Raw genomic sequence first — 72,089 nt, forward strand, 5'->3', positions numbered from 1 at the left:
GAGGGTAACACATGGATTTGGGTGCCAAAGAGGATACAACTGTCTATAGCCTCATCATTCATCACAGACACATCTGTCGGCCAATCAACAATCTCTACCAACCCTAATGCTAGAGCAAATAAGGGAAAACAAATTGATATACTAACAAAGCCTCCAGATCCCATGAGGCCTCTATAAGTTCTTTAACTCCTCCATTTTCACTTCAAAAGAGCCCAGTACTTGAGGAAAGGCCTCCAGATCCCATGAGGCCTCTATAAGTTCTTCAACACCTACTCAGCCTCCATTTTCACTTCAAAAGAGCCCAGTACTTGAGGAAAGGCCTGCTACCCAACAAGTTCTCGCATCAATGTCAACACCTCTCCAAGAACCTGCAATTCCTATATGTGCTTATGAAAGCATATTACCACCTTTAATCCTTGATTACTCCCAAAGTAAGAGTCACAAGTGGATAAAAGCTGGAGAGGATGGCTACAAAAAGTTTACATAAGCCTTCTTGAAGTTCAGGAGGAGGATGTCTTGTAGTAGGAAGGGGGGCGTTTCCATAAAGCCTAAATCTTTACCCCCCACGTTTTGCTCCTTGAAAAATTCATGTCCATATCAGGAGGGAGCCTGTTGGAAAAAGCTAAACTCATGACAATATAGCTTGCACCAACATGTACTAACCATAAAAATTAAATAAAAGATGATGAGAAAGAGTACACGTCAAAATAAGAGAATGAAGTATGACTTTGTTGTGACTACACATTATGAGCATGGACTTTTCATGGATTGATACAAGAAGTGACCCTATCTTGGACCCGGATTGCCTAGAATAGTACTATAAAGGGAAATTCAGTATTCCTCCTTTCTAAACCCACTCATGCTATTTTTATACACCACTAGGGGAGCGATGTTGTGGAGCCACCTTTGTGGGCCTGTTCTATCTACAGTTTCATCCCCTTGCACAATGTTTTACCTGTGATGAGTGTCGCATGTTGTACGCATCGTCCTACTTATGCTAGCATTGTATAACTTATTTTAGCGCTATGGGACATGACTATTACAGTCCATTGTAGGAGACACACCCCAATGACATGATGACGTGAGTGTACTTTACCCAGTGGGAAGACCCTATCAAGTAAGAAATATATAGGAAGAGCTTATAGAGTAGGGGAGGAGGGCAAGAACTTATGCACTTAATCCGTCATTCTATGAAATAATGATACCGACTCCTTGTCCCTTCTGGAGCATGGTGGGTCATTTCCTATATAGTGTAGCTAGCGGTGTGATGAGTCACATGTTGTACGCAACGCCCTACTTATGCTAGTATTGTAGAACTTATTTTAGGCACTATGGGACATGACAATTGCAGTCCATGGTAGGAGAGACACCCCAACGACATTGATGATGTGAGTGTACTTTACCTAGTGGGAAGACCCTATCAAGTAAAAAATGTATAGGAAGAGCTTGTAGAGCATGGGAGGAGGGCAAGAACTTATGCACTTAATCCATCATTCTATGAAATAATGATACCGACTCCTTATCCCTTGGAGCATGGTGGGTCATTTCCTAGATAGCTTAGCTAATGACGGTAGCTACTTAGCCCACTTACCTATAGTACCTATACCCTTTCATAACCAGGACGTACATAGATCATTGCCTTCCCATCCAACCGAAGGTTATGTTTTAGGAAACCCCAGTGAGGGGGAAGATCAACCTAGTGACGTCGAATCAGAGCATGCTTACGAGCTATGGTTATTTGACGAGCTTGCTAGATGAGTTTGATTTACAGGTTATTGAGGTGCAATCATGTAGATTAGATCCAAATTTATAACTTGTAGTGGATGGACGTGCAACCTCGATATGGACCAGATTTTTTCACTTACTTAAGTGTATCCTAACTCACTCTAAACTTTGAAACTATTCTTATACATCATTGCATGCATTCATAGAACTAAAAAGACCTTATGACTAGGTAAAATTTTATTTCTAAGGCCATATTCTTTCTTAGACTTAGTAATGTTCCTACCTGTCCATGATTGACCTTAAATTATGTCGATGGAGTATGTGAAGCACTCCCACTCAGCTTTTAGTGACCTTTAGCTTAGTTGTAGGTGAGAAACTAATCAAATTATTAAAAAAAGACAAAAAAACACACAAAAAAACACACAAAAAAACCAAGAAGATAACTATTGCCATATAGGATCTGTCTTGAAAAAAAACTAATAAAAGAGAGGCTAACCATTACCGCCTTAGGAGATTCCTGGCGGTCCTTAGATACTCTTGGCGGAGCCTTGGTCTCCTCCATGGGTTGGTGCCTTATCCCTTATATTATAATTACTAAACAAAAAAAAACACACTTTTTGACTTAGCACCGTCCACTAAAGTTTGTATAACTTGAAAGTGAACTATAACCATAGGCATATGACTAAGGCTAGTTTAGATATAGATAGGCTTATTACTAACCTTTAAGTTAAATTGGCCTTAGCTTTTCTCTTCGTAGCACAACTTGAAGTTTATCCCAGTCATTAAAAATGAAAAATGCATGCATAACCATGTTTTATCTTATTGTTACAAAGAACTCTTTACTGATTGATTTGTTTTTCAACACTTGGCCTTCAATTATCATCACCTTCTTATCGACGGCATCGACTCGTCTTTACCAACATATTTCGAGGACAAAATCTGTATTAGGAAGGGGGATATATTAACCCACATTGGACACCTCTCTCGTGTGGACGCCATCTATTGGCAACAATCACTTCGTTTGGTCATTAGTATTAGAAATGTTAATATTATATATTTTACGTATATGATCGTTGCTTGTCTATGAAAGGCTTGCCACGGGATTAATTATGGAGATTGTATGCTTAGATTAAGTTTTTGCACAAGCCTAGGCAGCCTTGGATAGCCATGGACTTATATTTTAAGTATGGTCGGCCAAGGTGTGAATGCTTGGGGCCAAGATAAGGGTCAACTTGTATTCTCACCATTCATTCTCTTATGCATAATCAATAGAGTGCTCTTTTTCTCTGCTCTCTTGTGTCTTGCTTGCCTATTTTGATTTGAGCTCATGTGTACTCATTGCATGTGTGTGAGAGAGAGATCGAGTGAGAGGAGGGTTGAGCTACGTTTGGAGTGCAGAGGCGACGACGGAGTGGACCTCTCGGGTGCTCTTGTGATGGCACAACCTGTGAGGATTCTAAGCACAAGTATTCACGAGGTAAGTGACACACCTTGCCCTTGCATTTGTGAACTAGGTCATGGAACATTGGCTTCTCGGTGAGCTATTTTATGCTCCCGAGTGTGGTTGAGCAAAGCCCCATGACAAGTGGTTATTTCCTGTGTCTTTTCCATGGTGCAAGGGCCTTCCAGGGTATACTACTGGCTAAGAGACACATTGCCTGCACGAGAAACGGCACCTCATTTGCTTTTTGGCACTGTCCATCTTCTCGTGCTCTTCTTGATAGGCTTTTTAAGAAGGCTTATTTTCCTTAGCATCCTTTTTCCAAGCAATTCTAACTTTTTGGCGGGACATTTCAATGAATTATCAGACTACTTAGAGTTTCTTGCATGGACAAAATTTTGGGCACTATGGACTCTGTAGCATGATAGAAATCAACAAGTCTTTACAGATCGATTAGTTGATACCTATACTTATTTTAGACACTTTTTGTGTGAATCTTTCTAGGACTCTTATGCCCTCGGTGAGATCAGAACTAGGCAATTAGATGTATTTTTCCATTGTTTCTAGCTTGTCCTTCCTCATGAACAGTTATGCTTGTACCATACCTTGAGTAATTAATTAGACTGGTTTAAAAAAAGTGCGTGTAATCGTGTAGACAAACATTGTGTGCGCGTGTGTGTGAGAGAGAGAGACAGGCAGACAGAAGAAAGGCCATCGTCGTGATGGGGATTCAGTACGAGGAGCCCAAGTACCCTGTGATCGACAAAGACCCTGCGGTCTCCACCATCTACTCCAACTTTAACCTCACTGACTACCTGCGAATCACGACCTTCACTTCCGCATCTCTGGTTTACGGCTATCTCGCAGGTAAAGCCCTTCCGTTCTCCAGAGGAAAAACAAAAATGATCAAACCCTCTAATTTGCCAAGGAAATTTTGGTTTCCGAAGCTTCCCTATAGGCCCTACCGGGTAATTTTAATATTGGGAAATGTCCCAACAGTGGATGGGTAATGCACCTTGCTTTAGGGCTGCAAAGATGATTGTAACTGGTAAGACCTGCATTAGTGATTTAACGATAATGAGAGTAAACCATCCACTGGAGCTTATGTTCACGTTTCTAATTGCTGGGAAGATCACACCATTTTTAGGGCTGTGCCCAATTATTTGGCTGTGAAGGCGAACACAGTTCAAGTTGCTCATTGCTACGGCGTCCCTACTAGAGTCTCCTTGAGAGGCCTACTTATCTGGCAATGGCTCTGAGGTTCCGCTTTGGTTTATCCCTTATCAATCCATTTACCCCTTCTTGAATCATGATTTTAAGGTTATCCTACCTTGCCATAGCTTAAATGAGATCAGTATTCGGTACACCTTGGAGCTCTTACCCAAGAAGGTCCCCAATGCCATGTTTGAGTTGTCACATGCACACACTTAAGCAGCATTATTTTACCATGGTCTGTATTCAAGGAAAGATGTGGTTGAAAGCACACATAAGGGCAAAGATGTGATGGTTTGGTTTGTCTTCTATTGAAAGGAAGATCAAGCTGGAGGCACACATAAGTACAGAGATGTGGTAGTTAACTTTGAAGTATGGATTTAGCGCATAAATCAGGCTGCTCTGCCATGTTGTTGAGCCCCCTATGGATTTAAATTTGCCTTTGGCTGAAGAGCTACATCTTAGCTCATTAGTAGGTCCATCACTTGAGCCTTCCTGCCATGAAGCTCTTTGAAGGATCAAGTCTTCACCCACAGCCCAATGAGTTCACCCCTATTAAGGGCAGCTATAATCCTGAAGCACTTTGAATGTGGCACCTTTGAAGTTTTAAACCACAACTGGACAATCAAGCCATCACTTGGTACCGCAATCGGTGGTTTATAGTTGAGAGCCATCTCTGGCCTAGACCACAGCCGGTAGACTACTGCCCAAGAGCCTCTATGGCCACTCACAATGGACCATAATTATAGCTACCCGCTATAGGTTCCCAATGACCGCTTGTGATCTCATGGCTGCGTGCCATCTACTCTATCGTTGCCGGCCATCTTGAAGGCCACCTACCATTTACTACTCTATGGTTGCTGGCTATGAAGCCCACATGGCTTTGTGCCATATGTCAATGTACCTTTTCATGGAATCATGGTACATGTCCAGCTGGTGACACAAACCAGTGGCTTGGTAAGTTTTCTAAAGCTTACCCTACCAAGTCCACTACATGGTAACTTTTCGTAGAAATCACATGATATACATGGCAAATTCCTGCATATCTAATTTCCTTCTCAGAGATTCAACACATAGCATGCTCATCTCAGGATCTTTACATGGCTTTCCCCCATCTGAAGTTGCTTGCTTGCCCACATTCAAGAAGTACACTACTGTAAGAGTAAGCTGTTCACACAGTCTTGCAATCTGTTTTACACCAACAATGATGCCAAATTGAGTGTTTGATGAGTCTCAAACATCAAAATTTTCATGGTTGCATCAAAGCACTTACTTAGTTGCCAATCATGAATTTATGTTTCTCATGGCGAAGCATCAAGCATATACCTCCTAACATGTCTAGCATCATACCCCAATGACTAATCCATAAAAGAATGATATATTTACTAGCCAGTTCACCTAGTATTACATCCACAAAGCAATCCCTATAAGTGTGCAAAGAGTTAATCGATCTTGGTGTAAATGATCAGATAACTTTTGTCTATTCAACATCATCTCAAACACAAATTGAATAAGAACAAGGGAGCCTTTTCTTTACTTATGGATTTAGGCATGGCTTACGACATGCATGGTACTTCGAGTGGTACCTGCATCAATAGATTGCTTGCGGCCTCTATGCTTAATTGTTGCCTTCTTGTTCTTATAATCCTTATTATTAGGCGCCATATGTGTGCCATGGCATTCCCAACAAAACATCACACCCAGTCAAAGGAGCAATCAAGATGCTCTCGTGATCCAAGTATCCCTTGTATATGGATACGGAGTTTGCCAATCACAAGTGTTACATTCACCTCTTGGCCCTTGAAGCAGCATTTGCATTCATTTGCACTCCCATGTCCAATACAGCAAGCCCAATGGCAGAAGCCATTTGCGGAGAGATATGCATCATCAAACAAAAACAATGTGGGCTGATCCTTCAACTTCCCCAAAGATTTACATATCACTTGGCTTGTAGCTCCAAGAAGATAATATCCTCAAAAGAAAGAGTCCATCTGCCCCAACTTTGTACCCAGAGTAGCCAAATGCTGTACAATAGCACCCTCCTCGAAGGTCGGCATCGTCAGATGTAAGAACTCAACTGCCCCCTCTGAAAACTGATGTTGGGACTCCACAAGCCCAACCAAATCCAAATCCCATGTCACGTGCATCCCGCACTTGGATGCCACGTAGACATTTCTGTACAGAAGGTGCAGGACCTGGGATGGTGAACTGGTCCCATGTGAGCCCAGTCCGGGAGGAGTCAGCCAGGGATCCATCTCAGTCGTCCGAGGTCAGGTGTGCATTGTCCTGCACATGAGTCCAAGGTCAGGTGTGCACTGTCCTGCACATGAAGCAGTGCCAGTCCGCGCTGTGAGTCTCCCTCTGGAATGATGTCAGATGTTCTGTGTATCTGGTTTACAACTGGATGCCAGGCCTCTGTAGGCATGTAGGTTTGCATGTAAAGATGGGGCCAGCCCATAGGGCTACCCCAGTACTCTTGCACTCTTAGTATGGGCATGGGGGAGGTGTAGAACCACCCCCAAGGGGCCAGGAGGGCCCAAGCTTTGCCCACCAGCCAAGGCATGGGCTGGAGGGGCTGTCGGCCAGCTGTACTGCTGCTGGACAGGCAGCCGACTGGGTCAGAAACCTTAATCAGCAGGTAGGCCAGGTGTAGGGGCAGTCCCACACCTCTGCGCAGCATGCCCAGCAGCCAGGAGCTGTCCCAGAAAGCATGCGCAGGCTGGACAGCATTTATTAGAGTGTGAAAGCATTTTATTAATAAGACACAGTCGTGGAGCTTCCTGAAGCCAGCCGACTGGATGCTATGTGGAGTATAAATACTCCAGCCCATAATCCATGAATCCATCTCATAATTCACCAAGTGCTCCAAGCAAACAAGGGCCAGGACAGCCAAGAACTTGCTAAAGCAAAGGGGTGAAGGACTGAAGGTCAAGGGCAGGTTTTCCAGCCAAGAAAAGGTCAAGTACTTTGTATTTGTTTTCAGATTTACATCATTCTAATAAAGCAAATACACCATCCGTGGTGGGGGCCCTACAGAGGGTAATTGGGACCCAATACTGTGTCCTCTCCATCTCCCCCTTCTCTCTCTATTTTCTGCACCTCGTCTTTGAGTTTAGTGCGTTAATTCCGTCGCGAAAAGAGTGCTGATTTCTGAGTTTTGAAGTACCGATCCTTCTCCGAAGCTTCCGCATATTACAGTGGTATTAGAGCCTACTTCAAGGACAAAGATTCAGCAAAGAAAACCAGAAATTTTTTTTCGCTCGTGTGGTTCGTTTTTAGACGCCGGTGGACTACCCCTTTCGGAGTGACTCCTGTCCCTCGAAGGACGGTTGGTTTTTAGCCTCCGGAAGCCTCCGGAAGTCTCCCACACAGATAGTGGATGGTCAGATTGCGTTCCGGAAAGGAATTGCATTTTCCCGCTATGGCGAGTTTCGGCGACGAGAGAGAACCAGAACCATGGGACCAGAGTGCACCAGGCAGCCCAGCTAGGGCAACCGGCTTGAGTGTCACAGACATGTTCCAGCAGATGATGCGAGCAATCGCAGACCAGACAACCAAGTTGGATGAGCAGAAGGCGCGGATTTTGGCTTTGGAGGAGCGTTCATGCTCTCCAGCGTCGCGTTTTCCATCTCCTCCTCCCTCTCCTTCCGTATCCCAGATACCAGATCCTCGTCACAGGGTCACAGCCGCAGCCAAGCTCCTTGCTTGAGATGCAGATACGTGCATTGGAGATTCGACAACGAGAAGACGACGCCATGCGACGAGTGGAACACGAGCGTTACCTCAGAGCTTTGGACGCCAGATTGACACCGGCGGCGCCCTCGAATCATTTTCCCGAGAAAATGAATTTCAGTAAGTATAATGGTAAACTCGATCCCACTACTCTTTATTCATGGTTACATCAATTTGAAGCTTACTTTGCCGCAGTTAGGAAAACAGATATTGACAAAGTGATCTTAGCTAGTTGGTACTTGGAAGGTGAGGCCATCCCTTGGTGGACTCAGTGGGCTCATGCCCACACCAGAGCAGGTATGGCAGCTTATGTGTGGGACGAGTTCGTCCGAGATCTTAAGCAACGGTTTCTACCGCCCAACTACCTTGAGCCACTCGAAGACGAGTTCAGGGGAGCGCGTCAGAACGCGCAACCAGTCCTTCAGTTTGCCAATAAAATTTCGACCTTGTGTCTACAATTAGGCTTATCTGATTCGGACAAGAAAGGGCAGTTTTTGTATGGCCTGGACACGCAAATCCAATGGGAGGTGCGTATGTTTAGGCTAGCCACCTTTGAGGACGCACTCTCGCTTGCGCAGAGTGCAGAAATGAAACACAATGGTGGCAAGCCCAAGACTTCCCAGCCGGCTTCTCCTAAGGCTAACGCCTTGGGGGGCAAAAGCCAGAACCAGACGGGGTCTTCCCCAGGACAGAGCCCGGGAGCCTCTGGCTCCAAGAACTCGAACAATGCGTCTAAGCTTACTCCAGACCAGAAAGCGGAGGCAGGCAAGACAGGTGGCAAGTTGAGTGCTGAGGAGCTTTCTCAGTACAGGAAGGAGGGTAGATGTTACTTTTGTTACACAAAAGGACATACTTCTCGGGATTGTCCGAAGAAGCCTCCGAAGGCCGCCGCCGCCTCCACAGCTTCCGTGGTGAGCACAGCTCCCACACAGACCCCAGCGGCTACCCCTAGTTCTTCAACCCTCGGTGCTTCAGTTGGAGCAATTATTAGCCGGGAGCTCGAAGATAAGCATAAGGGCGCCCATGACCAGGAGTATGAGCGCAACGAATTGCTCAAGTCCTTTGGCTACATAGGTGGCCAGAGAGTCGTTGTCTTGTTTGACAGCGGTAGCACGGAGGATGTGATCACGGAAGAGGCCGCTAGGCGTGCCCGTTTCGAGCTGACTCCGGTGGACAAACAAGTTGAGGGTTTTAGCACAGGTATGACAACGAGCGTCAAGTATGAAGCTCTAGGTGCTAAGTTAGTAATTCAGGGCATAGAGTTTGTGCGTGACTTTATGGTTGTCCCTCTTGTAGGAGCAGACATAATTTTGGGTATTCAGTGGTTTCACAAGTTTCTTCCTGATGTCAAGTGGGACAAGTACACGTTCCAGATTGATCGGAATGTGTTAAACACCCCGGTGACCATTAAGTGTGAGCCAGGTATTCCAAACTTTCTGCTCATAAGCCACTTGCAGGCTAAGCGAGCAGTCAGGAAAGGCGCACAGTGTGCGATGATTTACATCCAGACAGCCCAGACGGTGGCCAGTGCTTTCGAGAAGTACTCGGTTCTCCATGAAAAGTTCCAGAAGATTTTTCTTCGGGACAGTCTCCCTCCCCAGCTCCCCCTGTCCAGACGGGAGGATCACAAGATTGACCTCCTCCCAGGCTCGGAACCCCCGAGCAAGTTCCCGTATCGCCTTTCTAAGGCAATGGAATCCGAGTTGGACCGCCAACTCCAAGAATTGTTGCAAGCTGGCTTCATCCGCCCCAGCGTGTCGCCATTTGCAGCACCGATCTTGTTTGTCAAGAAGAAAGATGGGTCTTCTCGGTTGTGTGTCGATTATCGTGCACTCAACAAGCTGACTATCAAGAGCAGATTCCCGATGCCTCGAATTGACTATATTCTCGAGAGGCTGAATGGAGCTAAGGTGTTCTCTAAATTGGATTTAAAGAGTGGGTACCACCAGGTACGGATTGTAGAGGGGGACATCCCCAAGACAGCCTTCCGCATACAGAACGGGCCCACTATGAATTTGTGGTCATGCCATTTGGTTTGACGAACGCCCCAGCTACATTTAACCGCATGATGATGCGTATTTTCCGGGAGTTGATTGGAGTGTGTGTGTTCATATTTCTGGACGACATACTCATATTTTCAGCTACAGTTGAGCAGCATGACATTGATGTGGAGAAAGTCCTTAAGTTGCTGGAAAGCAACGAGCTCTATGTCAATGAAAAGAAGTCAGAATTTTATTTGTTCCAGGTACATTACTTCGGATATATAATCAGTGCCGCAGGCATTCGACTTGATCCGGCTAAAGTGGCCGAGATTGTTAACTGGGAAGTACCTCAGACTGCTTATGACATTAGATCATTTGTGGGTATATGCCAGGCATATTCCACCCACATTGACAAGTTTTCTGACCTCTCGGCAGACCTCACCGATCTGCTAAAGGGAGTGAAAACAAGGAGGCAAAAGATTCGAATGACTCCACGAGCGTTGGAGGCATTCTAGAACCTCAAGGTTGCTTTGTCTGAAGCGCCTTGTTTAGCCCTTGCCTCGTGGGACGAACCATTTCAAGTGATCATCGATGCGAGTAACATCGCAATTGGAGGTGTATTGCAACAGAATGGTCATCCGGTAGCTTACATGTCTCGTAAGTTACTGCCCGCCGAAAAGAACTACTCAGTCTATGATCGTGAACTCCTAGCAGTTATATAGGCCTTGAAACATTGGAAACATTTCCTGTATGGCCGTGACTTCGAGGTCCGCACTGACCATCAGGCATTGCGCTGGATTCAGACGATGCCAAGTGCACAGTGGAGTGATCGACAACACCGCTGGAGTCAGATATTCCAGCAGTTCGGTGGTATGATTGAGTACCTTCCGGGAAAGGCCAATCCAGTGGCTGATGCTTTGAGCAGGAAGGGACAAGTATCTGCGATTCAGACCACTAGACTTGACCTTGTTGGTACAGGACTAGAAGACATGAAGCACACGTACGCGGATTCTGAGGAATTCGGTACGCAGTGGGAACAGGCATTGGATGCCACAGGACCATGCCATTTTCTGATACGCGATGGTTGGCTTTTCTACAAAGGCCGACTATGTGTCATGAAATCATTCCAGGCAGCTCTTCTCCATGATGCCCATGACGCCATTACAGGTGGTCATAGGGGCATGAATTCGACTCTGGAGAAATTAGAACGGCAATACTATTGGCCAAAGATGAGGCGTGATGTGTTTACATATGTACAACGCTGTGACATTTGTCAAAAGGTGAAAGCTCCTCGTGGAAAGAAGATAGGGTTGTTACAGCCTTTGCCAATTCCTGAGGGTCCTTTCCAGGACATTTCGATGGACTTTGTCACGAATCCGCCTCCCAGTCCGAGTAAGCGTAATACACAGTGTTTAACTATTGTTGACAGGTTTAACTATTGTTGACAGGTTCAGCAAATTTGTTATGCTTATTCCTTGCAGGGCCAATGTGACCGCCGAGGATGTTGCCCAGCTATTCATTCGGCATTGGTACCCGATTGGTGGGATTCCTAGGACCATAGTGTCAGACCGAGATGCCAAGTTTACCAGTCATTTTTGGAGGGCATTGTTTGATAATTTTGGTACTAAGTTGAATTTTTCCAGTGCATTCCACCCACAGACAGATGGCCAGACAGAGATATACAACCAGTTGGCCTTTGATGTGCTGAAGTGTTATGTCCACGATCAGCAAGGTAAGTGGGAATCGTTTTTGCCTTTATGTCACGTGCATCCCGCACTTGGATGCCACGTAGACATTTCTGTACAGAAGGTGCAGGACCTGGGATGGTGAACTGGTCCCATGTGAGCCCAGTCCGGGACGAGTCAGCCAGGGATCCATCTCAGTCGTCTGAGGTCAGGTGTGCATCGTCCTGCACATGAGTCCAAGGTCAGGTGTGCATTGTCCTGCACAAGAAGCAGTGCCAGTCCGCGCTGTGAGTCTCCCTCTGGAATGATGTCAGATGTTCTGTGTATCTGGTTTGCAACTGGATGCCAGGCCTCTGTAGGCATGTAGGTTTGCATGTGGAGAAGGGGCCAGCCCATAGGGCTACCCCGGTAAGAAGGTTTTGCATTTGCATACTTAGTATGGGCATGGGGGAGGTATAGAACCACCCCCAAGGGGCCAGGAGGGCCCAAGATATTGCCCACCAGCCAAGGGAAGGGCTGGAGGGGCAGTCGGCCAGCTCCAGAGCCTCTGGACAGGCAGCCGACAGAGTGTAAAACCCTAGAACAGCAGGCGGCCAGGTGTGGGGGGCAGTCCCACACCTCTGCGCAGCATGTCCAGCAGCCAGGGTGCTGCCCAAAGTCATGCGCAGGCTGGGCAGCCATCAAACCAGTGTGAAAACACTTTATTGAGTGTGAAAGCATTTAATGATGAAATTCAGTCGTGGGCTGTCCTGAAGCCAGCCGACTGCATGAAGGGAGGGGTATAAATACCCCAGCCCATAATCCCATTATTCATCTCATAATTCACCAAGAGCCTCAAGCATTCAAGGGCCAGGACAGCCAAGGGTTTGCTAAAGCTAAGGGGTGAAGGACTGAAGGTCAAGGGCAGGTTTTCCAGCCAAGAAAAGGTCAAGTACTTTGTATTTGTTCAGATTTACATCATTCTAATAAAGCAAATACACCATCCGTGGTGGGGGCCCTACAGAGGGTAATTGGGACCCAATACTGTGTCCTCTCCATCTCCCCTTTCTCTCTCTATTTTCTGCACATCGTCTTTCAGTTTGTGCGTTAATTCCGTCGCGGAAAGAGTGCTGTTTTCTGAGTTTTGAAGTACCGATCCTTCTCCGAAGCTTCCGCATATTACAGTGGTATCAGAGCCTACTTCAAGGACGAAGATTCAGCAAAGAAAACCAGAAAATTTTTCGCTCGTGTGGTTGGTTTTTAGACGCCGGTGGACTACCCCTTTCGGAGTGACTCCTGTCCCTCGAAGGACGGTTGGTTTTTAGCCTCCGGAAGCCTCCGGAAGTCTCCCACACAGATAGTGGATGGTCAGATTGCGTTCCGGAAAGGAACTGCATTTTCCCGCTATGGCGAACTTCGGCGACGAGAGAGAACCAGAACCATGGGACCAGAGTGCACCAGGCAGCCCAGCTAGGGCACCCGGCTTGAGTGTACAAGACATGTTCCAGCAGATGATGCGAGCAATCGCAGACCAGACAACCAAGTTGGACGAGCAGAAGGCGCGGATTTTGGCTCTGGAGGAGCGTTCTCGCTCTCCAGCGTCGCGTTTTCCATCTCCTCCTCCCTCTCCTTCCGTACCCCAGATACTAGATCCTCGTCACAGGGACCCTCTCGAGGGGTCACAGCCGCAGTCAAGCTCCTTGCTTGAGATGCAGATACGGGCATTGGAGATTCGACAACGAGAAGACGAAGCCATGCGACGAGTGGAACACGAGCGTTACCTCCGAGCTTTGGACGCCAGATTGACACCGGTGGCGCCCTCGAATCATTTTCCCGAGAAAATGAACTTCAGTAAGTATAATGGTAAACTCGATCCCACTACTCTGTATTCATGGTTACATCAATTTGAAGCTTACTTTGCCGCAGTTAGGAAATCAGATATTGACAAAGTGATCTTAGCCAGTTGGTATTTGGCAGGTGAGGCCATTCCTTGGTGGACTCAGTGGGCTCATGCCCACACCAGATCAGGTATGGCAGCTTATGGGTGGGACGAGTTCGTCCGTGACCTTAAGCAGCGGTTTTTACCGCCCCACTACCTTGAGCGACTCGAAGACGAGTTCAGGGGTGCGCGTCAGAATGCGCAACCAGTCCTTCAGTTTGCCAATAGAATTTCGACCTTGTGTCTACAATTAGGCTTAACTGATGCGGACAAGAAAGGGCAGTTTTTGTATGGCCTGGACACGCACATCCAATGGGAGGTGCGTATGTTTAGACCAGCCACCTTTGAGGACGCACTCTCGCTTGCGCAGAGTGCAGAAATGAAACACAATGGTGGCAAGCCCAAGACTTCCCAGCCGGCTTCTCCCAAGGCTAACACCTCGGGGGGCAAAAGCCAGAACCAGACGGGGTCTTCCCCAGGACAGAGCCCGGGAGCCTCTGGCTCCAAGAACTCGAACAATGCGTCTAAGCTTACTCCAGACCAGAAAGCGGAGGCAGGCAAGACAGGTGGTAAGTTGAGTGCTGAGGAGCTTGCTCAGTACAGGAAGGAAGGTAGATGTTACTTTTGTCACACAAAAGGACATACTTCTCGGGATTGTCCGAAGAAGCCTCCAAAGCCCGCCGCCGCCTCCACAGCTTCCGTGGTGAGCACAGCTCCCACACAGACCCCAGCGGCTACCCCTAGTTCTTCAACCCCCGGTGCTTCAGTTGGAGCAATTATTAGCCGGGAGCTCGAAGATAAGCAGAAGGGCGCCCATGACCAGGAGTATGAGCGCAACGAATTGCTCAAGTCCTTTGGCTACATAGGTGGCCAGAGAGTCGTTGTCTTGTTTGACAGCGGCAGCACGGAGGATGTGATCACGGAAGAGGCCGCTAGGCGTGCCCGTTTCGAGCTCACTCCGGTGGACAAACAAGTTGAGGGTTTTAGCACAGGTATGACTACGAGCGTCAAGTATGAAGCTCTAGGTGCTAAATTAGTCATTCAGGGCATAGAGTTCGTGCGTGATTTTATGGTTGCCCCTCTTGTAGGAGCAGACATAATTTTGGGGATCCAGTGGTTTCACAAGTTTCTCCCTGATGTCAAGTGGGACAAGCACACGTTCCAGATTGATCGGAATGTGTCAAACACCCCTGTGACCATTAAGTGTGAGCCAGGTATTCCAAACTTTCCGCTCATAAGCCACTTGCAGGCTAAGCGAGCAGTCAGGAAAGGCGCACAGTGTGCGATGATTTACATCCAGACAGCCCAGACGGTGGCCAGTGCTTCCGAAAAGTGCTCGGTTCTCCATGAAAAGTTCCAGAAGATTTTTCTTCGGGACAGTCTCCCTCCCCAGCTTCCCCCGTCCAGACCGGAGGATCACAAGATTGACCTCCTCCCAGGCTCGGAACCCCCGAGCAAGTTTCCGTATCGCCTTTCTAAGGCAATGGAATCGGAGTTGGACCGCCAACTCCAAGAATTGTTGCAAGCTGGCTTCATCCGCCCCAGCGTGTCGCCATTTGCAGCACCGATCTTGTTTGTCAAGAAGAAAGATGGGTCTTCTCGGTTGTGTGTCGATTATCGTGCACTCAACAAGCTGACTATCAAAAGCAGATTCCCGATGCCTCGAATTGACTATATTCTCGAGAGGCTGAATGGAGCTAAGGTGTTCTCTAAATTGGATTTAAAGAGTGGGTACCACCAGGTTCGGATTGTTGAGGGGGACATCCCCAAGACAGCTTTTCGTACAGAACGGGCCCACTATGAATTTGTGGTCATGCCATTTGGTTTGACGAACGCCCCAGCTACATTTAACCGCATGATGATGCGTATTTTCCGGGAGTTGATTGGAGTGTGTGTGTTCATATTTTTGGACGACATACTCATATTTTCAGCTACAGTTGAGCAGCATGACATTGATGTGGAGAAAGTCCTTAAGTTGCTGGAAAGCAACGAGCTCTATATCAATGAAAAGAAGTCAGAATTTTATCTGTTCCAGGTACATTACTTGGGATATATAATCAGTGGCGAAGGCATTCGACTTGATCCGGCTAAAGTGGCCGAGATTGTTAACTGGGAAGTACCTCAAACTGCTTATGACATTAGATCATTTATGGGTATATGCCAGGCATATTCCACCCACATTGACAAGTTTTCTGATCTCTCGGCAGACCTCACCGATCTGCTAAAGGGAGTGAAAACAAGGAGGCAAAAGATTCGAATGACTCCACGAGCGCTGGAGGCATTCCAGAACCTCAAGGTGGCTTTGTCAGAAGCGCCTTGTTTAGCCCTTGCCTCATGGGACGAACCATTTCAGGTGATCACCGATGCGAGTAACATCGCAATTGGAGGTGTATTGCAACAGAATGGTCATCCAGTAGCTTACATGTCTCGTAAGTTACTGCCCGCCGAAAAGAATTACTCAGTCTACGATCGTGAACTCCTAGCAGTCATTCAGGCCTTGAAACATTGGAAACATTTCCTGTATGGCCGTGACTTCGAGGTCCGCACTGACCATCAGGCATTGCGCTGGATTCAGACGATGCCAAGTGCACAGTGGAGTGATCGACAACACCGCTGGAGTCAGATATTCCAGCAGTTCGGTGGCATGATTGAGTACCTTCCAGGAAAGGCCAATCCAGTGGCCGATGCTTTGAGCAGGAAGGGACAAGTATCTGCGATTCAGACCACTAGACTAGACCTTGTTGGTACAGGACTAGAAGACATGAAGCACACGTACGCGGATTCCGAGGAATTTGGTACACAGTGGGAACAGGCATTGGATGCCACAGGACCATGCCATTTTCTGATACGCGATGGTTGGCTTTACTACAAAGGCCGACTGTGTGTCATGAAATCATTCCGGACAGCTCTTCTCCATGATGCCCATGACGCCATTACAGGTGGTCATAGGGGCATGAATTCGACTCTGGAGAAATTAGAACGGCAATACTATTGGCCAAAGATGAGGCGTGATGTGTTTACATATGTACAACGCTGTGACATTTGTCAAAAGGTGAAAGCTCCTCGTGGAAAGAAGATAGGGTTGTTACAGCCTTTGCCAATTCCTGAGGGTCCTTTCCAAGACATTTCGATGGACTTTGTCACAAATCTGCCTCCCAGTCCGAGTAAGCGTAATACACAGTGTTTGACTATTGTTGACAGGTTCAGCAAATTTGTGATGCTTATTCCTTGCAGGGCCAATGTGACCGCCGAGGATGTTGCCCAGCTTTTCATTCGGCATTGGTACCCGATTGGTGGGATTCCTAGGACCATAGTGTCAGACCGAGATGCCAAGTTTACCAGTCATTTTTGGAGGGCATTGTTTGATAATTTTGGTACTAAGTTGAATTTCTCCAGTGCATTCCACCCACAGACAGATGGCCAGACAGAGATATACAACCAGTTGGCCTTTGATGTGCTGAAGTGTTACGTCCACGATCAGCAAGGTAAGTGGGAATCGTTTTTGCCTTTAGTTCAAGCTGTGTTGAATGACTCTTTTTCTTCAGCTATTGGCAGGACTCCATATGAGGCAGCGTTTGGAAGACCTTTCCAGTCGTTGTTAACCAGGACGTCGTCTTCAGTACCGGAGGCGAACAGAGTGACGGAGTCTTACCAGGAGATCCTAGAGTCCGTCAAAGACAGATTGGCTAAAGCGCAAGAGGCCTACACTCGACAGGCCAATAAAGACCGAAGGGACATGAAGTTTTCGGAAGGAGATTGGGTATATCTTCGGATTATGAAGCAAAGATTAAAGCAGGTGGGCAAGCGATGCCCAAAGTTGTCTTTCAGGAGCTTCGGACCATTCCCCATCCGGAAAAAGATTAATGAGGTGTCTATGCAGTTAAAGCTACCTCCGAGTTGGACTATGCACGATGTATTTCATGTCAGTTGGTTAAAGCCATATGCAGGTCCACCCCCTTCAGAGGTCAAAGACGAAGCGGAACCAGACATCATTGATGAAGCAGAAGTAATGGTTCCAGAACAGATCCTTCTGCACCGTTTCAAGCATGGCTCAGGCCGAAGACTACGACAGTTCCTCACGAAGTTTCAGGACCGAGGAACTCATGAAGCGGTATGGCTCGACAAAGAATTTTTCGAAGACTATCCGGCTTTATTGACGGATTATTTGGAGGCTATGCAGCTTCCGTCAACTTAAGCAGAAGGGGATGTCACGTGCATCCCGCACTTGGATGCCACGTAGACATTTCTGTACAGAAGGTGCAGGACCTGGGATGGTGAACTGGTCCCATGTGAGCCCAGTCCGGGACGAGTCAGCCAGGGATCCATCTCAGTCGTCCGAGGTCAGGTGTGCATCGTCCTGCACATGAGTCCAAGGTCAGGTGTGCATTGTCCTGCACAAGAAGCAGTGCCAGTCCGCGCTGTGAGTCTCCCTCTGGAATGATGTCAGATGTTCTGTGTATCTGGTTTGCAACTGGATGCCAGGCCTCTGTAGGCATGTAGGTTTGCATGTAGAGAAGGGGCCAGCCCATAGGGCTACCCCGGTAAGAAGGTTTTGCATTTGCATACTTAGTATGGGCATGGGGGAGGTATAGAACCACCCCCAAGGGGCCAGGAGGGCCCAAGATATTGCCCACCAGCCAAGGCAAGGGCTGGAGGGGCAGTCGGCCAGCTCCAGAGCCTCTGGACAGGCAGCCGACAGAGTGTAAAACCCTAGAACAGCAGGCGGCCAGGTGTGGGGGGCAGTCCCACACCTCTGCGCAGCATGTCCAGCAGCCAGGGTGCTGCCCAGAGTCATGCGCAGGCTGGACAGCCATCAAACCAGTGTGAAAACACTTTATTGAGTGTGAAAGCATTTAATGATGAAATTCAGTCGTGGGCTGTCCTGAAGCCAGCCGACTGCATGAAGGGAGGGGTATAAATACCCCAGCCCATAATCCCATTTTCATCTCATAATTCACCAAGAGCCTCAAGCATTCAAGGGCCAGGACAGCCAAGGGTTTGCTAAAGCTAAGGGGTGAAGGACTGAAGGTCAAGGGCAGGTTTTCCAGCCAAGAAAAGGTCAAGTACTTTGTATTTGTTCAGATTTACATCATTCTAATAAAGCAAATACACCATCCGTGGTGGGGGCCCTACAGAGGGTAATTGGGACCCAATACTGTGTCCTCTCCATCTCCCCTTTCTCTCTCTATTTTCTGCACATCGTCTTTCAGTTTGTGCGTTAATTCCGTCGCGGAAAGAGTGCTGTTTTCTGAGTTTTGAAGTACCGATCCTTCTCCGAAGCTTCCGCATATTACACTTTAGTTCAAGCTGTTTTGAATGACTCTTTTTCTTCAGCTATTGGCAGGACTCCATATGAGGCAGCGTTTGGAAGGCCTTTCCAGTCGTTGCTAACCAGGAATTCGTCTTCAGTACCTGAGGTGAACAGAGTGACGGAGTCTTACCAGGAGATCCTAGAGTCCGTTAAAGACAGATTGGCTAAAGCGCAAGAGGCCTACACTCGACAGGCCAATAAAGACCGAAGGGACATGAAGTTTTCGGAAGGAGATTGGGTGTATCTTCGGATTATGAAGCAAAGATTGAAGCAGGTGGGCAAGCGATGCCCAAAGTTGTCTTTCAGGAGCTTCGGACCATTTCCCATCCGGAAAAAGATTAATGGGGCGTCTATGCAGTTAAAGCCACCTCCGAGTTGGACTATGCACGATGTATTTCATGTCAGTTGGTTAAAGTCATATGCAGGTCCACCCCCTTCAGAGGTCAAAGACGAAGCGGAACCAGACATTATTGATGAAGCAGAAGTAATGGTTCCAGAACAGATCCTTCTGCACCGTTTCAAGCATGGCTCAGGCCGAAGACTACGACAGTTCCTCACGAAGTTTCAGGACCAAGGAACTCATGAAGCGGTATGGCTCGACAAAGAATTTTTCGAAGACTATCCGGCATTATTGACGGATTATTTGGAGGCTATGCAGCTTCCGTCAAGTTAAGCAGAAGGGGATGTCACGTGCATCCCGCACTTGGATGCCACGTAGACATTTCTGTACAGAAGGTGCAGGACCTGGGATGGTGAACTTGTCCCATGTGAGCCCAGTCCGGGACGAGTCAGCCAGGGATCCATCTCAGTCGTCCGAGGTCAGGTGTGCATTGTCCTGCACATGAGTCCAAGGTCAGGTGTGCACTGTCCTGCACATGAAGCAGTGCCAGTCCGCGCTGTGAGTCTCCCTCTGGAATGATGTCAGATGTTCTGTGTATCTGGTTTACAACTGGATGCCAGGCCTCTATAGGCATGTAGGTTTGCATGTAAAGATGGGGCCAGCCCATAGGGCTACCCCAGTACTCTTGCACTCTTAGTATGGGCATGGGGGAGGTGTAGAACCACCCCCAAGGGGCCAGGAGGGCCCAAGCTTTGCCCACCAGCCAAGGCATGGGCTGGAGGGGCTGTCGGCCAGCTGTATTGCTGCTGGACAGGCAGCCGACTGGGTCAGAAACCCTAATCAGCAGGTAGGCCAGGTGTAGGGGCAGTCCCACACCTCTGCGCAGCATGCCCAACAGCCAGGAGCTGTCCCAGAAAGCATGCGCAGGCTGGACAGCATTTATTAGAGTGTGAAAGCATTTTATTAATAAGACACAGTCGTGGAGCTTCCTGAAGCCAGTCGACTGGATGCTATGTGGAGTATAAATACTCCAGCCCATAATCCATGAATCCATCTCATAATTCACCAAGTGCTCCAAGCAAACAAGGGCCAGGACAGCCAAGAACTTGCTAAAGCAAAGGGGTGAAGGACTGAAGGTCAAGGGCAGGTTTTCCAGCCAAGAAAAGGTCAAGTACTTTGTATTTGTTTTCAGATTTACATCATTCTAATAAAGCAAATACACCATCCGTGGTGGGGGCCCTACAGAGGGTAATTGGGACCCAATACTGTGTCCTCTCCATCTCCCCCTTCTCTCTCTATTTTCTGCACCTCGTCTTTGAGTTTGTGCGTTAATTCCGTCGCGAAAAGAGTGCTGATTTCTGAGTTTTGAAGTACCGATCCTTCTCCGAAGCTTCCGCATAATACATCCCAATCCTTCAAACCTTGGAATTACCACTATGTCCCAGGCACGGTCACGGACACACCTGACCAACAATCCAGAATCCTCACACAGAGTAAGTGAAAACATTCCCAGTAGTGGTAACTAAAGTAGTAGTAGCCTCCTCAATAGCATCACATAGCGTAGAAGCAGGCTCCTCCATAGAAGGCAAAGGGACCAGCGACACATCCTGGTGATTGGTTGACGAAGAAAGAGTTGGAGGCGAAGCAATAGGAGACAAATCCCTCTCAAAAGCTGTGAGCAAAGATAGCCCATTGTCTTCCTCAAAAACATTACCAGAGATATCATCCTGGCAAGGAGAAGTATGCACAGAAACTGAAGGTAAGGAAACATGAGAAACAAACTCCTCAGATGCAATGAGCAAAACTGGCCCACTATCCTTCGCTGTAGGAACATCTCCAAAAGAAGTATCCATAAGATCATTGGCTGCATAGCACCTAGAAGCTGAAACCATCTGTCGATCACTGGCATCACCATACAGGTCAAGCAACTGCCACACAGAGAAAGTGGAAGCATCATCAGGAGCATAGATGAAGTGTCAAAGAACCGAATCCTGACAATTCAGGAGGAGAAAGGCATAGATCTGTCCATCAGTCTTCCTCCACCGACACACATCCTCCGCAGAGGCAAGGTCCGGCAAGCACCGATTCTTGTACGAGAGAAACTCCATCAAACCATACTCCCTTAGAATAGCAGTAACCTGCAACTTCCATGACTAAAAGTTGCAGTAACCTGCAACTTCCATGACTGAAAGTTACCACCATCCAACTTGTCTGCCTCATCTAGGAAATAACAAGAGAGTGGTACGGGAGCCAAATCTGAAGCTGTCATCATTGATCCAATCAATAGGACCAACCCTCATAAGATAAAACTGTCCAAGTTAGAAAACGTTGATATAGGGCCCTTCCTCCCACCAAAATGCAGCCCTAAGAGGCTGGACAGCACCCGAAAATTCTCCGCAAAAAACGCAGAAGCTTCTGTCGACTGTACCTCCAACCTTGAGGTCACCAGAAGAGAAGCAAAAAATACAGATTTGATATAGAGAGGAAAGGCAGCCACACAGGGTATGGGAATATGCTGTAAGAGGGAAAGGCAACAACAAGGACAATAGCTTGGACTCTCCTCAAAAAAGCGCACAATCTCAGAAGAAGTGTCCTCCACAGGTACCAAGGGTGCCACCAAAGCCCAAAACACCACAAACCCTGTCACATGCACTTTACACTATAGTGCATGGTGACAAACTGGCTCATCATCATCAATGCAACATTTGTACAGAATTAGTTCCATTTAGGATGATATTTGTCGTACGTCGTGACCCCATTGTAATGCTCAGTCCAGGATAAGTCAGGCACGAGCTACGTAGGTCATTCTCAGCCATAGTAAGTCAGTCAGTTAGTAGTCCCTTAACCCACTTAAAGAGACGCATTCATGCATATACAATGAGTAGAAACCTTAGGGTTTGCATCAAAAAGCATCCTGCACATTGCACATCATTCATGCATAGCATCTAGACCATTGCAGGAACCCCAGATAGCATCCAGTATTTATCTAGGATTTTTTAGGTATTTTTCTCATTATTTCACAGCATTTATACATTATTTATGGACACGAGCAGTCGGCCAGCTCTGTAGCCAGCCGACTGGCTCATTCAGCCCATATAAATACAGCCCTTGCATAATCATTCCATCATTCATCATATTCAGCAAGAGAGCAATCAAGCGCTTGTCATCCTCAGCCTCAAGAGCATAAGCGATTGCAGTTTCAGCCACCTCTTTTCAGCGTTTGTCTCCTACAGCCCTAGGCGCCTCAAACGCATGAGCATTCAGCCATCTACATCAGTAAGACGCGTCAGTTCAGCATTCAGCCTTGCGTTTTCTGCATCCATACAGTTTTTAGCATTCATCCATTCATCGTTTTGCTCCAGCCACTTGGTGAAGGTAAAATGCAGCATTCATATTCATTTACAGCATTCATACTCATTCTAGAACAGTCCCAAACAGCCCCTCTCTCAGCCCTAGCTTTGCATCCCTCCCTCATACCATTGGGAAGAGTGCATAGGCTCGAGATTGATGTCCAACAGCAGTGCACAGTTCAGCCCAACACTTGGTCTTCAGAGGTCTTTGCGTTTGGCTTATCGTCAGTCACACCGTCGGTCTCTTTAAAGATAATAAAGCAAATACTATCTCGGTAACGGGATAGGGGGGCCTTCAGTGAGTGATTCGGGACCCCATACGGTGTACAGTTCTCATCTCTCTCTCATATCTCTCTAAAGTTTGAAGTATTAAAGTGGATTGCTAAACTCACGAAACTCAGGATACAGTAGACGGTGTGAGCATTTGTGATAGGATCCTCCAATACGAAGACTTCCGCTGCATGTTACATTGGTATCGGATTCAACTTGTCCACACACACGGTATCCTAGCGTGAGGGCATCCTTGGATGGTCAGATTGCGTTCCGGCACGACCACCGACTTCAGCATCATGTCTCCAGAAGAGAGTACTCATCAGCCGGAAGACATCTCCCCCGAAGGAGACCTTGCTCTTCCGACTACCGTAGACACCATAGCTCTTCTTAGAGCTCAGAACCAGCTGCTCATGGAGTGTCTCCAACTCTTGGAGGTAGTAGCAGCACGTCCTTCTCCGCCTCCAGTAGTACCCAACTACATCTTCCTCTTCTTTCAGATGGAACAACAAAGGAGAGAAGACCAGGCCCGAAGGAGAGAAGCAGAAGTAGAAGCAGAAGCAGAAGCAGAAGCAGAAGCAGAAGCTAGAAAGCAACAAGAAAAAGCAGAAAGACGGGACTATGAGGAAGCCCAAGGCAGGATCGACGAAGATCGGCATCAGGCTGAACTTGCCGCTCGGGAGCACAAACGAGAGCTTGATTGAGAACGTATGTTACTTGAGCACCAAAGGGAAAAGGAGGCCATTCATCTTAGATACCAGCGCCTCTCTTTAGCATCCCCCGCCTCAGGTGCCACTAGCCAGCAGTCCGCAGCATCAACTACCGTCATTCGCAGTCAACCAAATTTCAGTAAGTATGATGGTAAGTGTGATCATTTAGCAGTAAATCAGTTTTTTCATCAATTTATTGCTCATTTTCCATTAGCTAGGATCACATATCCTCATGATAGAGTCCACGTAGCGGCTCTCCATCTCACTGGTGAGGCAGTCACTTGGTGGCAGGCTGGGAGCATTGGTCTAATCTTTATACAGACTAGACCACAGGTGTCACAGCTTTTAGCTGGGATATCTTTGTCCATGACCTGAAGACTAGATTCCTCCCGCCCCGGTGCATGACCGGTCTGGCAGATGAGTTCAATGGACTCAGACAGAACGGATCCCTAGTGCTTCAGTTTTTCGGAAAGGTTATTACTTTAGCACAGCAATTAGGGTTATCTGCGCAAGCCAAGATGGAGCAATTCATTCGTGGATTGGATCCTAACATTCGGTTCACAGTTCGTAACTTTGAACCCAGTACATATGACCGGGCTTTGACTCTCGCTCAGAATGAAGAAATGAAGATGAACGGAGGCAAGCCCAAGCAGTCCTCTCAGTCCAGTTTCAAACCCCAGCAGCAGCAGCAATCCACTGCACAGCCAGGGAAAGGTAATGCATCTTCTAAAGATGCTAAGAAGGAGGACAGTAATAGCTCCAGTTCAGGAGGTAAGAAAGATAAAGAATCTAAGCCTAAGAAAACCCCCGATGAAAAGGCTAAACCAGGCATTACTGGAGGTTATCTTCCTCCAGAGGAGCAAAAGAAGTATCAGTCAGAAAACAGATGTTTTTTCTGTCACATCATAGGGCATGATAAGAAGGATTGCCACAAATGGCAAGCGGAACAAGCCGCCAAAGCTCCTTCATAAATGCAAAGAAGAGTGAGTTCTTCTTGTCAGAGATACATTATCTTGGGCATATTGTGTCCAAAGATGGAGTGCGGATGGATCGTGCAAAGATTGATGCAATTCGGAATTGGCCCAAATTGAGTTCGGTGCATGAGATCCGTAGTTTCCTTGGATTATGCTCTTACTACCGCAGGTTCATTCGGCACTTTGCATGGATTGCTTCTCCTTTGCATGATTTGACAAAGAAGAAGGCCACATTCAAATGGACTAATGTAGAAAGGGATGCATTCCTCAAATTGAAAGATGCAACTACTCATGGTCTAGTGTTGATCATTCCGGATTTGCAAAAAAAAGCCTTTTAGTGTGGAATGTGATGCATCTGGAAATTGCATAGGAGCTGTCCTTAATCAAGAGGGACATGCTGTGGCTTATGAGAGCCATAGATTTCATGATGCAGAGCTATCTCTTGGCATTTATGAGAAAGAGCTCTTGGCTATAATTCATGCACTTACTATATGGAAACATTACCTTCTTGGGGCTAATTTTACTGTGAAGACAGATCACCAGAGTTTGAGGTATTTTCTTACTCAAACTAAGTTGTCAGAGAAGCATATGAGGATGGCCAATTTCCTCTCTATGTTTCATTTTCAGATCTTGCACACCCTAGGAAAGAAGAATGTAGTGGCAGATGCATTGTCACGAAAGCTGTATATAGCAGCTATTTCGGTTGCCTCTCATGGGGACTTGTCTGCCATGCGTGATTTGTATCATACGGATGCTGATTTTGCCACTATTTGGGCTGATGCACATGCCTTATATGTGATCAAAGAGGGTTATCTCATGAAAGATAATTGCCTATGTGTGGTGTCTGACATGAGGCAAAAGGTTTTGGATGAGTGCCATGCTCCTCCTCCATATGCTGGTCATAGAGGCATAATGCCTACTACGCACATGATTGAGCGGTATTTCTTTTGGCTAGGTATGCGGAAGAACATAGAGGCACATGTACGTGCATGTATCACCTGTCAAAAGGTGAAATTTGATAGGCAAAAGGCACCAGATTTGCTTCAGCCATTGCCTATTCCCACGTAGCCATGGAAAAGTATTACAATGGATTTCATTATGGACTTGCCACGGACCCAACTGGGTAATGATGCAATTTGGACAATTGTGGACAGGTTTAGCAAGTAAGCTCACTTCTTGCCGGTCAAAAAGACCATCAAAGTAAGCTCACTTCTTGCCGGTCAAAAAGACCATCAAAGCTGAGCATATGGTTAAAATATATCTTGCACAAGTGTTCAAGCATCATGGAATGCCGAAGTCCATTGTGGGGGATAGAGATCCCAGGACTACAAGCCTTATTTGATAATATGGGTACCAAATTGGACTTTTCATCAGCTTATCACCCTCAAATGGATGGGCAAAGTGAGGCTGCAAATTCAGCCGTTTTGGATCTCTTGAAATGTTATGTGGTGGATCCGAAGTCTTCTTGGGAGAAGTACTTACTGCTTGTGGAATTTGCATACAACAACACATTGCATGCATCTATGGGAAAGGCCCCGTTAGAGGTTGTTTATGGTAAGGTGGTTTTGCCACCCATCTTTCGCACAAAGGATGAGATATTTGCAGCTGATGAGTATGTAAGAGACTTGGATATTGCTTTTGCTCAAGTGCGGACAGCCATTGCAAGGTCACAAGACAAGCATAAAAAGGTTGCCGACAAGCATAGAAGGCAATTGGATGTTAAAGAGAATGATTGGGTATTGTTGAAATTTGAGAAAGCAGGACTTGCAAAGAGGCCTAGCAAAGAGGGTGCATATCCTAAGCTTGCAACCAGGTACTATGGGCCTTTTCGAGTGATCGAGAAGATCAATGAAGTGGCTTTCAGGTTGGCATTACCTAGTCATTGGCACATACACAATGCTTTTCATGTGAGTCTCCTTTGCAAGTATGTAGGGCCAGAGCCCAGTGAAACGGTCATTGAGAATCCACCAGAAGTGGATGAGCTTGAGGAGATCTTGTAGCCAGAGTAGATTGTGTATCACAAGGAATGCAAGCTTGTTGCAGGCAAAGTTGTCAGGCGTTACCTTGTGAAGTTTAAGAACTATCTTCCCATTGATGCTAAATGGGTAGATGAAGAGTTCTTCAGAGATTGCCCGCATGTGCTTCAGACATATTTGGATGCTTTTCAGTTGCGGACAATTGTTTAGAAGCCGCGGGGGATGTCACCATTTGGCCACCCAATTGGTCCACCCGTGCTTTCTTATCATGTATGTACATTGGACTGGTGTCCATGGCAGTTGTTTATGTCGGGGATTGATGCCACTCATGTGATACTGTGGACTTGGCTTTCTGTTGGGACTTATGCCTCTGTGTACATGCCTGGAAATGCTTGGTGGATTGGTGTTCCATTGGGTCTGGTACTTCGTGTACTTGCCTATAGCACGTCTATTTTGGTATAGTCTCATGAATAGGGATTATCCATACCAATGCTGCATTGCATATCATCTTTATGTGCTTGCTTGCAATTGAAATTGTCTGCTGTTTTCATCCTTGCTTGACCAATGTGTAGTTCCGGGTAAGGGGACGCCCGCCCGCAAACCATGCGTGTGAAACTGTCTGTTGACATGGTTATGTGGCATGTGACAGGTGGTAAGTATTGGTCATAAACCTAGCCTTAGGAGTTAGCACTAATTTATAAGTGTGTGTAAGAGACTTGGATATTGCTTTTGCTCAAGTGCGGATAGCCCTTGCAAGGTCGATGTTAAAGAGAATGATTGGGTATTGCTGAAATTTGAGAAAGTAAGACTTGCAAAGAGGCCTGGCAAAGAGGGTGCATATCCTAAGCTTGCAACCAGGTACTATGGGCATTTTCGAGTGATTGAGAAGATCAATGAAGTGGCTTTCAGATTTGCATTACCTAGTCATTGGCACATACACAATGCTTTTCATGTGAGTCTCCTTCGCAAGTATGTAGGGTTGGAGCCCAGTGAAACGGTCATTGAGGATCCACCAGAAGTGGATGAGCTTGAGGAGATCTTGCAGGGAGAGCATATTGTGTATCACAAGGAACGCAAGCTTGCTGCAGGCAGGCAGGCAGGCAGGCAAAGCTGTCAGGCGTTACCTTGTGAAGTTTAAGAACTATCTACCCATTGATGCTAAATGGATAGATGAAGAGTTCTTCAGAGATTGCCCGCATGTGCTTCAGACATATTTGGATGCTTTTCAGTTGTGGATAACTGTTTAGACGTTGGGGGGATTGATGGGAGAAGGAACCTGAATTAGGGTTAGAGTTCATTCATGGGAGACATACACAGAGAAGCAAGGGAGAGAGAGAGAGAGAGAGTTGTGGGGATAAGTCAACTCATGAAAAGCATGAGTGTGTGACTCCCCTATCACACATGTATATTGCACTAGTACACATAGTGCACTTAGTACATTAAAAATACTAAGTGTACTATGTACTATAACTTATGGGCTTGTACACACTATAAGGGTGGGCATAACGCCTTTACCCCAACAACCTCCCACTTAAAGGCAAAGTGCCCTTAAATGAAGGAAAAGAAAAAATCAGCATGTACATGATAATATACAAGGCCATATCAAGGCTGAAAATGGCCTCATCCAATGCCCATCAAGTGTCTGCAATGAGCAAACCGCTCCGGAGGCAAACTCTTCGTCAACAGATCAGCCGGGTTGTCATCCGTGTGAATCTTAACAAGCTGAATTTGCTTGTTCTCTATCACCTCTCTGATGAAGTGATACTTCACATCCACATGCTTCGTCTTTGCATGAAAGACAGGGTTCTTTGCCAACTGGATGGCACTCTGACTGTCACAATGCAACAATGGAATATCCCCTGTATAGCCCAAATCAACCACTAACCGAGATAGCCATAATGCCTCCTTGCAAGCCTCTGTGGCTGCAATATACTCGGCCTCTGTAGTAGATAAGGCAGTGCACTTCTGCATCCTGGATATCCATGACACAGCACCTCCTGTGAATGTAAATACATAACCGGTAGTAGACTTCCGGTTATCTGGATGACCGGCATAATCCGAATCCGTGTAACCATGCACTAATGCATCCTGTTTGCCAAAGCAAATGCACAAATCCTGTGTGCCCTTCAGGTATCTCATGACACCTTTCACTGCTTCCCAATGCTTCTTGCCAGGGTTGGCCATGTATCTAGAAACCACTCCCACTGCAAATGCAATGTCCGGCCTAGTAGCAACCATGGCATACATGAGACTGCCACAAGCTGAAGCATACGGAATCTTGGCCATATCAGCCCTGTCACTATCTGACTGTGGGCTGTCCATAGCACTGAGTTTCACATATGGAGGCAAAGGAGTACTAGCTTTCTTCCCCCCGTCCATATTGAACCTCTGCAAGACTTTGCCAATGTATTCCTTCTGAGACAAATACAACACATGCTGATTTCTGTCCCGAAGTATCCGCATACCCAAGATGTGATTTGCATCACCCAGATCCTTCATATCAAAGGTCTCATGCAGCCTCTTCTTCAAAGCATCCATCTCTTTACGAGATTTCCCGGCAATCAACATATCATCAACATACAAAATGAGAATCAATAGACTGCCATCCAAAGCTTTCTTGGTGTACAAGCAGTGATCTATGTCACTTCTCCTGAATTTCTGAGATTTCATGAATGTATCAAATTTATGATACCATTCTCGTGGTGCCTGTTTGAGCCCATAAAGACTCTTTTTCAGCTTGCATACAAGCTTCTCCTTTCCACTCACTGCATAACCCTCTGGCTGCTGCATATATATCTCCTCATGGAGATCACCGTGAAGAAAAGCAGTCTTCACATCCATCTGAATCAAGTCCAGATCATCATGCGCAACCAAAGCCAATACAGCTCTAAGTGTGGTCATTTTGACCACTGGAGAGAAGATCTCATCAAAGTCCACACCATATTCCTGCTTGAAGCCCTTAGCCACTAACCTGGCTTTGTATCTTGGCTTTGCATCTGGTGCAACTTTGAGCCTGTATACCCACTTGCATGGCAAAACCTTCTTGCCTGCAGGCAAAGACACCAATTTCCAAGTTCCATTTTTATGCAGAGAATCCATCTCTGACTTCATGGCACGCTCCCATAGAGCCTTGTCTGCCCTCTGTAAAGCCTCTTTATAACATGAGGGCTCCCCACAGTCAGTAAGCATCAAATAGTCAACCCCTGGAACAAACCTGTCAGGGGCTCTGGAGGGTCTAGTGGACCTCCGTACCCAATGACCATCATTTGCAGGTTGCTGTCCAGCCTGCATATCACCCATTGGTGGCTCCTGTTCCATGCCATAAGGCTGAAAAATCATGCCCGGTATATCCTCCAACTGTGGTATATCCATAGGGATATCTTCTGCCAACTCTGGCTGTCCATTTGGACCATTTTCAGCACCATTTAAGGGCTGGTTTTCCTGCTGTAATGGCTGATTTACAGCCCTTTGTTGTTGTCCATGATGTCCATCGTCATCAAAGATGACTCTGCCAGGCTCCTGTTGCCTTGCAGGCTCCTTATACATGCATGTTTCATCAAAAATGACATCATTGCTGCGTATGATCTGTCTATTCATGGGATCCCAAAGTCTATACCCCATTTCACCTCTGTCACCATATCCTAGGAATATGCATTTGTGAGACTTAGGATCAAGTTTGGTGCGCATTTCCCTGCGTATGTGCACGTACGCAACGCAACCAAACACTCTTAAGTGCTTGTATGACGGAGGCTTCCCTGTCCATACTTCTTCTGGCACTTTCCCACCAAGCCTCGTGTTAGGTGACCTGTTTATAAGGTGAACGGCTGTCATAACAGCTTCAGCCCAAAAACCATGAGGTAATGCAGCATGCGACAACATAGAACGGACCTTCTCCTGTATGGTCCTGTTCATCCTCTCTGCTGTCCCGTTTTGTGGAGGATCATAAGGAGTAGAGAGCTCCCTCTTGATGCCTTTAGCATCACAAAAGTCCTGAAACTGTTTGGACGTATACTCTCCACCATTGTCGGAACGCAAAGCCTTCAGTGTTTTGCCAGTTTGATTCTCAACAAGAGCAACAAACTTCTCAAACACTGAGAATGTATCACTCTTCAAGCGAAGAGGATAGACCCACACCTTGCGTGTGGCATCATCAATAAAAGACACAAAATATTTTGCCCCTCCCAAAGAAAGCTGAGGCATCTCACATACATCTGTATGCACAAGCTCTAACTGAGCATCTTTCTGTCCAAGAGCTTTCTTGTGGGGGCACTGTAGTTGCCTACCATATATACAATGCTCACAAAACTGAAAACTAGAAAACTTTAGAGAAGGCAAGTAACCCAAACGAGACAATTGCTCCATTCCTTTGACACTCATGTGTCCCAACCGGCTATGCCACATAGAAATTTCCGGCAGCTCGGTTGCATTTACATTAGCATGGTGACAAACACCTGCATGCATAAAGTAAAGAGTGTCCACCTTAGAGCCTCTGGCAACAACCAGTGAGCCCTTACTAATCTTCCACTTTCCACTACCAAATGTGGTAACATAATCAGCATCATCAAGCTGTCCAGTAGAAAGCAGATTCTTTTTGATCTCAGGCACATGCCTGACATCATGGAGCATAAGCTGTGAGCCATCTGAAAATACAAGCCTCACATCACCTCTGCCAAGAATTTTGCATGCATGGTTATCACCCAAATAAACCACTCCTTCATTGCCAGCAGTGTACCTGACAAACAAGTCTCTGCAACCTGTGACATGAAAGGAGGCACCTGAATCAATGATCCATGAGTGCATACCATGACCACCTGTAAGAAGTGAATGGGCATCAAGTGAAGACGTAAAGAGGACCTCATCCTCACTGCCACCTGCATGTGACACATTGATTTCTTCGATCTTGACTCCACTTTTGCCCTTTGGCTTTACATCTTTGGCTTCATCCTTCTCTTTGTCTTTGCCTTTTCCCTTTTCTTTCTGATCATTTTTCCATTTGTAGCATTGCTTTTTAATGTGTCCCTTCTTGCCACAATAATGGCATTCCAAATCCTTTTTGGAGCGAGACTTGCTCCTTCCCCTTTCTTGGCTTTTCCCCCTTTGCTGGGATCTCCCACGTGCATTCATTGCATTAGACTTGCCAACAGAGTTGTTCTTCCTGTTCATCTCTTCTTGAAGAAGAGCACCCTCAACATCTGCATATGACAGCATAGCATTCGAATTGCTAGTGGCTGTCCTGAATGTGTCCCAACTCTCTGGCAAAGTGCATAACAAAAAAGTGGCTTTGAACTCATCGTCCATTGCCAACTTTTGATTTATAACCTGGCTGACAATACCATTAAACTCATTGAGATGGGCTGTCATAGAAGCCCCTTCCTTCATCTGAAGACCTATGAGTTTCTTCAACCAATACACTTTGCTTGAGGCACTTTGTTGGGCATACAAGTCCTGCAATCTCTGCCACATTCCCCAAGCTGTCTTCTCTTCACGAATGCTGAAAAGTAATGAGTCTGACACAGACAACATGATAGTAGATCTTGCCAGCTCATCCATATCTTCCCACTCTTCAGCTGTAAGAGAAGCGGGCATCACACCCCTTTCTTTGATAGGCTTGTGCTGCTTTTTCTGGAGCAACACATTGTAGCACTGGGTTTGCCAAATGTCATAGTTATGCGAGCCTTCAAGCTTCTTGATGTGAAGCAATGAAGAGCTCTCACCTGTGGTTGCCATAGCAAAATACAACCTGTAATGCCTGACTCCCTGCAAATGTGCAAACACTGCACCCAAGATGTGCAAACACTGCACCCAAAGCACACAAAGTGCTCACAAATGTTCTCCCAAGCTTTATCTCCCACTGCGGAAGCAAGAATGCAACTTTTCTCCCACTTTTTGTGATGAAAACACCAAAATCTGGTTGCTGCAGATTTTGGACAGCACCTTAAATGTGCTCTTTTGCCCTTCCAAAGTACTGTACAGCAGTACTAAGCTCTTACCAATGATGTACCAAACCTGTACCGGCAATTTCAGCAGCTGAATTTGAACCTTTTGATCACTCAAAACAGTGTACAGCCATGCCAAAACATGCACAAAGCTGTGCCAAATCTGTACCAGCAGGTACAATAGCAATAAATGCTCTCCTGGCTGTCCAAATGAGTAAAAATCAGACTTTTACAGTCTCGAACACTGCATAAAACAGTCCCGAACAGAAATTGGGCAAAAGCCCCTTGACTGCAAGCTGATTTTTGAGGATTCAAGGCATAAATGTCTTGCCTGCTGCTTTGCCAAGCTCAACAAGCATACAAACTTGAAAAGCCCTTTGATTTAAGATCAATTTCTGATCATACATGGTACATTGACGCACATGAAGGCATCCAGAGTGTTCACAATGCTTCCCCCTGGCCACATATACATCCAATACATGAAAGCCCCTTGATTTACAGGCACATTGAGTGCTTGTAAGGCATCAGCACATTAACAACAGCATCAAATGCGATTGCCTGCATGCAAATCAACCAAATCGGCACAAAAGCCCCTTGATTTGCACTGCAATTTGCTGCAATTTGCTGCGATTTTGCCCAAATGTGCAATTTCTCACATCATACAGCATGTATGAGTGCTTAATTGCACAATTACATCAAAAGCCCCAAATTTCGACATCCAATTTCCTGCAAATTGATCCTGATTTGACCAATTTCCTGCAAATTTATCCTGATTGTGACCAATGTCACCCAATTTTGCCAATTTTGCTCAAAAAATTGAGCAATTGGGCACCTGTACCTGCTCAATTGATTACTGTATTTGCTCAATTGCAAATCCCAAAAAAAAATTGAAGCAGAATACCTTGAAATTTTTTTGATTTATCTTCAATTTGCAGGCTGTTGCAGGAGATGGGGGCAATTCTTGCTGCTGCAGATTGTTGGTGCAGAAAGAGTGCTGCACGATGATGATGCTTGTTGTGCAGGTAGGCAATAGCCTTCGCCTAGCGCATCTACGCCCAGCGCTACACGCTTGTAGTCGTGGTGATGGAGCTGTGCGAGGGGGGAGACCTGCTCAAGCATCTCAGGGACAACGACACAATGGGGCTGCTAAAATCCTCCGCCATGACCTGGCTCGTAACGGACTCATTCAGAGGTTTCCACTCTGCAGTGTTGCTGCCCATTATGGCCACCTGAAGGCGCTGATTAATTGCCTGTACATGGGCGGCGTCCCTCTTCAGACTCTCCGTGAGCGAGTCACGGGCGGACAAGCTCTGGGGCTTGGAAGCGGCGAGGCTATCTCGGTTCGCAGCCAGGCGAAAGGCGAATACGTGGCAAAGGGGAGCGAGGTAGCATGGCGTGCCCTCCACGTCGTCGAAGACTCGACAGTAAGAGAAGTCAGCACGCGTGTTCGTTCACCTGCCTTCGCCTGTGTTCAGCGCAGTAGTGGCTGCCCAACGAGTCTTCGCTCCAATGCTCAGATGCCCAACGAGTCTTCGCTCCAATGCTGCGTTGACTGTCCTTGCGCTAGTTGTTGTAGGCGCCTGTGCTCGTGGCTGCTGGGCAGCCAGCCTGGCTGCTGGGCAGTCCTCGCTTGGCTGCTGGGCAGCTGGAGCAGCCCACGCTGATGGCTGGGCAGCAGTTGAGCCAGCCCACGCCTACTGGCTGGGCAGAGACCAGAAAAATACAGGCAGTTCTGTCAGAGATTCAGCAGGCGACCAGCTCCAAGAGAGATTCAGCAGGCGACCAAGCTCTGATACCAGTTGATGGGAGAAGGAACCTGAATTAGGGTTAGAGTTCATTCATGGGAGACATACACAGAGAAGCAAGGGAGAGAGAGAGAGAGAGAGTTGTGGGGATAAGTCAACTCATGAAAAGCATGAGTGTGTGACTCCCCTATCACACATGTATATTGCACTAGTACACATAGTGCACTTAGTACATTAAAAATACTAAGTGTACTATGTACTATAACTTATGGGCTTGTACACACTATAAGGGTGGGCATAACGCCTTTACCCCAACAGGGATGTCACCATTTGGCCACCCAATTGGTCCCCCACCCGTGCTTTCGTATCATGTATGTACATTGGACTGGTGTCCATGGCAGTTGTTTATGCCGGGGATTGATGCCACTCATGTGTTACTGTGGACTTGGCTTTTCGTTGGGACTTGTGCCTCTGTGTACATGCCCGGAAATGCTTGGTGGATTGGTGTTCCATTGGGTCTGGTACTTCGTGTACTTGCCTGGAGCACGTCTATTTTGGTATAGTCTCATGAACGGGGATTGTCCATACTAATGTTGCATTGCATAGCATGTTGCTTGCAATTGAAATCGCATGCTGTTTTCATGCTTGCTTGACCAATGTGTAGTTCCGGGTAAGGGGACGTCCTCCCGCGAACCATGCGTGTGAAACTGTCTGTTGACATGGTTATGTAGCATGTGACAGGTGGTAAGTATTGGTCATAAACCTAGCCTTAGGAGTTAGCACTAATTTATAAGTGAGTGTGTATACACTTCATTAAGTTTTGGGAGAAAACTCACTTATAAATTATGACCAGCCCGATGTTCACACACACTGATGTCCCGAGGTGGACGTAACCCTATGTCCACCGCCCAGACCTTATTCCCTTTGTACAAAGGGAGTAACTAGCCATGTGTCCACTCTAGCTTGCTCCACAAAGCACTTGCCTGGACAACTCACCACCTCACTCTTCCTTCTCTCTCTAGAGATGGGCGCCTCCTTCATGAGGACTCTTGGGCTGCATTTTCTGCACTTTCTCCTTCCCAACTCCATTTCCAAGATTGCTAAGATGTTTTTCAAGCTTCCAAGAGTGTTTCCGGATGCTAATCACTCTCCTACACCATAGTCACCAGAAACGGGAAACGAAAACAGAAACGACACCCCCCTCGGAAACGGAAATGGCAACTGTGGGAAACGGTAACGGCTAGGAAACGGGAACGTTTATTTTTTTTTAAATTTAATGCCACGTGGGTAGCGCATAGCGAAGGCGTTGAGCATCATTTTTTAAATTAAAACTTACCACCTAGGCGCACGACTAGGTGGCCTGTTTAGCGCTGCGCAAAGGCGTTGATCTACATTAAAAAAATAAAATAAAATCTGCCACGTGGATAGCACGACCACCTTGGGCCCGTTTCCAGCCGTTTCGGTGAACTAGACGTGGGGAAACGGCGTTTCCCCGTTTTGGGGCGCCGTTTCCTATGACTATGTTCTACACACTCCCAATGATTGAAATTCAGCAAAACAGCTCTCTTTATTGCTGTAATTTCTGGTCTTTTTGCTGAAAACCCTAATATTGGCCCTCCTTTCTCAAGTTGGAACCATAGGGGAAGCTTTCCCAAGGTTCCCTTCATTCTCTTGAAGACTCTTGTCGCGAAGAAATGCGACAAATCGAAGATCTCAACACTCCAAGGACTTCCATCACGAAGACTTCCGCTGTCATCGACTCTACTTGCTATTGGTAAGCTTTTATGCTTAAATATGGGAGCAAGTAGCAAGAGGGAGGAACCGGATTACAAGATCACATACCTTGTGTAGTGTTCTTTGTCTTACGTGCTCTCTTGCAGATTGTTGCTACCATGTGTTGGTGGAACAATAGCGAGCAGATGGTAGGGAACATGGGCGCTTGAGAGGGTAGTGTGGATTGCAAGTCTACATTGACAACCACTTGTTTGCAATAGTGTATTCTGCATTGGTATGGAAATCTGGTGAGAAATGCCCATGACACTATGTGCTTGATTCTCCCAAGATCAATATACTTTATTTGAGGGAGGGGTCAGCCATTCCGGCTCATTGTGTGTCTCTTGTCAATTCAACAATTTACTTCTTGTATTTGAGCAAGTGTCCACTGTCCATCAAATCTTAGTGTATTTAAGTGTATTGATTAGCATTGTGTTCAACCAAGTTACACTTTGCTCCACATCTTTGTATCCTATCTACTTTGAGTAGCAATCACCATCTCTCTCACTCTCTTGAGAGCTTGCTGCTGTGTACCATGTGTGTGTGTGTGTGTGTGTGTGTGTGTGTGTGTGTGTGTTCTTTGTTTCTCTGAAACCCTAACTCCCAACAGTGGTATCAGAGCTTGGTTGCAGCCCTTGGAGCTTCCAGCCTCCTGCGAGCGTCCGTTCGTTGGCGCTTGCACGGTCCGTCCGACACTGCATTTTCGTCAACGTTGTGCGCTGCCGTCAGCTCAGGTCTGTTGCTTGCGAATTTCCGGCGACTCACCGTCCGATTGTTCCCTGCCACCCCTACTCCGCCCGGCTGGCGCTCCGTCGCCCTGTCTAGCCACCACATCGGGCGGCGATAGTAGAGAGGGTTCCACCACCGCCTTGCCCAGGAGCGGCGCTCGCATGAGAGGAGGCGTCTCCCCGGGCGGCGCTCAGTCCCACTTGGGGCCTACGTGGCATCTGACAGAATTTCATGTTTTTGGGGACATTTCTCCGTTCGCCGAACAGGTCCGTCCAGCTACCGTGCTCAACTCCGGCCGGTGTTCTCACCATCGTCACGCTGTCCGGCTCCGTCGGGCCCAGTCCACGTTGTCGCCGTCGCCCATGTGCCTGCCGTCAAAGTTGCTGACTCAGTAGCATGTGACCCACCATCGTCGCCTGCACATCGCCACCCCACCTGCTCTAGCCTTGCTGCCTCTTTCTGGCCGACTGAGCTCCTGCTGTTGCCTGGTACGCCCGTCTGCAGCGTCAGCCCTTGCAGCAGTACGTCAGCGCCTCTAGCCTGCATCAGTCCCACTGCAGCTTTTGTCACAGCACAAGCGTGGCTCCCGGCGCCCGCAATAGCCCGTCTGCAACTCGACTTCGTGTTTATCTGCCAAGGTCACCGGCTACTGCCTCCAGTTGAGGGTAATTGATGTCACCATTTGGCCACCCAATTGGTCCACCTGTGCTTTCTTATCATGTATGTACATTGGACTGGTGCCCATGATGGCAGTTGTATATGCCGGGGATTGATGCCACTCATGTGATACTGTGGACTTGGCTTTCCATTGGGACTTGTACCTTCGTGTACATGCTCGGAAATGTTTGGTGGATTGGTGTTCCATTGGGCTTGGTACCTCGTGTACTTGCCTGGAGCACGTCTATTTTGGTATAGTCTCATGAACGGGGATTGTCCATACCAATGCTGCATTGCATAGCATCTTTATGTGCTTGCTTGCAATTGAAATTGCATGCTGTTTTCATGCTTGCTTGACCAATGTGTAGTTCCGGGTAAGGGGACGCCCGCTCGCGAACTGACATGGTTATGTGGCATGTGACAGGTGGTAAGTATTGGTCATAAACTTGGCCTTAGGAGTTAGCACTAGTTTATAAGTGAGTGTGTACACACTTCATTAAGTTTGCGACCAAAACTCACTTATAAATAATGACCAGCCCGGTGTTCACACACACTGACGTCCCGAGGTGGACATAACCCAATGTCCACCGCCGAGACCTTATCCCCTTTGTACAAAGGGAGTAACCAGCCATGTGTCCACTCTAGCTTGCTCCACAAAGCACCTGCCTGCCACCTACACTGGACAACTTACCACCTCACTCTTCCTTCTCTCTCTAGAGATGGGTGCCTCCTTCATGAGGGCTGTTGGGCTGCATTTTCTGCACTTTCTCCTTCCCAACTCCATTTCCAAGATTGCTAAGGTGATTTTCAAGCTTCCAAGAGTGTTTCCGGATGCTAATCACTCTCCTACACACTCCCAATGACTGAAATTCAGCAAAACAGCTCTCTTTATTGGTGTAATTTTTGGTCTTTTTGCTGAAAACCCTAATTTCAGCCCTCCTTTCTCAAGTTGAACCATAGGGGAAGCTTTCCCAAGGTTCCCTTCATCCTCTTGAAGACTTTTGTCGCGAAGAAATGCGACATATCGAAGATCTCATCACTCCAAAGACTTCCACTGTCATCGACTCTACTTGCAATTGGTAAGCTTTAATGCTTAAATATGGAAGCAAGTAGCAGGAGGGAGGAATTGGATTACAAGATCACATACCCTGTGTAGTGTTCTCTTGTCCTACGTGCTCTCTTGCAGATTGTTGCTACCATGTGTTGGTGGAACAATAGAGAGCAGATGGTAGGGAACATGGGCACTCGAGAGGGTAGTGTGGGTTGCAAGTCTACATCGACAACCACTTGCAATACTGTATTCATATGCATTGGTATGTAAATCTGGTCAGAAATGCACATGACACTATGTACTTGATTCTCCCAAGATCAATATACTTTATTTGAGGGAGGGGTCGGCCGTTTCGGCTCATTGTGTGTCTCTTGTCAATTCAGCAATTTACTTCTTGTATTTGAGCAAGTGTCCATCAAATCTTAGTGTATTGGTTAGCATTGTGTTCAACCAAGTTACAATTGATTTTTTGCTTTCGTACATTTCTTGCTTCGTTGCAAAAACCAGGTGCAGGCAACAGGGCAGGGTAACATTTGGTTGCAAAATTCAAGGAAAATTTGGAGATTTTTTCAGAATTTGCACAATTGCATTTACAGGTCACAGAGAAAATTGGGGCTTTCCTGAAATCATTGCTTAATCGCAAAATTGAAGCTCATTGGTACACAGATTTTTGGGGCTTTTGTTAATTATGTGAGTTGATACATAATTTAGCCCATTGGTGCTGAGAAATTAGGGGATTTTCAGCATTGCAGCCTGAAATTCGAGGCAAAACATTTGAATAGGACATTGTGTTTGCCTGGCATTGCACTCCGGTGCATTTTGGATTTTGCCTGCAGGTGCTTTTTACAACATATTTGGTTGCACGTTTTTTCATATCTCTTGGTGAAGAGATTTGAGCAAATGGCTGGAAATACGACTGATATATTCGGGGTTTTGTCCCAAGAGGATAAATTGGATGGTAGTAATTACTCTCTCTGGAGTTTCATGGTCCGAAATGTACTTGTGGCCAAAGGATGATGGGGTTATGAACCTGACTACATGAGATGCCCTATAACTATGACATAACTCTAGTACTCCAAAGTAGCTCTGTCACATAGCCTGTTGTTCTCACTAGCAATATATTAACCATGATCTCACCAACCGTGTAGTGGCATAAGTGTGGAAGCTACATCTAGGTGGATCATCAATGTTTAGAGCACTAGTTGAGATCGATATCTTAATACCAAAATGGATGTAAGCTTGTAACCCACTAGCAACATATCACCTATAATCTCGCTATTAACCATGCTCTGTTGACATAGCACCTAACATGCTCGGCCGTGGTGCTCAACAAGCAGTAGTACCCACCTCTCCCTCACAGGAGCAAAAAAGATGGGATACTCGAGATGCCCAAGCGATGGCTTTGATTGCTTTGTCAGTAAAGCGATCAATCATACCGCATATTCGGTCTTGCAGGACCTCATAGCGAGCTTGGGATGTACTCGAAACCATGTATCAGGCAAAGAATGAGGCCAGGGTTGCATTTCTTAAGAAAGAGCTTGAGAACTTGGACATGAATATAGGTGATAGTATGGCTAATCATCTTACGAAGATCTAGGATCTGCAGGAGCAGCTGCTCAACATTGATGAGGTCATTTCCGAAAAGGAGCTGGTTTCCAGAACACTATTATCTTTGCCAGAAACCTACTTGAATTTCCACACATCACTCATTCTATTCGCGGATAGGAGCCTGCAAAATTTGTCTTGCATAAAGAACATTCCCATTTCTTGCTGTCCCCCTTTCCGAATGCTGCATTCTCAGTCACATACTTCCACAATGGCTCAGGAGCATGAGGTGCTTTAGGCTTGAAGGGCGTGATAAGGGGGACCACAAAAGAAGAAGAAGAGAACATGGTTGAAATTGGAAGTTAGCAAAAAAGAGGGGCTCTTCTCCTTCTAAGCCTGCGGTTTTGCTCCGATTGAAGCTGTTTCGAACAAAGCCACTCAGGGACAGAAACTAAATTGATGCATTTGCATTTTAAGGCTCTATGGCGAATAGCATCTGCAAGAGTAAGGTGGTATTTAGGATCAAGGGGACATTTGCAAGGCTCGAAAATGATCCTTCTTGGCGCACAGTTAAAGCAAATGCAAGGAGGTTGGGGTGCACAGTTTAAGCAAAGGCAAGGGGGCTCCTCCTGTGCTTGCATGGAAAGGGGTGGGAAGGGGGGAAAGAGAGAGAGAGAGGGGGGAAGGAGAGAGAGCTGTGTGTGTGTAAGTTTCTCACAGAGAGCTAACAACGTTGCAGGCTCAGCTAACTTTTTTTCTTAATTTTAATTTTATTAAAAAGGTGCTTTTTTAAAAAAAATCCACAAACGGGCTTTTTAAAAAACGGGCTCCTCGTTTTTAAGGTTCATGATATTTCTACAAAATGTGTAGCGTGGAATGCTCTGGCTCACTCGTTCTCTTTGTGGGCTTGTGGGTTCATTAACTATGTGCAGAGTGTGTGCAGGGCAACAAAATACGCTTTGAAGGCGAATCGTTTTTTTTTAATTGAGGGCCCAGGCAGCAGGTTCGTTTTTTTTTAAATTCGCAGGCTGTTCTTGTCACTTTTTGGCCTGCCACGTGTTTTTAAAAAAGGCTTCTAAAATGGTCCGTTTCCCAGCCGTTTCCCAGCCGTTTCCCGCTATAGGAAACGCGGAGCTGGTTGGGAAACGGGGAAACGACGTTTCCTTGCCTTCGTCCCACGTTTCCTGAGAAGATTTCAGCCTTATAAGGCTGAATTACAGGCTTCTTTTGAGATGTCAGATCTGGGCCCATTGCATTACTATTTGGGCATTCAATTTTTGCAGCGTGATGATAGGATTGCCATGATTCAGTCAAAGTATATATAGAGTATGACATGCGGAAGCTCTGGGTAGTCTTCTTTCAGCCTTAAGCACTGCATTGGAACTCTTGATGTAAGAACAATCAACATAGAGAGAGAGAGAGAGAGAGAGAGAGAGAGAGAGAGAGAGAGAGATGGCTATATATTCGGTATTATTTATATAGTACAAAAAGATACATCTTTGGTGGCCTTTGGCCTTCCCAAAAGGATAACTGAAAGCCTAGCTATGACCAATCTCCACTTGGGAGAGAGATGCCTAACAATGAGCAACAAGGTATCTTTTATAGACCTTTGGAAGAATAATCAGCTGGCCGACCTACTGTCGGCGACAAGTTCAATGGACCCTAATAAAGCTTCATGCTGCCGACTAGAAGCACATGTCCTCCTAAGCCTGGCCGACAAGCTCTGGTCCACTCTTTAGCTCTCCTCAAGCCTTTTGTCATGACCCTGTGTTTTTCTCTGGACAGTATGCAGGTGTGCATGGGGACATGGTGGACAGTGTGAATGGCATCAGGTTGGAGTCAAAAAGTAAGCCTATGTGTGGACAACCCCAAGTGTGAAGGGGGCCAAGTGATTAAAGTCTTCTCTCATAACCAAGGGTTTTGGAGGGGGACAAAGGTTTAAAAAGCCTTTAAAAATAAAAGAACCCTTTTTAGGGGAAATCGTGGCCTTTATGCTTATCTTAGAGGGAGTCGAGCTGCAGCATGAGTCGCTTGTGCTTTTTGGGAGGCGACTGCTGGATTCTGAAGGAGGGAGCTTCTAAGTCTTTCTCTGTCGTGACTGATGGCCTGAATTCCACGTGGATGGACTGCATGTGAGCTGGACAGAGGGACAGAGTTGAGCAGCAGGCAGGCGGTCTGTTTGCAGGTGGCACACGGGGGCTGAACAGCACGTGGAGGTTCTCCCTCTCTAGCTACAAGTCGGGCCAGCAGACGGGGGTGCTTCTTCTTTGACGGCTGGTCACCAAGGAGCGCAGGTGGGCAGATTGCAGGGCAGCGCACAGCTCAGCAAGCTCACCCACTCTCTATCTCCCTTTTTGGAAAGCAGGCAGACTGCAGCGCTCTCTCTCTCTCTCTCTCTCTCTCTCTCTCTCTCTCTCTAGCTCTTGGAGGATGCGTTTTCTTTCTCTCTCTAGGCGGCTGGCTGGTCTGCAGAAAAGTATAGCTTTGGATTCCATGTGGTCAGGACTTCTGGCCGACAGGATTGTTCAAGCTCTTGTGGAGGGTGGCAAGTTGCAGGAGAAACAGTAGAGGGAAGGGCTGAAGCTGTGGCACATGCTCTTTTCTCTCTCTCTCTCGCTTGGTGCACAGGAGGGCTAGACTGCAGGCGCTCAGGGTTGCGTGCTCTTCTCCTAGGAGGACAGGGGCTGGTTTTTCATGAACATAGACATCATGATGATGGTGTTCAACTGATGGAACTTTCAGCTTCTCTATGCTTTGGTTCGGGACTGTTTTGGGACTGTTTATGGGCTGTTTTTGTTTGGCTACAAATTCAGCTATGTGCTTGGGTTTTTGGCTGCAAGTACAGGTCATTTGGTTATGTTTCTTGGCATGGGAGTGATGCAAGCTCGCATGGCTGCGTGCTCATGGAGCAGATTGTTTTCTTCCTGCTAGAAAGGAACAGAGGGACCTACAGTTATGGGCATCTCTATGTTTCCAGATGTTTCATGAGGGAACAGGTAACTAGATGTATGCCGTTGTTGGCACTATTGTTGAATGGTGCCATGAATGTTTCTGTATGGAAACAGGACAGAAGTTTCAAAGGGAAACAGGCCTAAGGGTTTCATATGGAAACAGGTCGTAGGTTTCTCGAGGAAACATATATTTGGGTTTCTCTGGGAGATAGGTCACATGTAGGCAGAAGGTACAGGAATGGACACATGTTTGGTACAGCCTTGCTACTGATTGGGCAGGGGACAGGGAATCCATGACAGAGATGGATAGTACCCTTGGAAGGTAGAGAGGGTTGGTACAGGTGTGTCGACTGTATGGTATGCTGTGCTGTGATACGAGTTCTCTTTTGAGAGACAGTTTGGGAGTGTGTGTTGTGATGCAGAAGCACTGGATGTGTCAGGGTGTGATGCTGTTCATAGTGTGAGAGGCTATGGATGGTTGTGGCAGCCTTGATCATGGGAGAAAGCTTCTGTATGCAGACTCAATGTGAGAGAGTCTTTCGATGTGAACAATGGTTGGACTAGTTTGTGGATGCCGAGTGGACAAGAAGCCATGATGTAGGTTCTTTGCAGGCTTCAGGGGTTCTACTGAGACGGCTGAGTTTCCAGCCTTATTGTAATCAAAGCTCTTAAAATCAACTAAAGAAATGCCGCAAGGGGCGCCATTGCGATTTGGGGCCAATCGGTGTCCGTGTACTGTTTGCAGGAGCACTCTAGCTCCCCCTGTTTATTTTCCTTTTCTAGGTTCTCAATGGCGTTGAAGTGTTTTATGTGTGAGTGTTTGTTTTATGTGTTTTATGTGTGAGTGTTTGTTTCACCGCCTGTCAAGGCTGGTTTCACCTTTGATAGAATATATTGCTCAAATCTTGATGTTTATCCATTGCAAATCAGAGAGTAGTCCAGGATTAAGCATGTCCATGTCATAGTCACATGAAAACGCGTTTCTGGAGTGAGAAACCCCGAAACGCAAGAGACTTTTCGAAATGTTTCAGAAACTCCTGATTTTTTTGGTTTCTCAAAAAAAAAAAAAAGTTTCTCAAAGTTAAAAGTTCTTATTTTTTGGAACTTTAGCAATGCAAAATTATATAGAAAAAAATCCGAGACCTTGGCGTTTCTTGCCGAAGGCCGAAACGTTTTGCCCCGAAACGTCAAAAAACCCAAAACGTTTCTGGTGACTATGGTCCATGTGCATGCACATGACATCCCCTTCTGCTCAACTTGATGATGGGATTCCAACTTCTGACCCTGGATGACTGTCATCATCCCGTGTCTCAACATATGGTCTCCCATACTTGTCATCCTTCCCTTCGTGGCAACCTTTTCATTGAAAACCTTGTGTTTTGTCTCTGAATCCACTCCAAATCTAATCTAGAGATTTGTGCATCTGTTCCACTTTGTCCCCTTGCCTTCTTGCCCCGTCCCTAAACACAAACATGTGGACCCTTTGCTCCACCCCTTGGATGACCTTCATCCCTTGGAGTGCTCCATAAAAGCTTCTTGGGCAGTCCCAATTGGCTACCAACTCTTATGAAACCCTCCCCTTGGGTTTACCTGACACCAACCAGCTTCTGGGGGTATTGACACATGCTGAGTTTCTCTCCTAGGACTTGTGCATTTCTTCTAGAACAACAACAACACTTAGCAAAGCTGAGCTTGATGTTGATACAATGTTGCCTGGTCACCACACCACCAAAAGATCAAGACACGAGCGATGGTTTCATCCATGCGCGATGCAGTAAGGTGGGTGGCTCGGTGGGTGCGTGGTTGGGTTGCTGCATGGGTAGGTAGGTGGGTGGGTGCATGGATGGGACATGGGCAACAACCATAGTTGTCACGGTACGAAAATACGATACGGTACGGTACGATACCGTACGGGAATATTCGGTACGATATGAAATTTTGGGATACGGTACGATAAAATACGGTTTTTATTTTTTACACTTACAAGCTATGGAGCTTCAAGCTTGAATGTGAGGGAAGGTTGGGAGGGGAGGAGTCTACAGTGCTTGAGAAACCAGTACATGGATATGTGTCTCTCCCGGTTGGATCTCCCGATTGTCTCCAAAAAAGAACCTGGATGGGTAATGCAATACCAAAGGTCTCCCAGTGTAGCGTTTATGACTAAGGGACCGTCCTTGCACAAATACGAGGAGTGCATCTAGGGTGATAAGTTTAGGGACTCCTCTCTAGATCAAAATGGCCATGTCCAAATGTTCTCCCTTGTGCATAACTTGAGAATCTAATTGTCTAGCCTACCTATACCAGGGATCCCCAAGTGATGTAGCAAGATTCTCTCATCCTACCAATCAAGTGTACACTACCAGTCTACCTCGCCAGATTTTTTAGGTCTCTCCACAACCCCATATGGAATGCTGAGTGGACACGAAAGTTGCGAAGTATTGCGAGCATTTGGGATCTTCGTAAAGCAGGGTTTCTATTTTTTTTAAGCATTTGGAAATTTTTTTTCAAGGAAAAAAAAATTTTGGGGGGGGGGGGGGGGGGGGAAAAACACCTAACTCGTACCGTACGAATTCGTACGAATTCGTACGGTATCGTACCGTACGACTCGTACGTACGAATAGGTTCGTACGCGTACGAGAAACAACTATGGCAACAACAATATCTCCTCAAAATCAGCCTGAAGCTCTAATACCACTATGACATGCGGAAGCGCTGGGTACTCTTCTTTCAGCCTCCCCTGAGCACTACATATGAACTCTTGATGCTAGAACAATCAACATATATACATATATATATGTATATGTATATATATGTATATGTATATATATGTATATGTGTATATATATATATATATATATATATATATATATATATATATGAGAGAGAGAGAGAGAGAGAGAGAGAGAGAGAGAGAGAGAGAGAGAGAGAGAGATGGCTGTATAATCAATATATTCATGTAGTACAAAAAAGTACATCTTCGGTGGCCTTTGGCCTTGCGAAAAGGATAACTAAAAGCCTAGCTATGACCAATCTCCACTTGGGAGAGAGATGCCTAACAGTGAGCAACAAGGTGCCTTTTATGGTGGTTCAAGCAATTAGGGTTTTGCACAGGCAGCTAGCTATGGCGGTTGGAAAAGCTCCATCTTCAATGGATTTGATGGGAGAGAGAATAAGGGTTTCATGTGGGAGACATACACAGAGAGAAGAAGTGAGAGAGAGAGAGAGAGAGTTGTGGTGATAAGTCAACTCATCAAGTGTGAGTGTGTGACTCCTCTATCACACATGTATATTTTGCACTAGTACACATAGTGCACTTAGTACATTAAAAGTACTAAGTGTACTATGTACTATAACTTATGGGCTTGTACACACTACAAGGGTGGGCATAATGCCTTTACCCCAACAATCTCCCACTTAAAGGCAAAGTGCCCTTAAATGAAGGAAAAGAAAAATCAGCATGTACATGATAATATACAAGGCCATATCAAGGCTGAAACTGGCCTCATCCAATGCCCATCAAGTGTCTGCAATGAGCAAACCGCTCCGGAGGCAAACTCTTTGTCAACAGATCAGCCGGGTTGTCATCCGTATGAATCTTTACAAGCTGAATTTGCTTGTTCTCTATCACCTCTTTGATGAAGTGATACTTCACATCCACATGCTTCGTCTTTGCATGAAAGACAGGGTTCTTTGCCAACTGGATGGCATTCTAACTGTCACAATGCAACAATGGAATATCCCCTGTATAACCTAAATCAACCACTAACCGAGATAGCCATAATGCCTCCTTGCAAGCCTCTGTGGCTGCAATATACTCGGCCTTTGTAGTAGATAAGGCAGTGCACTTCTGCATCCTGGATATCCATGACACAGCACCTCCTGTGAATGTAAACACATAACCGGTAGTAGACTTCCGGTTATCCGGATGACCGGCATAATCCGAATCCGTGTAACCATGCACTAATGCATCCTGTTTGCCAAAGCAAATGTATATATCCTGTGTGCCCTTCAGGTATCTCATGACACCTTTCACTGCTTCCCAGTGCTTCTTGCCAGGGTTGGCCATGTATCTACTAACCACTCCCACTGCAAATGCAATGTCCGGCCTGGTAGCAACCATGGCATACATGAGACTGCCACAAGCTGAAGCATACGGAATCTTGGCCATATCAGCCCTGCCACTATCTAACTGTGGGCTGTCCATAGCACTGAGTTTCACATATGGAGGCAAAGGAGTACTAGTCTTCTTCCCCCCATCCATATTGAACCCTCTGCAAAACTTTGCCAATGTATTCCTTCTGAGACAAATACAACACATGCTGATTTCTGTCCCGAAGTATCCGCATATCCAAAATGTGATTTGCATCACCCAAATCCTTCATATCAAAGGTCTGATGCAGCCTCTTCTTCAAGGCATCCATCTCTTTACGAGATTTCCCGGCAATCAACATATCATCAACATACAAGATGAGGATCAATAGACTGCCATCCAAAGCTTTCTTAGTGTATAAGCAGTGATCTATGTCACTTCTCGTGAAATCCTGGGATTTCATGAATGTATCAAATTTATGATACCATTCCCTTGGTGCCTGTTTGAGCCCATAGAGACTCTTTTTCAGCTTGCATACAAGCTTCTCCTTTCCATTCACTGCATAACCCTCTGGCTGTTGCATATATATCTCCTTATGGAGATCACCGTGAAGAAAAGCAGTCTTCATATCCATCTGAATCAAATCCAGATCATCATGAGCAACCAAAGCTAATATAGCTCTAAGAGTGGTCATTTTGACCACTGGAGAGAAGATCTCATCAAAGTCCACACCATATTCCTGCTTGAAGTCCTTAGCCACTAACCTGGCTTTGTATCTTGGCTTTGCATCAGGTGCAACTTTGAGCCTGTAAACGCACTTGCATGGCAAAACCTTCTTGCCTGTAGGCAAATGCACCAACTTCCATGTTCCATTTTTGTGCAGAGAATCCATCTCTGACTTCATAGCACGCTCCCAAAGAGCCTTGTGTGCCCTCTGTAAAGCCTCCTTATAACATGAGGGCTCCCCACAGTCAGTGAGCATCAAGTAGTCAACCCCTGGAACAAACCTGTCAGGGGCTCTGGAGGGTCTTGTGGACCTCCGTACCCAATGACCATCATTTGCAGGTTGCTGTCCAACCTGCATATCACCTATTGGTGGCTCCTGTTCCATGCCATAAGGTTGAAAGATCATGCCCGATATCTCCTCTAACTGTGGGATATCCATAGGGATATCTTCTGCCATCTCTGGCTGTCCATTTGGACCATTTTCAGCACCATTTAAGGGCTGGTTTTGCTGCTGTAATGGCTGATTTACAGCCCTTTGTTGTTGTCCATGATGTCCATCATCATCAAAGATGACCTTGCCAGGCTCCTGTTGCCTTGCAGGCTCCTTATACATGCATGTTTCATCAAAAATGACATCATTGCTGCGTATAATCTTTCTATTCATTGGATCCCAAAGTCTATACCCCATTTCACCTCTGTCACCATATCCTAGGAATATGCATTTGTGAGACTTAGGATCAAGTTTGGTGCGTATTTCCCTGCGTATGTGCACGTACGCAATGCAACCAAACACTCTCAAGTGCTTGTATGACGGAGGCTTCCCTGTCCATACTTTCTCTGGCACTTTCCCACCAAGCCTCGTGTTAGGTGACCTGTTTATAAGATGAACGGCTGTCATAACAGCTTCAGCCCAAAAACCATGAGGTAACGCAGCATGTGACAACATAGAACGGACCTTCTCCTGAATGGTCCTGTTCATCCTCTCTGCTGTCCCGTTTTGTGGAGGATCATAAGGAGTAGAGAGCTCCCTCTTGATGCCTTTAGCATCACAAAAGTCCTGAAACTGTTTGGACATAAACTCTCCACCATTGTCGGAACGCAAAGCCTTCAGTGTTTTGCCAGTTTGATTCTCAACATGAGCAACAAACTTCTCAAACACTGAGAATGTATCACTCTTCAAACGAAGAGGATAAACCCATACCTTGCATGTGGCATCATCAATAAAGGACACAAAATATTTTGCCCCTCCCAAAGAAAGCTGAGGCATCTCACATACATCTGTATGCACAAGCTCTAACTGAGCATCTTTCTGTCCAAGAGCTTTCTTGTGGGGGCACTGGAGTTGCCTGCCATATATACAATGCTCACAAAACTGAAAACTTGAGAACTTTAGAGAAGGCAAGTAACCAAAACGAGACAATTGCTCCATTCCTTTGACACTCATGTGTCCCAACCGGCTATGCCACATAGAGATTTCCGGCAGCTCGGTTGCATTTACATTAGCATGGTGACAAACACCTGCATGCATGAAGTAAAGAGTGTCCACCTTAGAGCCTCTGGCAACAACCAGTGAGCCCTTACTAATCTTCCACTTTCCACGACCAAATGTGGTAACATAATCAGCATCATCAAGCTGTCCAGTAGAAAGTAGGTTCTTCTTGATCTCAGGCACATGCCTGACATCATGGAGCATAAGCTGTGAGCCATCTGAAAACACAAGCCTCACATCACCTCTGCCAAGAATCTTGCATGCATGGTTGTCACCCAAATAAACTACTCCTTCATTGCCAGCAGTATACCTGACAAACAAGTCTCTGCAACCTGTGACATGAAAGGAGGCACCTGAATCAATGATCCAAGAGTGCATACCATGACCATCTCCTGTAAGAAGTGAATGGGCATCAAGTGAAGACGTGAATAGGACTTCATCCTCACTGTCACCTGCATGTGACACATTGACTTCTTCAATTTTGACTCCACTTTTGCCCTTTGGCTTTGCATCTTTGGCTTCATCTTTGTCTTTGTCTTTTCCTTTGCCCTTTTCCTTTTGATCATTCTTCCATTTGTAGCATTGCTTTTTGAAGTGTCCCTTCTTGCCACAATAATGGCATTCCAAGTCCTTTTTGGAGTGGGACTTGCTCCTTCCCCGTTCTTGGCTTTTTTCCCTTTGCTGGGATCTCCCACGTGCATTCATTGCATTGGACCTTAACGGAATTGTTCTTCCTGTTCATCTCTTCTTGAAGAAGAGCACCCTCAACATCTGCATATGACAGCATAGCATTCGAATTGCTAGTGGCTGTCCTGAATGTGTCCCAACTCTCTGGCAAAGTGCATAAGAGAGAGGTGGCTTTGAACTCATCGTCCATTGCCAACTTTTGATTGATTACCTGGCTGACAATACCATTAAACTCATTTAGATGGGCTGTCATAGACGCCCCTTCCTTCATTTGAAGACCTATGAGTTTCTTCAACCAATACACTTTGCTTGAGGCACTTTGCTGGGCATACAAGTCCTGCAATCTTTGCCACATTCCCCAAGTTGTCTTCTCTTCACGAATGCTGAAAAGTAAAGAGTCTGACACAGACAACATGATAGTAGATCTTGCCAGCTCATCCATATCTTCCCACTCTTCAGCAGTAAGAGAAGCGGGCATTACACCCCTTTCTTTGATGGGCTTGTGCTGCTTCTTCTGGAGCAACACATTATAGCACTGGGTTTGCCAAATGTCATAATTATGTGAGCCTTCAAGCTTCTTGATGTGAAGCCATGAAGAGCTCTCACCTGTGGTTGCCATAACAATATGCTCTGATACCAGTTGATGGGAGAGAGAATTAGGGTTTCATGTGGGAGACATACATAGAGAGAAGAAGTGAGAGAGAGAGAGAGAGTTGTGGGGATAAGTCAACTCATCAAGTGTGAGTGTGTGACTCCCCTATCACACATGTATATTTTGCACTAGTACACATAGTGCACTTAGTACATTAAAAGTACTAAGTGTACTATGTACTATAACTTATGGGCTTGTACACACTACAAGGTTGGGCATAATGCCTTAACCCCAACAGGATTGAGAGAGAAAAGAACGAAAGAAAGGATATATTAACATCTACGGAAGGCCAGACAAATCTGTATACAACAAGTCCATGTCTTGAGTATCATGGAAAGAAAAACTGAAATGAAAAGCTAATCCTTGTCATATGCAGCTCACTATGCAGTCAGTGTCTAGCATGCTATAGACGTACAATCATGATAGGTGGTATACTACTAATTCCACCCAGTGGAGATGGTGGGATGTAGTACATCATACATGGGGCATGGGGCGAGGAGGACTCTCACATCTGTTGTGCCTTGGTGTAGCCTTTGGACTCTCTCCTCCATAGCTCTGCGGTATCGTGCCTGGATACATCTCTTGTGTGGTCACCTAAGCATGATGCATCTACATTCTTGTTTGGTAAACACTGATTGCAGGAATTTTTATGGATAATCCCCAAGGCTTTATGTGCTATAAGAGTTACCTTCGATTAGTAATATTGTGGAGTAAGTAGGCCTTTTACGATTGTAATCCATGCATTTTATTTGCACAGGTGGTAATTGCAATATGAGAGGGCCGTCGATGTACACGGCTGGTCTTCTTGGATTAGCAGGAGGAATCATGTATGCTTATCAAAACTCTGCATTTCGGCTGATGGGGCATTATCCCAATCACGAAGATCTTCCAAAATACAGAAAATGAGTTTTCAAGAGGAGACTCTAAGCCACCTTTGTAGGCTATTGGTACCATATCGAATAATTGGCTCACAGACTGCTTTGCCAAAATTTTCATGCCAGGTGGTATTGCGTATGTCACAAATCTGGAAGCTATAAGCATACTGAGGCAGCTTGGATGTTTCTTTTGAAAGCTACTTTAATAATCTTGGGTTTGACTTTTTTTCCCACATCAGTATGTCCTGTTTTTTTTTTTTTTCCATTAACTTGGCAAGACTTGATAATTTCACTCTAGTTTAGTGCCATGTTTATTGCTTGACTTGAATAAATGGTCATGCACGAGCATGTAAAATTGTCAAGGGTGATCATTGGTGGTGGGATGCGTCCTTTCGTAAAGTTTTAGGTAGTGTGAACAAAATGATATGATCTATAGGAACATGATCGAAGAGTTTGGAGGCTGGCAAACAGTCACTAGGAATGATGATGGTGTAGGGAAAGGCCATGGGGAGGCCTTTCCCTAGAGCTGGCGCTAGCCAGTGATCCATTTTCCTAGGGAAAGGCCAACCCATGGTCTTTCCCAACCATTATGGTCTTGGGGAGTGGAGCAAATTTTCAAAACTGTCCTTGTTGATGTGGCAAATTTTTATTAGCTCTCTATTTTTTTAAACATTCCATGTGCTGATGTGTCGAGGTTTTATTGGCCTTCTATTTTTTATTATTCTCACTGCTCTTTCTTTTGGTTGAAGAGAGCATCATCATGGTCTTGGGTCTTTGGAAAACAAATAAGCAAGCTTTGTTTTCAAAGAATGCACCTGTTTTCAAGTGGATGCTATTATGCAGATTATACTCCTTACTTGGGTTCAACACGCCAAATAACGCCACAAGGAGCTGCTTGCCTCACCTGCTGTTCATTCAAATTGGAAAGATGTATATGTGTTTGCATGCATGTTGGTTGAAGGCCGTGGTGTTAGGCATCCATCACATCAAAATAATGCTCCCAATTCCCTTGTGTTCCGTGCCAGTGGATCAAGCCATACACGAGGCTTCTTCCTAGACAGACGGTTGGATGTTGCTGGTAAGGTGATGAACATGTCCGTATGTTTGAGCACAGCATAGAACACAAACAAAAGAGTTGCTCTGTTTTGCTTGTAAATTTTCAACGAAGAACATACTCTCAAGCCAATTTCCATAGCTTCACACTAAGCCAAAGACGACTCCATTTGAAGGGGTTTCTACAGGTTGAAAGATCTATCGAGGTTAGGTTTCTGTTGATGTTGCACTTATCAAGCAATAGCCTCCTCTTGAAGGTTAGCCCAACAACCCCCTTTTGCAAGATAGAAGGTTTCTTCTGCAAGATAGAAGGTTTCTTCCAACACAGTCTCGAATTGGGTGTGACTTCAACGAACATTTATCATTAGGTGGATATTGAAAGCATTCAGTATGTTCATGCCATTAAGCATCAACCTGGGCATCGCATAGAGCCTAAGGGTTTGCATTAATTTAACTTCTTCAAGCATCTTTACAATTCATTGTGACATCAATAATTTAGTACTTCATTCTTGTTGCTTGTATGGTTTAGGAATTCAATCGCCAAGTTCTTATGAACATGAGGGAATCTCATTGCCCACCCAACCACCCACACCCACACCCACACCCCCACCCCCACCCCCAGCCCCAGCCACCCCACCCCAAAAACAAGAAAACAAATAATAATATCCATTTATGAGGTTTTTTGTAAATTGAAAGTAGATTTTCTCTCAAACACCAAGTTTGACAAATTTATGTTGTGCCCGATATGATTCTGTGCAATTAGGGAAACCTTCATCTGTATAAACCTGTAATCAAGCTAAGAAATGCAACAAGATTATCACTAATATCATTTACAGGGGAATCTCTCCAAGGTTGATGACCAACCATAGCAATGATTGACGAGTTTATCCAACATGACTCCTACTGTTTTGCAAAGTCTAGGGGTTTCCTTAACTTGGGCTAATTTAGAGGACACTCCCAACTTCTTATGGGGTCTAGATGAAAAGGCTCTATTAGTTAAGTGTGCTCATGCATGAGCACTATTGGTATGGGTAGCCTCCAAAGAATGGGAGATCTACACGATTTCCAACAAAAAAGAGAGTAAAAATAAATGACTCGTAATACTCAAGGGAAGCTCGACTTAAATCAGATTTCTAGCTCCTAGCTACTCAAGGGAAGATTAGTTTGACTGAGAAAAATTAAAAATCCAAAAAGGTTTTAAATTAGGTACACATGAGGAGGGTGGTACAGAGAGGAGGAAGAAAAGGGGGTGGAGAGAGAGAGAGAGAAAGATTAGACATCTTCAAAAGACCCAAAGGTCTATGACACCATGTCTCAACGGTACCATGAGGTAACATGGTCATGAAAAAGATTAAAAACATAGACAACTATCCACATGAAAAATGAGGATGGTAGTGGTTTCTCTAGGTACAAGGAAAAAATACACCGCCATGCCACTACAATACATAGTATACCCATCCTCATCCATCTGAAATGTCTATCATTGATATAGGGAAGTCGATAGCAGGGAGAGACTTGCCACGTCTACTTCTATCTCTATGATGTTGGACGAAAGTTCCATGGAAGCTTGAGTGAGCTCTCCAAGAAAGTGTATTAGTAAAATGATTAATACATTGATTAGTATAAGATTAGGCCTAATAGTTGTTTTATATACTTGGCCCACCACCACCTTGCTTGAATGCTGAAGTGGGAACAAGATGGAGTTTGTCCTTGAAGTATATGAGACCCTTTCTCATACAAAAATGAGGCATTTTTCACATGTACCATGCTATAATTTTTGCATTATATGACCTGCATCCTCATCCAACAAATACTCGTCTTGTATTTGCCTAATCCAATCTTTATGCACTTCCAATATGGTTGCCAATAAAAATGTCCACATTCTTGATAATGAATTATTCATGGTGGTAAATGAACCAAGAGTGGCCAACCAATGGCATCCAAGATGATGTCAATGTGACCCATATCCATGACCAACAATTTAGTTTTGAATGCATAATCCTTATCGAACATCAACCTCACATTCAGACGTGACATTGTGCATTGCATCTTTGTCCCATCGGCCACTTGCACTATATGTAAAGAGCCCAAAGATGTGGGCTGTAACTTCAGGTTTTGCAAGGATTTGGCATTGTGTGTACTCCCACTATCCACGAGGATATGTGCCACTCTACCCTTGATGTAGGCTTTAAGCTGCAAAGTTTGAATATTTTTTCACCCCATGTAGCTTCATGAGACAATGTACACAAAGTGGCATCCTTGTATGAATCACCCAAAGTACACATAGTTGGGAATCCGTCATCATAGTTATCCAAATCTTTACCAGAAGAACCACTTGGATCAGCTTATTTAACCGGTCCTCTTTAACATACTTTGTCTTGTTTCCACCATTAGAGACATTTCCATCCTTGCTTTAAGTCTTTGAAGCACCCCTACCAAATCTTAAATTTTTATTACCATCCTTTCCATAGACGGTAGGGTACCTAAGAATGGTCACATTTGAAGGAGCATTGCTTGTGGGTCTTATATGAGTAGATGGAGCAACTTCAATCCGCTTGAACCTCTTATAACCACCCTTCTTAAGGCATAGTTTTCTTCATATATCTCTGCCAACATCATAGTCTCTTTAATAGTGGTTGGCCTTTGAGCGTTGACATCAGCCCTTACAAGGCCTTTGCTGTACTTAACCACTTTGAAACCATCACTAAGGCATTTGACATAGAGCATGAGCTTGAAGAACTTGTGATTGTAATTTCTCACACTTCCTATTTGTGACTTGTGATTGTAATTTCGCACACTTCTCGTTTGTGTGCTTCAATAATCTTGTGAGTACCATGCAATTTGGAAACAAATGCATCCATCAGCTTGAATTCCAATAAAGTGGTGATGACATAGCCATCTTATTGTGCATACTGCCACATGTGTGCATATCTAGGATTGAGAAAGTACAAGTCAAGTTATTCGCCCATTATTCAAACTTCTCATTGTTGGTGTTGGTATTCTTTCACTTGAACTTTATAAACACCACTTTATCCTGGATACCCTTGAAATCATCATTGTTTTCATGAGCATAATGCCAACACACCCTTTTGGTATAGGTCTATCGAACCTTCGATTTACATGCATGTTATCAAATACCACTTGCTTTCCTCTTCCAAAGTCTCTAGATGAAGATCCAAATCTCCATTGAGAAGGTCAATTCTGCTTATTAACAATGTCATGACGATCTTCAATGTCATAGAGATCTTCATCATCATCCATAAGCCCGGTGGTATTGGTTGGTTACTTTGAAGACCCACCCATGTGTTATTTCTTCCTCTTTTCTTCTGCATGAGTGCTCCTCTTAATCTTGTCCCCAAGCGAAGATAATTCGCCCTTAATCTCTTGAAGCATCTCTTTTGATTGAGTTGGAAGCTCTCCACATCATAGTCTATTTAGAGAAAGAAATTTCCATCATTGACCTACACATCGTTGTTGCAACATTTAAACATTGGGCACATTTGTAACACCCTCATTGGCATCCATAGCATTCACTTACCTTGTTCTACATGAGTTTCCTTACTTTGAGCCTTAAATACGTTATCGTCTCCTTGTGCATGCATCATTTACATATGCATCTTTCACATTTTCCATTGCCTCTTTCCCAAGTGACGGCAAAAGAGGGATCCTACCTTTGCGGCATTTAGATTATGCCGAATAGCTCGTCTCATGAAGCTCTTGAGATCAGATTCACAATTATGCAAAGATCATCCATAAATGAGGCCATGTTTTCTCTCTACTTCTTTGTACCGTGACACAAAATTGGCCCTCTCCTAAATTGGAACTCTGATTTGTGATGTTTTTGAGGTGATGGAATGGGGAACATAATAGTACATTAAAATTAGGTTCAATTCACCCCCGTTTACTCTCTATCAAGTACTCCTCTAGTACCCCTATGGGTGCAGTAAAATTTTGGCAATTTGACCACTCAAATGGCTGACGGCTTGTTTAGATAGCCCTCAACATAGCATATCCAAATATGTGATCAAATTAGGATTAGTTTGGAGCATTTATGATTAGGCCAACTTTTTAAATTTACGCAAACAATTCAAATGCATGCATTTCCAACACCATAGAGCATCCAACTACCAACCACCCCACATGAATGTGTGGCTATGGAGCAAGAGAGGGGGAGAGATGGGGATGATGAGGGTGGCGATAAGAGTATCGCTTGCAAGTAGAAAAGGACCAAGAGGTTCTAATGAGCACGAGTCCAAGTACAACAAGGACCCCAACGCACATCTCGTCATCAGTGCAAGCAAGGAATCACGACCTTATATGAGATCCGACACTACCAGAAGAGCACCGATCTCCTGATTTGGAAGGCCCCCTTCACCCACATGGTGTGTGAGATCCTTCAAAGCTATAGGATCAATTTTCACACGTAAACTGACGCTTGAATTTATCTAAGAAACTGCGAAAACTTACCTCGTCACCTTGTTTGAAGATACTAATTTGTGTGTAATCCATGTGAAGCGAGTAACCATCATGACAAAGGATATGTAGCTGGCATGATGGTTAAGAGGTGAGAAAAATAATTAGTGATTCTACCATTGTATTAACTTTTTCCATGTATAGATTTGCTCTATTTAAATGTGTGCAAGAGCAATCTAGCTCTATGTGAATTGTATGTGTAAGAGCAATGTGAGTTTGTGCAACAAGAACAACATTAGGAAACCTTAAACACCATGGGGAGGCATGCGGAATTCCCCTGCAACATTTATCTCTTTCGTAAATCACCACAGAAGAACCTTAAAAAAAAGTTATACCAATAAATTCTTCCATTAAAAACTCTAAGAAATAGTTTTATAAAAACTTTGAGCAATAGTTTTTCATTATAGAGAAAATCCTATTGTAAAATAATTCTGATAACACCTAGTCAAGACCATATATTATTCTATTGATGTTGGTTGAGACATATGCTTTTATTTTTGGTGAGACTATGTTAGTATGGAGCACTTCATACATGTATTCAAGCATCCACTCGCTGATTCCAAGTTTTGATGTTTTGTGCATAGTGTTTTTCTCTTCTCCTTTCCTCTAGATCAGCTAGTTCTATTAGATTATTCATGTTTCCTAAGGAGTGTTGAAAGTTTGCTCTATTTGTTCCTCGATACTATATAAGAATCGTCAAGTTTTAGTAAATTTTTAAACGATTAGCACGGTAATATGATAACTCATTAGAGTACAAAATAAGAAAAGGGTTTGCATATCTAACCAAGATAATGGTTTACATGTCAAAACCGATAGAATTCATCCTCTCAAACTTTTGCTCCAATCTTGATTCATGTTATGTAGATGTTAATCTCTACATCTCTTCTGTAGTCAATTCAAGGAGTTGTAAACCCAAGGTATTTTCTAAGCTTATGATCAGTAATGCTACTTCCCATGTTACACAATATGTAGGTGGTGGAGATAAGTAGTCTAATAAAACCATTTGAATAAGGAGTAGGATAAAAGGGAGGGGGAATGAGGGGAAGAGAACTTGAAAAAAGAGCAAACGAAAGGGGGAAATGAAAAGTATATAGGTGATTTTTTTGAATTACGGTCAAACCACCTTGTTGTCAAAAGTACAAGGTACTTCTGTCACTTCCCAATATTTTAATATTATCCTCTTAATATTCTATTTGAGAAATGTCTTTTATTTTTTACATTCAAGTCGGGTGAGCATCATAACCTCTGGTCCAATCTATCATAAATGAATGATCTCCCAATAGACAGTAGCATAATGAGAGTCATTTCCATGCTCTGCTTTTTAGAAGAAGCAATTCTTGCACATTCAATTGACCATGGGGACGGGAAGACTACCGGATAGCCACACCTAGAAGTGATAAAATCAAGAGCCTCGCCCGCCACTCCATAGCACTAGGATAATCTATGAATGGATGTGCCCACACTACGGATGAGGCTATTGAAGAAGACAAAGTACCTCTACTGAAGAGGAGGATGAGCCAGAAGATGTTGGGGTTGTTCGATACAATTAGTGAGCATTCGGCAATGGGCGGATAGCTGGCTCCAAATAGATAAGAACAACTAGATTAACTCACTGGTAACACGCCTTGAAACCAATTGATTTTTGCTACTTGGCAGATTAGGTGTGGATCTCTTCTTGACACGTCATCTGAAGGTCCCGACTCCAACTGCTCTTGGGTAGTTCTTCCAAGCCCACGCAGTCTTGTAGGTGCATCATTACCTCCACCATTAATCGTCATGGCTCAATGGGCATCTCTCAAATATCCAAAGTTCCATGGTAAGAAGCAGGAGGATCTGGATACACACAAGGAAAATTTTGAGAACACGGTGTTATCCAATGGCATGCCGATTTATAGTTACAACATCTCGAAGTGTAATACATTCACTGGCACTTTTGATGGGCCGGAACTAATTGGCATGTGCAGTATGGTCCCAATATATTTTCAACATATTAGGAACTTCGCGATGCATTTTTGCACCAATTTTGAAAGGATAAGACATCCTTGCAGGTGTTGGAGAAACTACATCACCTGGAGTAGAAAACCTTAAACCTTGTTGATAGAAGATTAGGCAGCTGAATTCTGCACTTCGTGTAGTTGGTGGACTCGACAGATCAGGCAAGTAAGGTGCTTATGGGAGAATGGTTTGTTTGGGCTTTGTGGAAGAAGTTAAAGCCTATTGTAGCATGTGGTGATCTCACCACCATTAGGAGTGGATTTGATAGGTTGGTGGAAGCTACTGGAAGATCGGAGCATAGTTTAGGGGACAACTCGACTTCAAAGAAAGGGAAGAAAAAGCAAGAAGTAGATTCCTCAAAGGATGAGCAAGAGGATGACACTTTGGATGATGCGGAGTTAAATTTAGAATCCAAGCACAAAACTTGAAGAAGAAAAGCCAAAAGCCGAACATAGTTGAAGAACGACTAGTGGTAGCATGGGCTAAGCTGAATACAGAGTCAAATTCAGAATCCAAGCACATGAACCAGAAGAATAAAAGCCATACGCCAGAGACAGCTGGAAGAACGACCAGTGGTAGCATTGGTTAAGCTTTAGGGTGTAAGTGTAGGAGGATCTGGATCTAGACTGGTGCACGAAGTATTTATCAAGGTCACACCAATGAGACATGAAAGCTTAATTAACCCCATATTGTGCTATATGTCAAACCACCACTCATGTTACAAAGGCTTACTGATACAATAGCAGAGTGCATATGTAGCGTCATGTGGAGCAAACCCAGGCTACATTTCCAGTTCACAAATAGCATCAGTCAACCATGTGACAATAGGCATACCACAAGCTTGCCCTCGTATATGGACGAGGTCATGATGGTACATACAAGTGTACCTTTCTAGTGTTATTACTACAAATCAATCGATCCTTGTAAGATGGAGTGTCTACTGTGGTAGCACCGTCAGTAGGAACTCCAAAACATTAGGAGACCTTTGGACATCCTTTGGGTCTTGTAAGGATTCCTAATTTTTAGGGATTAAGGCTAATTTTATGCTTTCTTAAGGAGACAAGGTCAATCAAGAGGGCTACTTGGAGCCTATAATTTGAGCTTTCTAGCCCAAAACTCCCCTACAAAAATAGGATCTAATGTTGTCATTCTCTCTCCTCTTCTCTTTCTAGCAAAATTGTAACTAAGGGGGGGCCCAAAATGGATAATTTTTTTCCCATTTTGCAAGTTTTATACTTTGAAACTGACCCATATATATGTATAACATTCAATTTTTAACCTTGATTTTTCCCTAAACCCACTCTATCTCATCATGGAATGCCTCCACCTTTTTCTCCTTTATTTAATGCCTCTATTTTTAATGCCTCCACCTTTTTCTCCTTTATTTAATGCCTCTATTTTTCCACCAAATCAACCAAATTAGAGATCTCTTATCACTTTCCACATCATCAATCTCGCAACTAAGGGGGGCCAAAAATAGTGAAAAAAAATTTCTCTCATTTTTGAACTTTTTTGCTCTAAAAGTTATCCCAAATCCATATATATATCAAAAAATCAATTTTTAATCTCTTTTCCCCCCCAAAATTAAACTGACTCTCTCTCTCTCTCTCTCTCTCTCTCTCTCTCTCTCTCTCTCTCTCTACTCATCTCTCTACTGTGAGCTTGGCCTGCATAGCCTCACTCTATCCCTCTCTCTACAATCCTCTCAAAAGGCTACTCTCAACTCTCCCTTTCTCTCTACTGTGAACTAATGGCCTGCAAACACACACACTCTCTCCTCTCTCTCTCTCTCTCTCTCTCTCTCTCTCTCTCTCTCTCTCTCTCTCTCTCTCTCTCTCTCTCTCTCTCTCTCCCCTTTCTCTCCCTTGGAGGGGACGCTCGTAATAAGCGGAGAATTCAAGCAGTGCGGTATGGCTCCTCTTTCTTATTCTCTAGCACTTCCAATTCAAAATGCCAATGTAAATCAAGTGTGCACTTGTGTAGTTTCAATGTAATTTTGTTGGTTTTTAGAGTATTCCTTCAAGATGCCACAGGTTCTAATCAAACCGGGGATTTTAATGAGCTCTTGCGCTCTTTCACCAATGAGGGAGAATGTGCTTAAAATGATTAGGGATCCTCGTTGCAAGAAGATACATACGGCTATTTCCAATGAAATCATACAAGAGGTTTCCCAAAGTATCAATAGTGTTGATGTTGTAAATGCATGTGATGAGGTAGGCACATTAGCACAAAGGGCTATAAGGCTCTTCATCAATTGCTAGGAGACACTCTTCGTAAGAAAGGTATCACGCACAACCTTTTCCCGCCAACAAAGAGGGTTCATCTAGCAAAGGGAGTGAGCAATGGAGATGTAAAATGCAAGATTGAGGATTACCACATCAATGATACACTTACCATTGCAGCATGGGAAAAGAGGAAGACTGCGAATGGTAATGTTTCATTCAAATTCAATGAGTTCAACAACATTTTTGTGAGGATGCGAAAGCTACAAAAGGCAATGATATTGTTCTATGGGTTGCTTTTTCTGGATGTATCACAAGAAACCTTGTACGCATTAGGTCTGTGCTCATTTATAGGGAACGACTTAACATTTTGTGATTTCTGTGTTTCTTAGGTTCCAAGGTCTCCTTTGTGCCGAAGTTAAACGAGTGCTAGATTGTGAAGGGAAGAAGGATAGAGAGAATCAGTGTCACACTCATGAACCACGCTATGGTGACAGCCTTTAATTCTCCATCTGCTACCACTATTGCAGAAGGGCTCGATGATGAGGGAGAGAGCACAATTGATTTTCAAGAGCAAGGGCATGACAATATTTCACACACTAAAACATCGTTTAGTGTTCAATCAGAGAAAGATATATGGTGGGTGGTTAGGAGCATTTGAGGTTTCCCAAGGAGACACACGAGGTGCTATCATGGGTCTTTGAGAGGTTGCCTTGGGTTAGTGATGTGATAAAGTCACAAATAGGGGGTGAGAAGCGGGATGTTGATGGTTTCGGGAGCTTTGATGTTGTTGGCATCTTGGCGGCGGGGATTTGAAGACAATAAAGTGTATGCTGGGTTGGACTCAAGGTGCAAATAATACAGCTCACCCATGCCCTTGGTGCATACATGGATTGAAACAAAAAACCAAGAAGAAACGCAAGGGGACGGCCAATGGTGAATAGGAATGCGAGGAAATAGGAAATTGCAAGGGAGAGTGGAACGGTGGTGTCCTTTCATCACCTATGTTGGCACCTCCAAATAGGAACTTAAGGGATAATAGTTGGAACCCCCTAATTCCTTTCCCTCTTAGGAATGTTCACTTTTGTACTTTGCATGATTTCATATGTATCTTTGACCGCCTTTTAAAGTGTCACATAGACTATGCGTTCACTATGCCCGGTAAAACTCGACATGATAAGGCAATTGCTAGAGTGGATAAGATTTTAAATGACATTGGTTGCCATGGGGGCAATGTGGAGATACGAGTTAACCAAAAGACCTCTAGAGTTTCACACATGTTTGCTCAAAAGGTTTCAATGAGTGGAGGGAAGGTGAGAAGGTTTCTCCAAAAGCCTTGCAAAACAAGCGGGACAAGGTTCAGAGAAATGCAGACAGGCAACATGTTGAGGAAGGTGAAAATGTTCCTATGAGAGATGGGAGATGTGGAAAAACCTTTGTGCTTGCACTACTTTGGACTGCTTGGATGCAAACATTGTTGTTTTGAGTGAGTAAGTGGGAAAATTTCAATAAGATAGTGTGGTTGATGAGTCAAAGATGCACAACAGACAAAAATCGTAAACAATTTTAAGTAGAGTTGAAAACCTTCATTAAAGCTGTGCTCCACACATGGGGTGAATTGAATATTGTGTATTACATGGTAATATAATGCTTTTAAAGGTTTTGCAAAATAATTTTCTTCTTCTAATGCACATTTCTTGAATGGTGGTTTTTTTGGTATCTACAACACATCTTCTACGCTCATGGTGCATATTTCATGAACGCCTACGGCTCGCTTGACATGTGGAGCACCCAAGGCATGGAGAAAAGTCATTATTGTGCAAGGAGAGTCTATTTCAAGAACGCAAGACATGGAGGTGGTAGGACTCGATCAAACTATCTCAAAGAAATGTTTGATTGGTTCTTCCGTTATACCTTTGGAAGAAACCTTTCAAGAGGGAGAGGGCTCGAATGTCCAAATTAGCCCAAATTGCCAAAATGAAAAGTAAGGGTCAAAAAACAGCAAGGTGGAGGGCAAGGACACAGGACCTGCATGTCATGCGGCATGGAGGGTCACACAAGGAGAAGTTGGTAAAGTATGGGTCCCTGACCTGAACAAGGCCTAGGGTTGATGTGTAGCTGATCTATGGGGATACTATCTATTGAATGTAATCAGGTGTCATAATTGAGAATGTAAATGGTTCTTTTTTGCCTAATATGCAACCATGTTATCTTTCTTGTTGTAATGATTACATTGGCCACTATAAATGAGCACCCTCTCTCTTTTTGTCCATTTTGTACAAGCACTTTGAAAGCACACAAGCACTCAACTCCTCATGGGGCACAATCGCTACTTTCGAACTCGCACGGTACTTATTCTCTATCGAGGTCTCCATGCAACCTGATGAGGATGCCCTCTTAGCCTAGGAGCTAGAAGTCATGGATTTGCACAACCTTGCCACCCAGATCAACAATTTTATTTTTGCATGTAGCATATGCAGGGCTCAGTTTTCTATGCTGACAAGGGGGAGGCCACGTAATGACCCCTCCATACCACAAGCTGACCGCACAAGGGCATTGCAGTTTGCTAGGAACATTGCAGAGCACCGGCAGTCTATGGTGCAAATTTTGTTGCAGTTTTTGGAGTCCCCCTTGGTTTTGAGGACCGTGAAGTCATGCGTCATTATCAATTTTGTTAGATTGATATAATTCCCTTGCTAGGTTTTATTGGTAGTGAGGAAGCTTTATAATATCTTCAAATATAGTTTTTTTTAATGACTTGAATTATATCCCAAAGATTTACGTTGCTTTGTAATACTTGAAGAAGTCTCAAGATGTTGATTTTTGAAATATGACATGCTATTCCACATATTCGTGTGTTTTGATGCTTTGTGATAAGTGTCTAGAAGGGTGCAAAAATTCACTGTGCAATTTGGCCGGAAAGGCTAATTTCACACCCTTCCGACCAATAAAATATTTCCTTGATTTTATCAAATGTCTCCAGTGAATGCCTATTTGAATGACGCCCCATGCATTTAGCATGCATACGATTTGTTTGCACGCGTGAGTGACCTCTTAATTTTTAAAATTAGGGTTATTTCAATGATGGTATTTTTTTGTATAAATAAAGGTTGACCGCTATTTTTTCCCATTCTTACCTTCATCCTTACTCTTAGCTCTCCTCACCATGGCACGAACAAAGCAAACAGTGAAGAAGAGGAGGGAAGAATGACATGCCTAATTGAGGGACAACACAAATAAGAATTTGGAGCATTACAAATGCAAACTCAAGAAAAAATTGAAAGAGCAAGCCAGCTCATCCCGGCCAAGCAAACATGTAAAGTTGGTGGATTACGGCACGGAAGATAGCAGCGCAATAGAAACCAACATCGACTGCGGGGAGACTACCTGGGCACCCAGAGAGATTCCCAACCACCCAGCTGTAGGGGGAAAGTCCTTGCCACACATCAACATGCAACATCAAGAGCAGCAAGGGGAGCAAGAGGAGCAGCAGCAGCAAGAGCAAGAGCAAGAGCAAGAGCAAGAGCAAGAGCAAGACTGTAAGATTCCTCCCCAGCCTCTCAAGATTTCCAGCATCTTCCCCTGTAATCAAATCCCTCTTCAAAAATATAAAAGATCTTGTTCTGTTTTGGCCTAGAGAGAGAAAATATTCTAGAGAGAGGTTATTTTCAGAAGGTGCATTAGAAATCAAGTATAATCTGTTCAAGAGGACTTATCCTAGGGGTCCAGATTTTTGAAAAATTTTAAATTAAGGTTTTGAGGGGCCAATCAGATTCATCCAAATGTGTGGAGAAGATAAATAGAAGAAATAAAGAAAATCCTCCCAAAAATGAGTAAATACTCACATAAGATGAAGAGTGGACTAAGGACCAAAGGAATTACTAAAAAAATGAAATTTTGACACCTCACAATGGGAATTCCCCCCTCATGAAGGAGGCGCCTACTTCACATGTGTGGTAGAGTTTAAAATTATCAAAAATTGAGATATTTCATCTCTCCTCTCTCCTAATTCAAGTCTAGTTCCCAAAAGTAAGCTAAACTGACCTAAAAATGGTCAAAAATTGACCAAACTAATCTGAAAAATTCTAGAATCAGTTTGCTTGGTTAAAAGCTCACTGTTTCCTTTAAATATAAGCCTCCCCTTTTTTTGAAGCTTAATAGTGTTTTATGCACTGTTACTCTACTCCTCCCAAGAGCCAAAAACTATGAATTTCTTAATAATTAACTAGTTTTTGACCATTCCCTCTTCTAAAGAATTGGTGGCCACTCTTGTTGTTGCAAACAAGAGTAGATCCCTCAAACCATCAAGCCAAAGGAAAGCTCATGTAAGTAAGAAATCTTACTTTTTCTTATTCTTTTAATGGTTTTCTAAATTGTTTGTTATCTTAAAATGATAAATAGATGCTATGCCTTCTTGGAAAGGCTTTCCCCCTCTCTTATTCTTAAATTCAGCCCTTCTTTATCCTAGTTAAGTTATCTAATTGTTGGAATTAAACTTTTCATATTGTTTCTCTTTTAAAAGTGAAATTTGATTTGTTTAGAGTGCTTAAAACCAATTGGGGATAATTTTTAAGTAAATTTAAGTTAGGAAAAATTGAAAAATGATTAGCCATACAAAGGAGGTTATGGCAAATTTTTTTAAAAATTGGTGAAATAAGTTTTATCTTTTATTATCCAAAAAGAGTAATCCCCACCAATAGTGTATTCTAAAAGTGTAATTTTTATTTTATGCATAGAAAGATGCATAAAGAAACTTATTTTTATTTCAAAAGAGTTATTCTCATCAATCTTCATTTTATGCATAGGAAGATGCATAAAATAAAATTTATTTTTATTCCAAAAGAGTTATTCTCATCAATTTTTATTTTATGCATAGGAAGATGCATAAAGAAATTTATTTTTATTCCAAAAGAGTTATTCTCATCAATTTTCATTTTATGCATAAATAGATGCATAAAGAATTTATTTTTATTCCAAAAGAGTTATTTTCATCAATTTTGATTTTATGCATAAATAGATGCATAAAGAATTTATTTTTATTCCAAAAGAGTTATTCTCATCAATTTTGATTTTATGCATAGAAAGATGCATAAAGAAATTTATTTTTAATTCAAAAGAGTTATTCTCCTTAAAATTGAAATTATGCATAAATAGATGTGTAAAGAATCTTTATATCAAAAATAAGGATTCTCTTACATTCTAAGAATAGATGTGATGAGATGTGATGCGAATCAAATATATGAGAATGAATGGATGGAAAGATCTGATGAGAATAGATGTGATGAGAATGAGAGGTAAATAGATGTGATGAGATGGGATGCGAATCAGATAGATGGGAATGAATGGATGGATGGATGTGATGAGAATAGGAGTGAGAGAATGTGAGGTGAATAGATGTGATGAGAAGTAAGGTGAATCTGATAGATAGATGAATGAATGGATGGATGGATGTGGATGTATGTGAAGAATAGAAGTGGATGTATGTTAAAGAATGGATGTGGATGGGTGTATGTGAAAGGATAGATGTGGATGTGTATGTGATAAATATGGATGTGGATGTATGTGAAAGGATAGATGTGGATGTGTATGTGATAAGTATGGATGTGGATGTATGTGAAGAATAGGAGTGGATGTATGTTAAAGAATGGATGTGGATGGGTGTATGTGAAAGGATAGATGTGGATGTGTATGTGATAAGTATGGATGTGGATGTATGTGAAAGGATAGATGTGGATGTGTATGTGATAAGTATGGATGTGGATGTATGTGAAGAATAGAAGTGGATGTATGTTAAAGAATGGATGTGGATGAGTGTATGTGAAAGGATAGATGTGGATGTGTATGTGATAAATATGGATGTGGATGTATGTGAAAGGATAGATGTGGATGTGTATGTGATAAGTATGGATGTGGATGTATGTGAAAGGATAGATGTGGATGTGTATGTGATAAGTATGGATGTGGATGTATGTGGGAGAATATATGTGGATGTAAATGTGATGGATATGAACGAGAATCGATGCGATGAGATGTGAAGTAAATTGGATAGATATGAATGATAAGGGATGTGAATGAATGATATAGGATGTGAATGAATGTGATAGCATATGAATCGAGATGTGAATGAATGATATAGGATGTGAATGAATGATAAGGGATGTGAATGGATGTGATGTGATGTGAATCGGGATGTGAATGAATGATAAGGGATGTGAATGGATGTGATGTGATGTGAATCGGGATGTGAATGAATGATAAGGGATGTGAATAGATGTGATGTGATGTGAATCGGGATGTGAATGAATGATAAGGGATGTGAATGATGTGATGTAGAATGTGAATGAATGATAAGGGACATGAATGAATTTTTAGCATGTGAATCAGGATGTGAATGAATGAGATGTGATGTGAAATGAATGTGATAAGATGCGATGTAAACTGGATAGATGTTAATGTATGTGAAGTAATGAGATATATGAGCAGATGCAAGTGGGTGAGATCTGATGAGGGAAAATGAGGAAATAAGTGATGAGATAGAAAAAGATGTGATTAGATGAGAATGGGAATGGGAATGAAATGAGGTGGATTGATGTGCATAGATGTTTGAATGATGTGGATTGACGTGTGGATTGATGTGGATGGATGTATGGAAGATATGGATGGATGTGTGGATAATGTGGATTGATGTGGATGATGTGGATTGGTGAGTGTATGATGAGTGAATGATGTGGATTGATGTGGATGGATGTATGGATGAGGTGGATTGATGTGTGGATAATGTGGATTGATGTGCATGGATGTTTGAATGATGTGGATTGATGTGTGGATTGATGTGGATGGATGTATGGATGATGTGGATTGATGTGTGGATGATGCGATTGGATGTGATTTGATGTAGGAATGATGTGATGTGTGTGATAGGGATCGATGATGAAAATAAAGTTGTGGTAAGATGAAAAAAGATGGGGTCTAATGTGAAACGATGCGGAGTAATGAGAAAAGATGGGGTCTAATGTGAAAGGATGCGGAGTAATGAGAAAAGATAGAAATATTGTTGGAACTGTATTTGTTTGTGAAATCTGTTTTTAAATGACTATTTTATGTCAAGAATGATGGGGAAGCATTTTGACCGTCTTCTTGTGAATGAGGTCGTGTGGAGACCTATCTATGGAGACCTATCTGTTAAAGGTGCAACTGTGGTGACGGAGAGTCATCGTGAGGTCGTGTGGAGACCTATCTGTTAAAGGTGCAACTGCTGTGACAGAGAGTCATCGGAGGATGTCTCACGTAGCAAGGTCAGCCGAGGTCTTGACCAGCCTCGGTTTGCTTAAATGGTGAGCTTTCGGTACAGTGGATGAGAGACCAAGGAAGCGACCTATGAGTGAAGCGCTAGGTGACCTGCGATCGAGAAGGATCCTAGAGGGTGCTGACCATACGGTGCTCGAGCTCTGAGTCGCCGAAGATACCCACAAGTACATCGGGGAAGATATTAGAACAAGGAGTAAGAGTTGTTTTCTGAATTCGGACATGGATCTGGTTGATTGACCTTGCTGGTCCTCAACGGATGAGTCCATGGCTCTTTTATATGGATCTGTTGGTTGATCTTGCTGATCTTCAATGGAGATTCCATCTGGATATTTTTATGTGATTATATTGTTGGGTACTATGAGCTAGGAACTATTGAAAAGACCCCTGAGTGAACAGGTGGTGAGCGTTCTGGTTGCCAATGATGCCGTAGGTACATCGATAAAGGAAGGAATTGGAAATTAGGATTCAACTGGATAATTAGAGGATTATGATTAGTAACACTATGGTTTCATTAAATGATTGTTGAATCTGTGAAAAAGGCAAGTTCATATTGGGTGTGTAAGTGGTGTGACTAGTTTTATGTTTGTATGAATATCCGGCTAGGGGGCCTACGAACTCTTTTCCCTGGTACCCGGGACAAAACCTAACCAAATTCCTAATTGGATCCCATCACTACAGTGGTTGGTAAGTTTCTTGGGTTTAAGAAAAATAAGGAGGTGGCTATTATCTAACGTGTATGGGCTCGCATCCATATTCGACCCTAGCATGGAGGAACCAAATTTCCTTGTAATTGTAAGCACCTTGCATTCCTATTTGTCCTAATATGCTAGCTTTCGTTCTATATTTGGGTTTTATAGTTTGATGAGTTTTTGTGTTTGTGCCTTATTTTTTGACATATTTCCATTAAACTTAGGCTTGTTAACCTTAGGTTGGCCGACTTTTTCTTGGGTTTGTGCTTTGTGAATATTCTTGTGGTATGTTCCAATATGGTATTAGATCTTGGTGGCATGGGGAGGCATCTATGTAGCTACTTGTGTCGGTCATTGTCTGTGGGGGTAGAGTCGATGGTAGAGAACCTGGTTGGTCTTGGTCTTGTCGGGCATAGAGTTGGGGAATGTGGCTATTGAGGTGGTGAAGCTGGTCATCGGGCCTTGTGTTTGTAGGACGTTATTGTGTGTAGGTGGTGATCGAGATTTGTTTTCGGGGGGTGATGGAAGGAAACCTTTCCCTTTTCTCATGACATGTGGTAGGCTGGCTAGATTAATCCCATATGTTGGGCTTGGATCCCTAATCCCTAGTATATAAGGCAGGATGCATCATTGTCCCCTCTCATCCCTCCACCTTTATGGTAGATGAAAGACATTGAGGTGAGAGGTGGTGGGCCCGGCCTTGGCCAACTCTTGTTGTTTGGGGTTTGTGCTTTGCACATATGCCTGTGGTGTGGTCCAATAACATTGAAGTACTCAAAGCCATGTAGGTCGATGTTTGTTTCCACATCTCACAATTTGATACCTTCTTGGATTTTCGGATGGCCTTGGCAAGCTTGGATTCTTGTGCCCTCTCCATGCTCAACAACCTTCTAAAGGTATATTGAAAAAGCAATTGAACATCTCCAATTAATAATTTGTGTGATTCTTTCCTCCCCCATGTGACGAGTGTTTTTGAAGTAGATACTTCTTGCTCGATAGAGGGACTTCTCCATTCCTTGGTGGATGCTCCACATGTCCAAGGAGCCATATTTGTTCATAAAATATGTGCCATGCACATATAGTATATACTACAAAAAACAAACTATCATGAGAAATAACAATCATACATATAACATCTTTTCAATATCAAAGACTTAAAACTCCAAAAGTAGATCTTGCATACATAAACCTACCATGTAATGAGTGATGTTTGTCTCTCCCCAACTATCCATCATAGCTTGTGTGAATAACTCAAGCTCTATTTTGAAGGTACTTTGTTGTTTCTTTGTTGTGCTTCTTTTGTTCATTAGCATGATAATGTTGTTGAACCAAACCCAAAGTTTAGAGAGCTACACAAAAGCTTGACTTGTTACAATCAAGTTAGTATGCTAGTGTGTCTCATAACACTATAAATCACAAATGAATATCTTGTTACCACTGTAGGTAGGTTAGTAATTATCAAACTAAAAAATGTAATAGGAAAGGAAACTCACCATCAAGGGTAGGCGATAGAACTTCACCATGGCTTGCAAGTATTCTAAGTCCACAAAATGGTTATTGAAGGCATAATATCAATGATTTGTTAGCCTTCCCCTGGGGCTTTCTAGTGTCAATGTTTCTTTGACATGGAAATACTGCCCCACACATCTTTTCATATCATCATTATTAGTTCTCTTCATAGCGCGGACCTTTGAAATTCTAGGAACTAGAAACACGTTGCTCGCAATCCCATGCTTCCAAAGGGCATCCTTAATTAGATTGTGTATTGACTCATAGCCCTTGGTAATTATTCTAGCTTAATCGCATGCATTTTAAATGTCCGATGAGCTAAGAAGGTCTGTGAGGTCTGACATAACTTCCTTCATTGGTTTGCACAAGGGCTTGCAAGTAGGATCATGAAGGAGGGCGATAAGGTCCGACTACTTGATGCATGAATGCACCAAATCCCTTCACCTACCACAAGCCTCTTTAGAAAAATCCCTACAAAGTAAACTGTAATCACTATTAAAAATTAATTGCACTAAGTTAGTTGGAACAATTGAGTTGAAGTGTAGTGTGAACTTACTTTGTGGTATGAATTCTCCTTGCGAGTTCTAGCACCCACTGTAAGACTTTCAATTGATGCTAATGCTTTCTTCCACTCCCTCCCTCTATTTGGGATGCCTTTTAACCACTTCAAGGTCTCTTCTAGATTTAATATGCGTACATCCTTCTCCCTATTTGTGGAGTCTAGCTCCTTCATTTTTTGATTAGTCTATTGGCATTGATTTAATATGCGTACATCCTTCTCCCTATTTGTGGAGTCTAGCTCCTTCATTTTTTTGATTAGTCTATTTGATTAGTCTATTGGCATTGATATAGAAGTGATTAGTCTATTGGCATTGATATTTGTGGACTATAGCTCCTTCATCTTTTGATTAGTCTCTAATAAGGCTTATTACTTCTATTGGCATTGATATAGAAGTGATTACATGCCCTGTAGTTGAGAATGTAGATATTGGCTTTGCAATGCTCCTATTAGGATCTTTATGATACTTGGAGAAGAATTCTATTTCTCAACACAAAAATTAGAGCAAACCACAGACTAGGAACAAATTAAAAGCAGTAACCTTACATAAACAAAATAAAATAAATAAGAGAGCTTGAAAATAAGAAATAGATCACCATTGACACAAGATTGGGTTAAATCTCCCCTGAAAGATGTGGCCCGTCGTACCACTCATCCATATTTATATGTATTAAAAGCTTGCTTTTCAAAAAAACTTAAAAAACAAAACATAATAACTTTTGTGTTTTTGAGCATACAGCTCTTCCAAA

At 44.2% G+C, this 72,089-nt stretch overlaps 1 protein-coding gene across 1 annotated transcript; it reads left to right on the forward strand.

Moving 5' to 3' along the window:
- The first annotated feature begins 3,761 nt into the window (after positions 1 to 3,761).
- LOC147633908 (uncharacterized) lies at positions 3,762 to 51,864 on the forward strand. Its single transcript, XM_086804974.1, has 2 exons — positions 3,762 to 4,033; positions 51,415 to 51,864. Exons 1-2 carry the CDS (start codon positions 3,889 to 3,891, stop codon positions 51,561 to 51,563), a joined length of 294 nt encoding a protein of 97 aa, XP_086661100.1. The 5' UTR covers positions 3,762 to 3,888; the 3' UTR covers positions 51,564 to 51,864.
- Positions 51,865 to 72,089: the final 20,225 nt, after the last annotated feature.

The sequence above is a fragment of the Cibotium barometz genome, chromosome 11 (assembly GCF_041138505.1).
Source record: "Cibotium barometz isolate CiBa-2024 chromosome 11, ASM4113850v1, whole genome shotgun sequence".
Lineage (NCBI taxonomy): Eukaryota > Viridiplantae > Streptophyta > Polypodiopsida > Cyatheales > Cibotiaceae > Cibotium > Cibotium barometz.

Coding starts and splice junctions, on each gene's coding strand:
- LOC147633908 (XM_086804974.1), top strand. CDS start 3,889: ATGGGGATTCAGTACGAGGAGCCCAAGTACCCTGTGATCGACAAAGAC. Junction 4,034..51,414: donor GGTTTACGGCTATCTCGCAG/GTAAAGCCCTTC, acceptor TTATTTGCACAG/GTGGTAATTGCAATATGAGA.